The sequence below is a fragment of the Amblyomma americanum genome, chromosome 9, assembly GCF_052857255.1.
Source record: "Amblyomma americanum isolate KBUSLIRL-KWMA chromosome 9, ASM5285725v1, whole genome shotgun sequence".
Lineage (NCBI taxonomy): Eukaryota > Metazoa > Arthropoda > Arachnida > Ixodida > Ixodidae > Amblyomma > Amblyomma americanum.
In genome coordinates this window covers 88644562-88716456 of record NC_135505.1, presented here as the reverse complement: position 1 = coordinate 88716456, position 71895 = coordinate 88644562, and the positions used below count along the sequence as shown (strand labels likewise).

Sequence of the window (71895 nt, the reverse complement as noted above, 5' to 3'; positions counted from 1 at the left end):
CCACTGCAGAAGGAACTGTGTGGAGAAATACTAAATCCGCTAGTTGTAAAAAATCAAAAGTTGCAGAAATTCTACCAAAGGTTGTTTTGAAAAGGACATATACGAAATTTATGCCCCGCCGCGGTGGCTCAGTGGTTAGGGCGCTCGACTACTGATCCGGAGTTACCGGGTTGGAACCCGACCGCGGCGGCTGCGTTTTTATGGAGGAAAAACGCTAAGGCGCCCGTTTGCTGTGCGATGTCAGTGCACGTTAAAGATCCCCAGGTGGTCGAAATTATTCCGGAGCCCTCCACTACGGACCTATTCGTTCCTATCTTCTTTCACTCCCTCCTTTATCCCTTCCCTTACGGCGCGGTTCAGGCGTCCAAAGATATATGAGACAGATACTGCGCCATTTCCATTCCACCAAAAACCAATTATTATTATTATTATTATTAAATTTATAAGAAGCTAACTAGTCATTCAGTCTTAAAGGCACGAGTAGCCATTCGCGGCAAGCCCAGCTGTTTTCTATAATAACTCTAATTTCACTGAATCAGACGTGTACTAGGAAACATTTCTCTTATTTCTCGTTTCCAGGGAGATTCTGGCAGCCCAGCCACGGTACTGACCGAAAATGGAAAATCAGTACAAGTTGGGCTGGTTTCTTGGGGATCATACTGCACCCCTAACGACTACACGGATGCTTTCACCAAGGTTTCTACATATATTTCCTGGATTGAGTCAATCGTCACTGCTTACTAAGCTTACAACTGAGGTGAAATAAAATTGTCATCGCTCTCTCCCAGCATGACTTGTTTCAAGAATTCGGGGCTTAATGTCGTCCACGAAAATGTTAATAGCGAAAGATACCTTTTTTCTACGACAGTGCTTATTTTATTTAATACTTCACGGAAGGTTTTGTCGTCATATGTTACGCTCTCCTCTACTCGTCGCTCTAAATATCAAGAAATCTTGCATGTTTAAGTTGTGAATCCGCAAATTAGACAGCAATTCGTTACCTAGCTGTAAAGGCCTCGGAAGCAAGTGCCACGCAAACCTAAATTTAAGCGCTGTGGAAATTTCTCCAAACGCTGCCGAACCTAAAATCTGGATGGATGCCTCAAAGAGCAGAAATCAGTTCGTCAAACCTGCGCGCACTTGCTGTCTAGGAGAAAGGACGTAGAATGAAGACACTGTAAGCTATTATCCTAAGATCATTACACAAGACCGGCAGAGACCGCAATACTCCTCTATCAACCCGCTGGAGAGCTCAAAATGCTAACATTCTCCTACCAAGACAATGCAGCCTTGGCTGCTAAGAATAGTCAAGGTAGCCCTAGAAGAGATCGAACATGCGCGATAGACCTCGATTTTGTTGTAAAAGAAGTTATTCCTTTCCAACGTGGTGTTCAACGCCGCTTCCTTTTCTCTGTCGTCTTTATCTCCGACATAGCTTTTCCGGAATAGCAGGGAAGAAAACTAGTGCATTCTGCCGGTTAACCTTTCGACACACACCAATCAAACACGCCGCTCTTGCTGTTATTTATTAGTTTCAGGTAAATTTCGAATCCTCCAGATTGCAAATAAGCTGTTTTTATGTCATGCATCGAAGGCAGTAAATTAATTTCCAAAACACATAGATGGGTGGCGTGTAGCCCGCCATTTCATGTAAACATATATTGTCACCAGTAACAACGTAATTCATGTCGCAAGTTTAAGCATAATTAGCACCTTATCAATGTTAACAATTTACACGATCTTTCGGGTGTTTACTTGATTAGACGCGGTATTTCAATTTTGGGTTGGCTTTTGTTTTATGAGGGTTTAACTTCTCAAAACGACTAAGGCTATGAGGGACGCCGCAGTGAAGGGCTCCGGGAATTTCGACCACCTGGAGTTCTTTAACATGCATTAACTTCGCACAGCACACGGGCCTCTAAAATTTCGCCTCCATCGAAATTTGACCCCTGTGGCCGGGATCGAATCCGCGTCTTTCGGGTAAGCAGCCGTGCGCCGTAACCACTGAGCCACCGTGGCGGCCATTTCTATTTCGCTATCTTCATTATTACGACACTTCATCCAAACTTTTTCTGATCATTGGGGAAAATCAACGGCTAGTATTTCTGCGCTGGGAAACTAATTACCTGTTTTTCTTAAGGTTTCAATGCGCTATGTAGGTGGGAAAATCTCTCGTTTCGTTGGAAACAAAAAAATGCCGTGTTAAAGGGTTGAAGAGAACTGGAAGAAAGTGTGAAAGAAAAAAGATTTTTGTTAATATGGAAATAGACAGGACTACAAAAATAAAGTCCATTCTCAATGGAAATGTGTGCGTCAGAAATAAGTCGCAAATATGTGCTTTTGAATGGGGTAGCGGTAAAGGCACCGTAGAGAGTAAAACGCGCGTCTTTAAGTCGGCTTCCGTAGAAGAATAGCGGAACTCCGGATTGGATGAAATGGTTTGACGTCACATGTTCTGCGGCGGAATCGAAAAATGATTAAAATATTACGTAAAGTTCAATCACAGGACCGAAACTTGACTCACTCGTCACTACGACATGTATTGGTATTAAGTTGAAGGACTGGGTTGGGAATAAAATTGGATAATTAGTGGGGAATCTTCTCCTTGGATTGCGAGTCAGAACCACCACCTTTAGGCCATGCAGTGACCATTTTTTTTTATTGGTGGCCGCAGACATACCGGGACACTCGTACGGCTTGGCAAAAGCACTGTTTTTGTGCACGTGGTGCTGTCTCTCTATAAAAGTGATAGCCTACGACTGCGTGCTAAAGAACGTGTGCGGTTAGCGGCTGTTAAAAACGGAGAAGCGTTTAAACGAGCAGCAACTCGCATTCATGGTTGGTGAAAAGAGCAACAAAGGCGGAACAAAGGCAAGACAAGCGCTAACTAGCAACTGAGTTTATTGAAGAACGACAAGTGGTAATACATAGTGAACGAAAACAATAAAATATACAAACAGAAAAACCTACAAAAGGGTAAACAACCTATGCCGCGTGCAAGTCAAGATATTGAATTTCCTTGTCACCTAATGTCATGGAAGGATTGCTGTGGCACTTTTATCCACGATTATAGATGTGATATGCTTCCATGATTTCGCGCGTCACCTTGCTCTTGTGATACAGTACTGCTGTCTTCTTGTAGAGCGGTTCGCATATGCATTGTTTGCAGCAAAACTTTGCCCCAGAAATCGGGCCATCTTTTTCTGCTTTTCTTTCATGTTCTTTTTCTTTTTCGTGCTTGCACTTGCTCCTAGCGCAATGAGCGGCAACATGGCAAAGGGGGTCATTTTATTCTTGGTCATTCAACCTCCATTAACCTCTTATTCAGGCATCTGCTTGTTTACCCAACACAGGCGGCACCGCACTTGAAGGATATCTGATATACAACGTTTTTTATGCAGTCAATGAAAGGCGACACATGTCGTACCTGGCAACCGGTCTTCTGTGTTTGTTGTGCCTGCGAAACTTGTTTGCACATGGCACTTAGTTTGCTAGGGGCAGAAAATACGACATCGACGTCGTAACTGCCATGCAATCTTCTTGAGGCCGTGCGACATGCCATGCTTGTAAGGGACTACAGCCAGTCTTCTTTTCTCTTTCCTTTCAATGGAGTTACCGCTCTTAACACTTTTAAGCAGCTTTTCTGAATCCCTAGAGATGCTATGATCAGGGTAACCTTTAGCGCGTAACCTGCAAATTTGTGCAGTAATGCTGACACCAATCCATTCATGACACGACGTTTTCAGAGCAGATTTCAAGCGCGATAATGCTAAGCCTTCTTTGATTAGCTTGGAGCGACCCGATGAAAAGTTCAACAACGGTTTTGCAGACCTCGGTCGATAACTCCAGCAAACCTGTTCAAGTTCGATAAACAAAGCCACATCTAAAAACTGAAGCTGATGATCACTGAGAATCTCGGTTGTGAAATTGACGCCGCGTCCATATTCGCTGTAGTCCCTTACAAGCATGGCATGTTGCCCGGCCTCAAGAAGGCTGCATGAGAGGTACGACGTTGATGTCGTATTTTCTGCCCCTAGCAAACTAAGTGTCATGTACAAACAAGTTTCGCTGGCACAAGCAACAAAACAGCCGGTACGACATGTGTCGCCCTCTGTGGACTGCAAAGAAAACGTTCTTTATCAGACACTCTTCAAGTGCGGTGCCGCCTATGTTGGGCAAACAGGCAGATGCCTGAATAAAAGGTCTGAATAAGGAGCATGAATGCGCAAGAAAAATGACCCTCGTTTCCATGTTGCCGCTCATTGCGCTAGGTGCAAGTGCAAGCACGAAAGAGAAAAAGAACATGAAATAAAACCAGAAAAAAATGGCCCGGTTTCTAGCACAAAGTTTCGCTGCAAGAAATGCAAATGTGAACCGCTGCGCAAGAAGACCGCAGGGCTGTTCTATTATAAGAACAAGGCGACGCGCTAAATGATGGAAGCATATCACTTCCATAATCTTGGAGAAAAGAGCAACAGCAATCCTTCCATGACATTAAGTGTCAAGGAAATTCAATGTCTTGACTTGCATGTGGCATAGGTTGTTTACCCTTTTGTCATTTTTTCTGTTTGTAGATTTTATTGTTTACGTTCACTATATATTACTACTTGTCGTTCTTCAATAAACTCAGTTGCTAGTCAGCGCTTGTCTTGTCTTTGTCCTGCCTTTGTTGCGCTGTTCACTCAACATGAATGCTTAGCAACTCGCCCAAATCTCAGCTTTACTCAATGTGATTGATAATACTTTAGGCTATAACATGTGCAGAAAATTTAACCTTTTTTATCCTGCCCTCATATTTCCCCTCTTAGCAATATGCGTGTGCAAACTCCGAGTGCTGCCCTTGCATGTCAGGGAGTCATCGTGACCTCTTGACGTCCTCGCTGTGTGTGGATATTTTAGCCTTCCAGCTGCCACACAAGGATGGTGTGCAAGATTTACAAGTCAGAACTGTGGAGGCAGGCACAACTTTTCAAAGACCAACTGCGGGTATTCAACCCTCGGGATCGAGATTTCCGAGATTGGTATGCAGTTTCGGAGCGCGTCAATGACTTCCTCTGGAATTCGATTCGGCCAACGCTGCCGAAAAGGAAGAGGAACTGCACGGAAGAAGGGAGGTTCATCGATCTCAGCCACAAGAAAATACCCGAGAAACACAAGGCACTGCTACGGTCGGGTCCCAAGTTTGCCTTCGAGCCTCGTCTGAGACCGGCAGAGAAGGTGGCACTATCAAAGAGCATCGCTCGCTTGGCGCCAGAAGAAATGCGCCAGCGGTGCATCGTGGAGTGCCTACATGGATGTACCGAAAAAGACGGACAGCATTCAAAGAAACAGCGGCAACATAAAGACGACGGTGCAGTTCCTGGTAAAAAGTGGTCTCTGATTAGTTACGACCGATAAGGAGGGCTGCTTTGTCGTCCTTCAAGAGGGTTTATTTTCCTAGAAGGCGTTCGAAGCGTTGGAGATTAACTTCAAGCAGGTAACCTTCAAGGAAGCCAAGGTAAAGGAAGAGGCCGTTGATCTTTTGTTGCACCATAACCTGATCAGACTGGCTGATTCAGTTAAGAAGTCAAAGGGGCTTCATCTAGATGTGTTCTCTACCGCTAAAACACACAAATAGGGTATCCCTTTCCGCTCTATAGTTTCAGAACGTGACACATGGCAGCATATGTGTCGGCTACCTTCAAAAACACCTGGCCTCCTTGGTTGTGCATGACCCGTTTTTGATACCTAATTATGAAGCCCTGGTCGGTTGTCTCAAGCTAGACAATCATGGAACCTGCTCGTTGTTCAGCATAGACGTGGTGGGCCTATATTATTTGCCACACCGTGAACTAATGAACGCTGAGAAAATGTTAACGATGAATGTGCCTTTATTGACCAATGCGGAGTGTCAATTGAGAGCTTTTTAGAAATTCTGTCCTTTTATTTGTCTGCGACCGGGGCAGAATGGCACGGAGCATCATATGTATATGCAGCCGGTGTTTTCATCGGATCTAGAGTTGCACCGAATCTGGCTGATATCTTCCTTAGCGGTGTTGACGCTGGCATACACAGTTGACACTGGCATAAACAATGCTGTTTAAAAGCGGCCGATACTGAGACTGGGCGCGCTCTCCCAAACTCTTTGTTTGCATCAGGTTTTAATCGCTTTGATAATTGGGCGGAGCTTTGCTATTACAGCTCTCGCCAATATCAGCCAATAGCAGTATAACGGCACAGCTTATACAAATGGGCGGAGCCCAGGGCCCTCCAGAGCCCCACTCTGTGGAGCCCCAAACCTCCTTCAACGTGAAGGGCAAGCGGTTTCGCCTACGCAGCTGAATACATGTGCAACACATCGAGGCGCCATCGGGGCGCCCACGCGTCGGCTCTGCTGTCTCCGCTGACAGTAAAAGGAATCTCCTCAGAGGGAATAAGTCGTCGGCCCCTTGCGACACTGACAAGCCAGTTCAGGGCCCCGCTCCCATTTTCCCACGGCTTTGGGCAGCGTCCGAAGCGCGCGATGAACTGCCATTGTTCTAACCCCTCGTGCACGGCCAGTCAGCAGGGAACGATACGGTGAAACGCCAGCATCGGGCGGGGGCAGTGGCGCCGGCCAGTGCGCGACGTGTCGGGGCCAGAGCCGAAATGATTAGCGCGGGCGTCGCGCCTCAGTGAATTCCCCTCTACTTCCCACGGAGATGACTACTCCAGGAAAAATGGGAGGGGAGGGGGGAACGACCTACCGGCGCCATGGGCTTCTAACTTAAAAACGCCCAAGACAAAGTCGGTGTGATTAGAAGAAAACAGCTGGAAGTCGACAGGAGTGGCTATTAAAAGTGCCTCGACACTTTCACCCCGCTGTGATTCCCTGAACAATCTTCTCAGATTTTAATCTGTTTGTGTTTGACTGTAGCCATTCATTGTTGTAAATATGTAAATACATATTTTTTATATCCTCCTACTACCCGTCTCCATTCCACATTCCTTCCTCAATAGCCATAAATGGTGTTCCTGTACCCGATGCCTGCTAAGACTCTACTAGCACGGCCACTCGTAGCAACTGGTGGCCAGCGGCGGGATGGAAGTCGAGTCTTAAAAGGGCTACTTCGGATATTTGTAGGTGAAGCATCCAGCGTCGTTGCTTCGCCGGACATGGTTGTTGTGCGGGGCGAAATTTCTTCAGTGTTTTTTTTTCCTGCTTTATTTCTAACAAAATTGCTTGTGAGGAAACTAAAGACACCGTAACCGTTGCAGTAACCGTACCGTGCGGGCAGCGAGGAATGTGGGTGTTAAAGAAGATTTAGAGAGTTCAGTAGTGGAGGGTTCTGAATTTCCCGCTATAATCTCACCGACTGCCATGCTAAGTGTTACAAAATTTTCTTTTCTCTCAATTATTACATTGTGGCTTAATTATTCTGTCCCATGCAGTTCCTCTCTATCATCATCATCATTATTATTATTATTATTATTATTATTATTATTATTATTATTATTATTATTATTATTATTATTATTATTATTATTATTATTATTATTATTATTATTATTATTATTATTATTATTATTATTATTAACTTTGAAGTCAAAACTTTCATCCCTTTTCTGTTCATGAGGAAGGATCCTCCGATGTTGCTTTCCCGCGTGCTTTTAATTTTATTTACCTGAATACAGGTGAATAGTCACACGATTCTTGGCCGATCCACCAGTTTGGGTATGTGCCATCTTTTTATAGGCTAACAACAAAACAACAATATCGAACACCTCGAGAGCCGACCGCATCGAAAGCCGACCGCCTCTGCCGGGTTCAACACGGGTTCTCCGTCTCAGTCTCTCTTCTGTCTGCACGCGGAAATGATAGAGGGCAAGTGGAGTCAGTCGAGAGGCGTGTTCACGTTCCCCTTCTTTCTTCCTTCGGTCTCAGCAGCAGCATGAAAATGCAGCATCAACGCCGCGTGCTCGCAACCCCGGAAACAGCCTCAGCGCAAAACGTCGTCACTGCCCATACTGGCACCTAAAAGAAGTGGGCTCAAGTCTCCTTCACACCTGCACCTTTCCTCGTGTTTTTTTATCCTGTGGAGTTTTCCCGTGGTGTGTACGGTGAGACGGAGGGAACAAAACCTGCGAAGAAGGAAGGGTGAAATGCAGCCAATAAATGCATTCGTGAAATAATAATAATCTGCATACAGCATGTACCGAGCTAGGAGTTTATTTCTTGAACAAAATTACGACGTCAGCATGGCTCGCACATTTCGGCTGTCTTATTTCTTGTAGTAAACGTGGCAGTGTGTTATGCTCTTGAACAGCACTAAACGCATAATTTCTCCTGGTACAAAGCCCGCTAAAAAATGCCACGATGAAAAACTCTATAGGAGCCACGACGCAAGTGTTGCGTGTGTTTCTTGTGGTAGCTCAGTGGTTATGATCACCAGCAGTCCGAAACAGCCGCAAAGTTAAGCGGCCAGGATGTTTTTCCTTCGAGAGAACTTTTCTAGGGCCCTCAAGAGACGGCACACCTATTCATTAGACACTGTGTGCGCACCCCAAACGTGGGTTTGTTAACAAAATTAGAGCACACTCTGGCAACTAGATGACGCTAATTCTGCTGGGCTATCGTTCAGTGTGGGTTTCCTTACGTTAAACTAAACGTGCGGGTATGGCATGACAAGCTTCTGAAATATGTGTGCGCTTAGTGTGCGTTTCGCGGACGTAAGCGCGCGCAGGCTTTTCTAACGCCCTTTAGTGACGACAAAGGGAACGCATAGCCCCCCTCCACAGCCGTCAGTCTGATGTAAGACTCGCCTGATTAGGGCAAATGTGTTTTCTCCCCCCCCCCCCCCCCCCAACCCCGTCTATTTTCAAGTGTTCGCAAAAGGAAAGCGCGCTAGCTCTGATTTCCGTTCTGCCGCAGCTCCGCACACGATGACTCATACCCACTTTATCGCTGCTTTCCGCCTAAGTCTGCGTGCGTATACACTGCTCCATCCAAGAGTGACTCATGCGAGTGGCTCATACGCAGTCTGCTTGAAGTGCCACTGTCGGGCCCTGCAAACAACGCTACGCTTCTAACTACAATAATCGGGCACTGGATGGGCTATATTTTCTAGAAGAGTTCAGTGCACACGGAACACAAAAGAGACTACATACACGCACAAGAGTTCCTGTATGTGTGTCGTGTGTTTTGCGGCTAGTGTCAGTTTGCACTAAATCTTTTTACACAATCAGTATAGGCAACAACTATTTCAAAAAGAAATTTTTACGATGTGCCAGTAAAAAACACAATCGCCCTATCTTTCGTGGACACCGTCACCCTGAAGTTTCTCCCTGTTGACACGCTCAAACACTTCTGGTTGGCAGTTTACACAATTCCGCAGGAGTCATACCAGCCTCACCCCAGTGTACAAAATGGCAGGCGTATGCAAGAAACCAGCACAAGTTCACTGTGTTTTACAGTACTCACATTTAATTGTCCAAATATGAGGCTTTGAAAGTGGGCATTGTCACAGGTTTTGCCGTTTTTTTTCACAAGGGTGGCACTTACCACAGGAAGGGAATATTTATCCGCTGAAAACCAAGATATTTCGCAGAGAAGCTGTCCGGATTCTTTAAATATATATTCGAGGCACTGTCTTACACCATGACAGATGACAAAGTTCGCTAGGAACTTTGCACATCGCTCAGCAGAGCAATGATGCATAGACTCGGAACTGTGATAAATATGCGTACGTTATTTGTTTACCATCTGAAACATAACTGTGCTTTCCGGCACAGTATTTTCTTTCTTTATCCCGCCAGAAGCTAGCTGGTTAATTATCCCCTTATTTCTTGATCAGAAATAAAAAGGGAAATTGGACGATAGAATATACCATCCAAGCCACCTGAGCGACCGCTCGTTACCAGGAGCATGTAAAAAGTACTTCTATAGATTAGACCTCGGCAACAGTCCGGACCAATTTTATGTGGAATGCACAATCTATATTGACAACTACCGATTTTTATTTTAAAAGCGCAGCTTGCAGTCTGGGTTCACTGAAAAGCGAACATTAGTACCGTAGCTTCTTTCCTAAAAACATATTAGACATCACAGAACCTTTATAGTTGTTCAGTGCACTATTTATTGCACGGCAGAGTTCTCAAGGTAGTTCTAGAGAAAGGGATTTATCTGCGAATAAATACATCTCTGTGACATTCCGTGTATGCTACGAGGATCCACGTTCGACGGCGCGGCGTAGACGGAGACCCGTGACAGCGGCATCATCAATTACCCAGCCATGCTCTTTGAGTGACGACCAGAAAAACCGGACCCGCCGCCGCCCCGGGGAAACAGGCTTTATCCTCCCCAATTTCCGGGCCACTGGGACAACATTCTTTCCCTCCCCCCCCTTTGTCGTGGGCTATCGCCGGGAAGGCACCCACAGCTTCCCAGAAGGGCCGTGACGGACACCTGTCATGGCGGACAGGCAGTACTCGCCAAGAATGTGGAAAGACAGGCGCTAGTGAATTAGCTCCGAAGAGAGAGCCTGTGTATACTCTCACTTGAGAGAGAGTGGTGGCGTTTTTGTTGTTTATTTAGTTTGTATTGTTAACAGACTCTGGGTTCGAGGCTAAGCCCAACCCAGGGGGTGGTCCCCATCTCGCATGTTATTTTGGATTGGAGAATTGATGCTTTGGGCGGGCCACTGGAAATGACCGCCCTTAGTCCTTTGTTAATCAAGTGCTTAAAAGCACATGTAAACGGATGCAGTCCAGTCTGAGCTGGGGCTCCATGCTTAGCATGTAATGTGATGCTACTTAGGCACTAACCTGCCCGGTCGATGAGTAAAGTAGTGCAAAGTTTGTTCTGTTGTAAAATTATGCTCTGCTGTCATCATCTACAAGCTCGCCTCCTGTTCATCTTCCAAGCCGAACGACACTAGAGGAAGGGTTTGTGAACCATCCTCGAAGAAACGGACGACTATTGAAATTCTACTGCATACACGCTCAGGATGACATCGTTAGCGAAGAGGGCCTTCAGCGCCGAAGCCCGACGGCGTGCAGCTTCTGCCAGCAACCGCTCGAGCCCAACTCCGGAGCCACTCCATCGCCCCATGAAGTCGTCGGCACGTAAGCTCGGACGCCCCAGCCTCTGATGTATAACCTTAATAATGTGTAATTATTGAATATACCTGTTTGTTTAAACTGAGCCATACGGTGTCTCTTTGCCTCTCCGTCCCGTGTGGACCTGCGCATTATGGGGGTCATCACATCTCCCACACTTCTATTTCCATTTTCCGCTGCACCATATATTATAGTCGAGTGATAACTGCAGCGGAGTTCGCTCTGCAATGAGCATTGGGGGTGAACCTAGCTGAGTTTTATGTGAAGAAGCAGATTAAGATTGGGAGCCATGTGACATCAGACCCTCAAACATGTCCAAGCCGGCAAGATGGAGATAAGGATTAATGTATAGATATGAAGGCAAGTATCGGTATCCTAGATCACAACTTTATAAGCAAGTGCGTCCCAAAGGAAGGCATAAAATATTAAAGAGGTATGTCAGCTTTGAGAAGTCCGCTACTATTAATGTCAGAGTTACCTCGCCTTTAGCGCATGAAGCCATGAGTTGCGTCTGCTTCGGTAAACAATACAAATGGTGATATCACCTCCTATGGAAATTTGCAGCATATCGGTTTACTTATCTCTCATTATCCACGAAGCGAAAAAAAATTATCAACGTTATTAACATTCTTAGCATTTTACACGTGCTTGAATGTTTCAATGATCGTACATAGTTGTACAGCTAACACGAGTGTGAAAATTTTATCAAGAAAAATTTGTTTCCTGTCTCTGATACGCACAAAACGAGAATAAGAGGCAAAACGTGGTACAAGGCCCAAGGAAAAACGCTTGCAAGGGACTGCGCAATGACTTTGGTAAAAGCTGCAGTGTGTATTACGTTAAACTTCCCAAGGAAATTACCAATTATTTGCACCAAAAAAGAGCAGGCTATTCTTGTTCGTTCACGTAATTCTAGCATAAAAATTTTCGAATGAAGCACTCCTGCAAAGCCCTCCAAGCTGTTGTGTTTTATTATGAACTCCTCTCAAAGCATTTTTTTACCCTTCGCTGACCAATTCTAATTACTTTCATGCAAACAAGCGAATACAGCATTGCTGTCACTCGTCCTTCGTCTTTGTTTTTTTGAACCTCTTGTTTGCTTTTACTACTTTTCGTATTCCCCACTGCTATTTCTTCAGCGGGGTGCGATGCAAGAGCCGCAAGCGAATATATATATATATATATATATATATATATATATATATATATATATATATATATATATATATATATATATATATATATATATATATATATATATATATATATATATGAACAGCACGCATTGGGAACCGCAGAGCAAAACCTCCCAGTCGCGCACATTTCAGTGCCTGCGAGCGGAGTCGCTCAAGGCGAGAGCCGTCAAGTGTAGACCCTTCCTTTTTTTTTAGAGCGCTTCCCGACAATACATGTTTTCGACACGCTCCTATCTTTCTCTTCCCTTGCTGGCGCCGTCGTTCGCCTCCTCCTTCTCATATTTCCGACACTACTGCACTCCAGCGCATAGTTTCGCGTTCGCATAGGGCTGAGAACTCAGTTTGTTGGCGGCGCGGCCAAGTGAGGGTGTTACAGCGCTCTTTCCTGTGGACGAGTCGTATTTGAAGAGTGCTGCCGGCCGGAGCGCGAGTGTATAGCGGTCGCCATCACCTCACTAAAAGCACAGGTTTTGTCCACCCCGGCTCTAAAGCATGGAAATCAACCAACCGCGACTTCGTGTTGTGTCAGGAGGGGCACAACGCGATATGTTTGTGTCTGTTGCGAGGACTGCTTTTGTAGGCGCAGTTCTCATCGGTTCTGCCATTTATGGATGTATTCTGCTTTCTGCATCTTGCGAAGGTGAGTGCGATTTCTTTGAATTTCGAGCGCGGTTATATCCACAAAACCGCGAAATATGCAACTCTAGTGAAAAAAGCGACAGCCAAGGCTATAGCTTTACGTTCTTTTTGAATACAGTGAGGTATATTCTATTCATAGTCAAGAGTATAGAAAATCAACTCTGAGAGAGAAAGTGCACAGATTAAATCAAGAAGAAAAGCAGAACTAAGCAAGGTTATTGAAGAGGTGTCGACTGGAATTCAAGAAACGTGTTTCATCACGCAACTTCGGAATTGTTGATGTAGAGCCAACCACCCACTGTAATAGATCCAAAGTGTAGCCGCAGCCACCCTACTCAAGAGAAGCAGCCGCCAAAGCCTTGTCGACGAGAACGAGGCAGCAGTCTGGTTTAAGCAGAATCGACATTTAAGCTAGTTGGTATTGCATCTTGTAAGATATATAAATCGCACTCAGGACAACGGACAGGGAAGTCCTTGTGTTGTTTGGTCTTCCTTGTCCGTTGTCCTGAGTGCGCTTTATGTATGTTTACAAGAAGTCTGGTTTAACATGCATGTGACGGCGACTTTACACCTATGACAAAAGGAATTGCACGCTTCCAGACAACCGGCAGCGAAATAATCTTCCGGCCCACAATCCTCCGATGAAACTTCGCAACCTCGGCTGCAAAGCTAAATAACTCTACTGAAAACAACACCAGCGCTCTTGCCCTCTCTTTGATTTTTTTTTTCATTCTAGGCTTGAAAGCACAGACACCGGGCACAGACACCCAGTCGAACTGGAAAATATAATGCAATTTCAAGCAGGAAAAACAACATGACCTGGTCTGTTTCGCCTAGTTGGTGGCAAAATAAGACAGAAAGCATCTAATTGGCTTTTGTGATACTTTTTTCACCATTTAAAAGACGATTTTAAAGTAAAATTTCACAAGCAATACATGAATGGTTGGGACCAATTCTACAACCATCGTTAAAAGAATTATAGGTATGTGAATTCTTTGTGACAAGAAGTATAGGCACTATAAGAATCGCTGCCTTCAAAGCCATCCTCAATTTCTCTTTTCCAGACGTCGTTCTAGAGCCTCCAAACAATATCACCGCTACCAATATCTGGGCCTCATCGTCGCAAAGCCGAATCGAATGGGTGCCATCTGCAACAGCGAAGGTTAGAACCGTCACGTACACCGTCCGTATCTGTGACGCATACGGTCCGTGTGTCGCCAATAGCCGACTAATGAGTTGCAGGCACCGAGAAACAGCGCACTCTTGGCTGGAATTTGAAAGCAACGTGGATACCCAGTACTGCATCGTTGTGAAGGCTACCTCGTGGTGTGGAAGCAACGTCATCGAGAGTAATCCATCGCTCATGGAACTGCGGACGCCATCATTTGGTGAGGCTATGGCCATTCCTTTATTTCTCATAGTGGGAATAACGCTGGTAAGGTGGGGATTCTCTCAAGCGCGTCCGCTGGAAAGCTCTCTATCTTTCCTTTAAACCATGCAAAGCCTTGTACTTCGACTTTCTGAACCGCTGAAGACACGTCTGATATTTTTTACAGTTGTACACATGTGCACGTGAGAGCCTCTTTGAGCTGTTCAGTGGAAGCCCATTACCTTGGTTGGAAAAAAAATATATTTCCTCTGAAATGAATCCAATTGGTTATTTCTGCAACACAAAAACGCATCGTTCGACTTTTTTACATGCATCTACAGACCTTCGCAAAGCTGCAGTGCTTGGAAATATTAGCATAGATATATCAGAATTCTTCAGTCAAAGACGCTAGGGATCAAGAAAGAGCTGTTTGTATCGAAAGTTCTCGCGCCTGTATAATTTAGCGGCAAAAATATTGTGTTAGCTGTGGCTAAATCTGTCTGCTAGAAAATCGATGCCTTGCTATCCGGCTAATTCTTTTTAGCAATATTATTTGCAGCGTTCGCCGCTTGCCGTACTAAAGTATGTAATTTGCAGTGTGAAAGTTGCTAGGTTCTCAAAGAAACAGCTATACCTTGTAGCACTCACTCTGGAAAAGTTCCTGATTGGCTGTCTGTAGAATCATTTACATACCTAATGCACAAAAGGTTAATACTGCATAAGCGAGAGCAGAAAACATCTATACAGGAATCATAAGTGGAACAAGTAGCAGCACTAACAACAGAAATCATGGAATCAGTTTTCACCGAAATAGAGATCACCGTTAGAAACTTAGCTAAAAAAACTGCAACATTCGAAAACATTTCTGTTGTGTCCCCTGTGCTGTGTCCCCTTCTTTCGTTCTGTTCTGTGTCACCAGTGTTCTTTTCTAACGGCCACCCCTCTTCGCGCGCCGTCGCAAGATGCCCCCCACGGCGTGCCCCCGCGCCCCCTTGTTCTGGGAAGCCACTCCCTCGTGTGGACGCCGCGCCGTCCCCTCGGTCCTTCGGGCGGCAGTTCGGCTTCCGCCTCGGTCGACGCTGGTCGCACCCTCTTTAGTAGTAAATAAACAGTGTTAAATTATCGCGTGTCTTTTGCTGCATTGACAACAACTTCCGGACACGACAGTGGCGACGAGAAAGTGGATTTGACCCGCGCTGCACAACGCTATTGACAAGCCATGGCTACACGAGGGTTTCATAACCAGATACCAAAATTCAGCGGCTCATCGTGGTCATCGTGGGTTGGACGCCTCCAGTTCTACTTTGAAGCTAACAACGTCACAGACCCAGCCTTGAAGAGGGCCAACCTGCTGACGCTGTGCGGGGAGCCGACCTACGACACTGTCTGCGTCCTTATTCAGCCAAGCACACCAGCGGCAGTGTCTTACGACGACATCGTAGCAGCACTGCAAAAGCACTACGACCCAAGGCCATCCGAGGTCTACAGCCGGGCTCGCTTCCAACGAAGAGATCAACTGGAAGGAGAAACTGTGAGCGCCTACATAGCAGCGCTCAAGAAGCCGACTGCCGACTGCAATTTTGGGACGCTGACCACAACAGCTACCGGGCAGGAAAGAGACGCAGATTCTTCTGCTAACACCACCATGCTCCTTTTGGACGTGATGTTACGTGACAAATTTGTGTGCGGACTGAGTGACGAGTCACTGCAGCAGCGCATGTTCGCTGAGAAGGATCTCACGTTCAACAAAGCTTACGACATCGCCGTACGAGCGGAGAGCGCCGGTCACCAGCAGAGAGAGATTCGCCGGAACACCGAGCCGGTACACTAAACAAGCAACCAGGTACGCAGACCATCTGTTGTTGCAAAATTGGTAAAGAAAGCACAACGCTGCTGGTGGTGTGACGACCAGCACAACCCCCAGGAATGCCGATTCCAGTCAGCCACATGTAATTTTTGCCACAAGCGAGGGCATATCGAGAGAGCTTGCATTAAGAAACGGAAGCTTGTCAAGATAAAGTCGCCTTCCCAGCCTAATCACAGCGTCGACGCTTCAGAGAATACGCCGCGATCTGATGCCCATGGAAAAACATCAGCAGCACCATCTGTGTTGTACGACCTGAACACCATGAATCTCTGCACGCGACCGAAGATTTTTACCGAAATAAGCGTACATGATCAGCTGACTAAGTTCGAGGTGAACTCCAGCGCAGCCTGTACTCTGATCAGTGAGGACACATTCCGAACTTCGTGGCCATCTGACACACCAACCTTGCAACAAGACGACACGCACCTGCGAACGTGGTCAGGACAAAACCTGCCACTATTGGGCTCTGCCAACATGCGGGTTAATTAGAACGGCAAGACTCATACGCTACCTCTGCTTGTTGTGAAGGCCTCAGGATCAAGCCTCTTAGGTAGAAACTGGTTTGCTTCATTAGGCGTGACCATATGTGGCATACACCAGACGCCGAGCCAGGATGTGGTTGAGCAACTGCAAGAGAAGTACGAAATAGTATTCTCGGAAGAAATTCCAGGAAACGAAGGGCCCCCAGTCACACTGGAGTTGTTGGGCAATGCGCAACCAAAGTTTTTGAAGGCCAGGCCGGTGCCGTTTGCTCTTCGAACTTCAGTTGAAAAGGAGTTAGACAAACTGGAGCAGCAAGGTGTCATCGAGCCGACGCAACATTCACAATGGGCCACACCACTTGTGGTAGTTCGCAAGAAGAACGGAACCATACGCCTCTGCGGAGACTACCGAAGCACCGTCAACCTTGCGACTAAAGCATCCTCTTACCCGCTACCGACAGCTGAGGAAGTGTTCAGTATATTACGCGTCGCAAGAGTCTTCAGCACATTGGACCTCACCCAGGCGTATCAGCAGCTGAAGGTGAGTGAATCAACGGCAGAATTACTGACAATTAATACACTGAAAGGCTTGTACAAAGTCAAGCGACCACCTTTCGGCGTAGCTGCAGCCCCGGCCATATTTCAAAAGTTCATGGAGACAGTGCTTCAAGGGAACACAGGAGTTAGCGTCTACCTTGACGATGTCATCATCAGTGGCACTTCCATTCAAGAGCATGCAGCGCGCCTAGAGATTGTTTTTCAAAGGATAGCAAGCGCAAATTTGCGCATAAGCAAATCTAAATGCTGTTTTGCAGTGCCAGAAGTGCAATTTCTGGGACACCGAATTGATGCAGCAGGCATCCACCCTACCGAAGACAAAGTGCGAGCAATCACCGAAGCGCGAGCACCAACAAACAATCAGGAGCTACAGGCGTTTCTCGGACTAAACGTTCTAACTTTCTACGACCGATTCTTGGAGCAAAGAGCTACCGTGGCCAACGACTTGTACCAACCCTTTCGGAAAGATGTGACATGGACATGGTCGCCACGCCATCAAGAGTCATTCGACGCCCTGAAATACCTGCTTCGAAGATGTACAGTCCTCCGCCACTACGACGAAAGGAAGCCTCTGCTTTTGGCTTGCGACGCATCTCCGTACGGAGTCGGCGCAGTTCTGTCGCAGACTGACGACCAAGGAAGGGAAGCCCCTATCGCCTTCGCCTCACGTACGTTGTCGCAAGCAGAGCGCAACTACGCGCAACTTGACAAGGAAGGGCTCGCCATCGTCTACGCGGCGACGCACTTTCGCCAGTACATTTCCGGCCGAAAGGTGACGTTTATAACGGATCACCGACCGCTATTGGGCATTTTCGGACCAAAAAAGCCTATGCCGTCGACGTTGTCTCCACGAATGACCCGTTGGTGCATCAAACTCTCAGCGTACGAGTACGATCTGGTCTACCGCAGTGGGAATAAACATCAAAATGCCGATGCGCTGAGCCGCCTGCCACTAGACGCAACTGTTGACGAACCACCTCCACCTGGAGACGTTCTCATGTTCGAAGCGCTGCCAGATCCTCCGCTTACAGCAGCCACAGTTGCAGCATCTACGCAGAAGTGCGCAGCTCTCCGGCTGGTTTACACAGCTGTTCAACAAGGCAACGTGCACAAACTCAAAGGGGACAACTTCGACGCTTACCGCAGGCGAGCTACAGAGTTGAGCACCCATCGCGGCTGCATCATTTTTGGGTCTCGAGTTGTGATTCCGAGAGAACTACGCGCACAAGCTATGTTTCTCATCCCCGCTGGACATAGGGGCATCGTTGCAATAAAAAGTGTGCCCGAAGCTACATGTGGTGGCCTGGCATTGACCACGACATCGAAACAGTGGTCCGAGATTGCAAGCCTTGCCAGAGCAGCCGCAGCGCCCCGCCTAAAGCTCCTTTCCCAGAATGTAAAAAACCAGACACACCCTGGCACACCTTGCACATTGATTTTGCAGGACCAATTGAGGGCTGCATCTTCTTCGTGGTCGTAGATGCCTACACCAAGTGGCTTGAGATAAGAGAAATGAAACAGACGACTTCGGCAGCAGTCATTGACAACCTGCGATCACTGTTCGCACCGTTCGGCCTGCCTCGCAAGGTAATGTCGGACAACGGAACACCGTTTGTGTCTGCGGAGATTCTCAAGTTTTATCGTGACAACGGGATCTCATCAGTCACATCAGCCCCCTACCACCCAGCAACAAACGGACATGCCGAGCGCTACGTGGCCGAGCTAAAACGCGTCCTTGAAAGAGATAATACAGGGTCGCTGCAGCGCCGCCTTGCGCGCTTTCTCTTCAAGCAGCACACGACAGTTCAGAGCACAACGGGCCATACCCCAGCGAAAAATGTTTGAGCGCGAAATGCGAACCCAGCTCACAGCCATCCTCCCCGAGCCCAAAGCGGAGACGTTCCGGGAAGAAAAACCAATTCCGCGCTGCGGATCGCTTCATGCGGGGCAGCGCGTCCTGCTCGGCAGTTTCTCAAAAAGCCACGCTGGGAGGAAGCTACGATTGTCAAACGCATAGGCCTGCGCTCTTGGCTCGTCAACATACATGGAACAGTAGCACGCCGACACCTCAACCAGCTGCGTGGATTTACGACGCCTGATGACAGCGGTCCGGCATCCGAGAGAACACCAGCACCGTCTAACCACATAGCCTGGCACCTCTCCAGGGAGGAAAAGACTTAAGACACAGCGACTAACAGCCAGCCTACAAGTGTTTCTCCCCCGAGCGCACAAAGCCAGCGCGCCTCCACGCGTCCGCACAGACCGCCTGCACGCTACCAGGCAACTTTCTAAGGGGGAAGGAAGTGTTGTGTCCTCTGTGCTATGTCCCCTTCTTTCGTTCTGTTCTGTGTCACCAGTGTTCTTTTCTAACGGCCACTTGCCCTTCGCGCGCCGTCGCACGATGCCCCCCACGGCGGGCCCCCGCGCCCTCTTGTTCTGGGAAGCCACTCACTCGCGTGGACGCCGCGCCGTCCCCTCTGTCCTTCGGGCGGCAGTTCGGCTTCCGCCTCGGTCGACGCTGGTCGCACCCTCTTTAGTAGTAAATAAACAGTGTGAAATTACCGCGTGTCTTTTGCTGCATTGACATCTTCCGGACACGACAATTTCCAACTATCTTGACTTGCGGAACATCTGACAAGAGACATTTTGTTCCCGCCGCCGACCACTCGACACTTCAACACACCAAAGCCCGCACTTCCTCTGTTAAAATTTTCGCTAGCTCAAAGCTTTCCAGTTCATTATTGCGAATAAACAGAACTCCATTTGCGTAATTACACACCACTTTACTAGGAAAATTCTATAGTTTGTATCAAGGTAAAGAAAAGATTCTTGCGAAAACGGAACGCAGACTACCTGTCTTGTCCCTGTTATATCTTGCGCTAAAAAGTATTCCGCTTTGAAAATATGAACCAACTGGCCCTCAGACAAACACAGCACAATAAAAGTTAACGCACGGAATAGATTGCCTATCAGTCAATCTGAAAGATTTACGCAGTATGAACAATTTGACACATCATAACACCTTTCGGCTTCTTTCTTTTTAGTAAAGAAGTTTCAATGACATACCAGAGACTGCTTCCTGGGACACACAATTGTTCAACACAATACATAGATTAAGTGTTGTATCAGTTATCAGCAAGGAAAGAGGTGTTGCAGCAAATGAGGCATTTTTTTTAGAAGCACGCTCATTGAAGCCTCCTACGAGTTCATGTGCCTGTCGCTTGGGAACGTGCAACGCTTTTTTATGCAAATGAAATATTTGGCATTCTTTAATATTCAGCATGGTTCATTTGTAGTGGTTTTACTGTCTGCATCAGAGTAATATTTTAGTGTTACGGGAGAGATCTTTCTTTTGAGACTTTATACTACTCCCTACCCATCCCAACCTAGTATTAACAAGAATATGAACTCAAAAAGAGCCATATTATTTACCTAAAATTACGTAGTTGAATGGGACATCACTTTTCATCTAGACAGTTTTCGTCCGCTCTAAATTTCTCACGCAAGCTCTGCAGTGGTGTTGGGCTCTCTTTCTCAGTTTCATATTGAACATGATTGCAGGTCAAATTAAATTTATGATGCAATATTGCGAGTGAAGACTACACAATAATTTGTTTTATTGCTCTCACCTAGCGTCGGACTCCTTTGTCCAACTTCATACACTCCTGGGGATTGTTAAGGGGCTTGGTTGTCTTTGTTTATTTTCACCGCAATCAAGATCATTCGCAGGCGTGTAGAAAACTGTTGGTACGTTCTTAATCGATTCGCAGCCCCTCGAGACTTCGAAGTTTCAGCCACAGCCACTGGTCCTACTTCGGTGCAGATTGTAGCGTTCCTTCCCAGAGTGCTGTTCATGCCCCAAATCAACGACGGTGTCCTGGAGAGGTGCTACATCACACTGGGAGGCGGTGAACCGGAGCGGACCTTCAGCTGCGGCGCTAACAGAGGGACGACGTCAGTAACTCTGCTTACTGGTCTGAGACCCGCAACAGATTACAACTTGAGCGTTACTTTCGCCAATGTGCACAATGACTGGGAGATGGGCACTCGGAGGACCGTCTCTTTCACGACCCTTGGTGGTGAGCTCCGTTTTCTGAGTATCTACTGCTTTGCCTGACCGTTTTTAACGGGCTTAGCTCTAGTTATTGCATGAAGTAAGCAGAAACTGCAGCAGACTGGAAAAACCATCAGCTCTTAATTATGTTTGCAGTAGCCATTATTGGCGCGACAAGTCGACATTTCGTGTTGACGTGAAGGAAATACAAAGGATAATAACTGTGGGCAGTCATGCTCAGTAGTAGCTTTAAGCAGCGAACTACATCTCAGTAACTGCATAGGAAGGGCATCGCTCACGCCCGACTTAGCACAGACGATTATAAACCAGTGTGGAGCAGGCAATAACCAATTAACATTGCTCTCTTGTTATTTTCATCACTATGGCTTTAAGTCGGTGATATTATACCAATTTTTCCGTTTTAATATTTCTTATCTTAATTGCTCTTTCTTAGTGCTTTCTGCATTATTATTTTGTTTTATTTGAGCTTCTCATGCTCGTTTTCTAAAGTTGCCAATCGTTGTGTACTTCACTTTCAAACTGTACTTTTAGCACCTCTTTATTTTATTTGTGTTGTAGTTGTCTTACGCAATTTCAATATTTTTTCTGCTAGTATCTCTAATTCAATAACAGATGAAATGTAGTGTTATTGAATTTTTTGTCTTAAAGTAATAAATACCTCTTCTATCGTCCTTTTCCCTGTTTTTAACCGGTTTATATCTTCTCTCTCTCCTCGCCTGCGTAATACCCGGCGGGAAATTTAGAGTAGTTAAAATAAATAAATGAAACAAGAATATGAGCCATTGTCTCCTTTTTGCGGGTTTTCTTGCTACATCTCTGAACAATCAGCCGCTTTTTTTAGAAATGCTCAGTTAAAAGTCAGTCACCGAATCTTCTCCTTAACCGTACGTTTGCTGGGAACCTTCTGTATTACAAAGCGTACTTTCGCCATTCGTCCAAATTATTATGCTTTCTACGCACAAACATACAGAATACGGCTTTCGTACCACGCATGCGTAAATAAATATGCTAAACTACCAATCGAAATATAAAAGCCACGGCAAAAAATATTAAGTCGGGATTAACAGTTAATGCTTCAAACATAAACTGGCATTGCTGGCATGATCCTATTTGCACAACTACGCTGACTGCAAACGCAACATCGCAAAGTGTGCCCTCTGCCTGATGCTGGCCCTTTATGCCTTTCGAACTTGCTACCTTGCGCTAATATGGGCTCCTAATTAAACCCAAACATTTGTTTAGCTATTCGCTTTGAAGAATATAATGGACTGTGTTAGCCTGCTCGGACCTCTAATTACTGGTAACGCTGAACTTCTTAGGCTTGTGCCGATTTTATTCTTCCATTCCCCTTTTCCCTTTCTCTGAAATTTTATGATGTACATGCAAGTATGGATCTGTTCATCGCGCTTGAGTCATCCTTTCGCGGCTGCAAGTATGTTTTCAAAAATTTTTGTAAGTCACGGCACAGCCGTTTCAGAGGAAAGATTGGCATGGGCGGTGCTTTTTTATGCTTTTCTTGTAACCCACTTTCCATCGCTCCAAACGGTTCTTGTAAACAAGCGTGAACCATGCTCAGCGGGAAACACTAAAGACACTGTGCGCTAGCTTGGAGTGTAAGCTTGTAGGTGTGCGAAGTTGAAAGATTCAATATGTTAGTTTGTGTACACGCATGAAATAGTGCCGGCGTTTCAAGCGTGTAAATAGTTTCTTGTGGCTGCAACAAATCCACTGAAATATTTGCATTCTTTGGTTGCTCCTGCTCTTAGAACTCTCTTCGTTTCTTTTGATTCGCAGTTCCGGTCAATGCTAACAGCACCCAAGAAGAGAATGTCAACAGCAAGAGAAACCAAGACGGTGCAATGCTTTTATTGGTCTTAGGGGGGCTGATCTTCGCTTGTTGCGTCTCTGGAAATAAAGTCCATAACCACCGCAAGCAGAGAAGAAACCGACGTTGATACTGAGGTGCCAAAATGTACAATTAATACTTGCTCTCTCAGAAAAAAAATATACTCCTGAAGCAGTGCACGTCATAGAATCCGGGGCAGACTCATGTTTTTTTTTTTATTGATCACGCGCATTCCTTTCAACGAACTCTCACACTCCAAGGTTTTGTGTTCCGCAATATAGCGAGGCTCCTTCAATGTTTTGAAGCCTCAAGATAAACCATTAATTCCAATCACAGAGACATGTGGGATGTCTCATAAGTCACACTTCAAGATATAAAACTTTCATTTACCTCAAAAATTTTAATGTCGACGGACTTGTTCCTACATGTTTGGTAATCATCATCAAGAATGGAAGAAAAGGGCGTCAGAAATTGATCTTTAATAGCCGCTATTCTTTGCCATCTTATTTTTTGAGAAAATTCCGCGTGAAAAATTGTAAACGTCTTTCAACCATGGGATGATAATCTTTGGTATATGTGTATGTGTTTTTTTTTCACTCTTGTAGCCTACTACTCCACAAACAGTGCTCTATCAGCGAATAGATTACTTACGAAGCCAAAGCGGCTTGTGTTGGTGCGATTTGATGACAAATTTCGTTCAGCCTTCTATGGCATGGGGCTTTATATACGAAGTGGAAAATGATAAACCAAGGTGTCTTCTGTTTCTTGACTACATGTTTGTTTATATTTCATGATCTTGCTTTGTATATCTTTGTATTCACAACATTAACAACTGTTTAACTTATCTGAGGCATCATTTCCACATTATGTGTATAAAGGTAATATTTGTATATGTCATTCACAGCACCAATTAACTCCTCATGCTTTATAACGGCTCTTCAGCTTTCGCGATCCTTTTCATGTTTCCGCTATGAGTAGGTCTGGTGCTACCAAGAGCTGTGGAACCTCCTGTATTTTCACTTATGTAGCACGTTTGGATGTCACATAAACTTTGATTTAATCGCATTTCACTGCGACGGGCACAACAGAATGAATGAATGAATGAATGAATGAATGAATGAATGAATGAATGAATGAATGAATGAATGAATGAACTTTGTTTCCTTAATTGGCATTAGTGAGGCATACTAGGCCGGCGTGGTCCCCAGGGCACGACTGAGAACGAACATCCCTAATGAAAGGCTCCAGTACAAGGATTATTTGTTCTTAAACTCTGACGCTCAACTAGATGTGCAAGCAACGTAAGGAGCTTGCTGCATTGAACTGTGCACCCTTTTACCTGAGCTGTTTTAGCGACATACAATCACACAACAGTTTTACCAATTCCTGAATCAACGAACCTATATATCTCACTCAACGGCCAGGTGACTGCCTAAGGTCACTAATGTGAGCTTTCACTGTGATGACACCACATCATGCATACTACAACCACGATCTCTTATAAGCGGTGAACGTGGCTTTGCGTATACCTGGTGAAGCTATAAAAACAGTCGCATTGACAATGGCCCTCTGGAAGCCCTATGTCTAGAAACTTCGGGTATACCTTAGCGACCGTGTGCATCTCATGCCAGTGCATTATAAGGACTCCATATTTATATTATTTCTCATGCTCGCTCACCAGCGGAACCTCCTACAACCCCTTTTTATTACGTGGCTTAAGCCAATAATGCCGACCAAATGTCGACCTTCGCACAATTTTTAGCCTTTGTCGAAGAGCCTGAAATAAGGAAATGGAACCGGTTTATGAATCTTCATATTAGACATGCCCTGTACGTGATGCTTTCAGAAACACACCCTGGAAGGAGCAGTCTCCTCGCAGATCACACCTTTTCAGGTCACTCAGGACTCCTCACGCTAGTCACGAAATGATGAGGACAGAGCATGACAGTATACCTAATACCCCATCAAGGGTGTTTGTTGTGCACAGATGCGACCGCACACGTTGAGATCTTCCAAATAAATACATTACATTACGGTGTATTATTATGGTGCAGTATTGTGGTGCGGTATATTATTGAGCTCTATTAAAGGGCGCTACTATAAAAATGGCAGTTGGTTTGCATCTATGAGATGCGAACGACGTGTATAGAGAGGACGAAGCTGCAAGCGACTTGGGCTTTCCTATCAGCTACTTCTTTGCACCAGTCCTTTCGGCTCTTTGTGGTTGTAGACATTCTTGCTGTCGAGTTTAAATTCCACACATTGCCCACACTCCGCTGTGCTGCATCCTTTCGCTCCCAGGGAAAATGTTGGATCTTCTGTCAATTCTACATCCACGTGGTGCAGAAAATAAGTTGAGACAGCATAGCGATCATCCATCCTACGATGCCGGCTTTCTCAGCCAGGCTCATCCGAAAAGAAACAAACCCGCAAAAAAACAGCAATTTCTGCTAAAGACAGCGTTACGTGAAAACCGTGAACGACGTTTAGGGCACCTACGACAAAGATGACTGCGCTGTTGGTTAATACCGACCGTTATGAACGTGGCGGCCAAGCTCCCATGCACACCTTCTCCAAAGAATTAGAGCCAGATTGGCGAGTTGATGGTAATTCAGTACAACAAACAGAGCAGAAGCAAAAAGACAAAAAACCAAGGACGCACGACAAGCTCTGACACTGAACGAAATTTATTCGCCATCGAAAACGGTTCTTATCCGCATAAACAGCTGAAAATCGCATAAGAAACCAAAACAAAACATTTACAAACATACAGAATTAACTAATAGTCCACAGTGAAATAGACTTTCGGCGAGGAACTGAAGTCCATTATCTCTGAGAAATATGGTGGTCGGTTTGCGGATGCATGTGTTAAAGATTTTGTTGATTGATACGTTCCAACTATCGTCCGCGTTGTCTTATCCAAGTGATTGTACAACTCACTTGTTGCGCAGAACCTTCGCGAGCAGCCCCGCACGCGAGACAGTGGACTAGAACGCTTGAATCTGGCTCTTTGTTTTCGACATTTCTTCCCTGCTCACAAAGACGTGTATTCAAGCATTGCCTTGTCTACCCTGCGTACTGGGCTCCACATGATAAATGTATCTGACATACGACACTTTCGGATTGCTCAAGAAATGGCCCGTCATGTAGATTAGCGCAGCCCATACGAGCATTATGCCATTTCATCTTGATTTCGACCGCGATGTCATTAATCCATTTTTGTTCCCTGATGCATAGTGTCCTCTTCGTGCCTCTTAACATTACACATATCATTTTCCTTACCATAGCTCGCTGCGTTACCCTTAACTTAATTTGAATCCTTTTTGTTAGCCTTCACGTTTCAGCGCCTTAGGTGAGTACCGGTAAGATTCACCTGTTATGTGTTTTTCTCTTGAGGGGTACTTGTAAACTGCCATTCATAATCTGAGAACCTGCCACATACGCTCAAACCCATTCTTATTCTTCTAGTTAATTCATTCTCGTCATCGTGATCTGCGGTCTGTGCCTAACTGTTTTTCCCTCATTTAAATATCCCTCATGCAAACGGCATAGCAGCAGCACTGAAAGCCTTGTAAAAGTGAAAGCCCTCGATAGAAGTGGACAACTTAACACGGACCATCCCTCCTAAACTCGTCCTGAACAGTTTTCAAGGCATGCAACTGTCTTATTTATTTATTTAGCCTAAAGGCCCAGAACTGGGCATTGCATTCATTCATTCATTTACTTATTTTTGACAAAAACCGGTACAGTTAATGCAATACGTATTTAATTATTCTGTCTGGATAGCCGAGGCAAAAGGCGTATTCAAACGCCTGACGAGTCCTCGGAACCGTTGTTGCACACAATGATGCCTCAGACAGCGGTGCGATGATCAAAAGTAACAGTGCACTGATGGGGAGGAAAAGCAAGAAAGCATAAAAACTTTTTATGCTTTCTTGCGTTAGTGCTTGTACATCGTTTAAAATTGTACTTAGTGCGACACAACCTTTTTTATCATGTCTCGGAAACAAAAGCAAAAAGGTTGTGTTGCACTAAGTAAAATATTAAACGATGTACACGCACTAACGAAAGCAAAACGACCAAAATATAAGAATACACACAAGTGATCTGCACAGAGAATGCATGCAATCACATTACAATTAGAATTATAATAACACTCCAATAACGCTACGAAGAAAAACACTAATCCATAAGAAGGGAATGTATCAAAAAGCATCAAACCGATAACAAATAATAGAAAATGTACAGCACGCAAAGCTGAGTTAACTTTTGGCATAGGAGAACATTCAAGAACTGTGAAAACACTTTGTAACACAAAACAAGCTCACACATTCTTCAGCATTGCACAGGAACAACAGAACATAAGCAAAGCAGAAGGGTGCCGACTAAATGTAACGGCATTCATAACTTACACAGGAGTCAAGCACTGTATGGTGCATCTTCTGTGTTTAACAGTATTAGTAAAGCTGCTTGAAAACACGGTGATTCCATATGGCTGACTATGCTGGATGGCAGTGCGTTCCGTTCATTTATTGCCAGTACCAGCGATGACTTCTGATATTTTAGTGCGCGAGCGAAGATCAGGCGGACTTTGTGTGCGTGATCCTGGCGAGCTTAGCAATGGGACGCAGGGAAGATATTATTTCGGGAAAATGGCTGGTCGCTATGGTATTGCATGTGAAAGAATGACAACCGAGCCAACTTTCTAAGCGTAACACGAAGATTCAGGTTGTGCTTCACTGCTGACACGCTTTGGTGACGTGAGTGGGATGACAGTATGAATCTGGCTGCTTTATTTTGCACGGCCCCCAGGGAATTCGTAATAATCGCGTTAGAAGGATGCCATACAATAGAGGCGCATTCAAGAGATGGCCTGATGAGCGTGTTCTAAGCGCTGTGTCTTGTTTCAGTGTTCGCGAGGGGTAAACGGCGTTTCAAAAGAGCAATTTTTTAAAAGCCTTTGTAAGCTATGTATTCTATGTGAGCATCGCAGGTCAGGTTATTACTGCGAAATAGTCTCAGATATTTGATACATGCCACCGAATCAATTTCTTTATTATTTATTCTGTATTATTCTTTGACATTTCTGCTGCGCAGAAGAACCTTACATGTTTAGTTTTACTTAAATTAATATCCTTATGCTACGATAAACACCATTGCGTTATTTCTGCTAAGTGAGACTGAAGTGCTAAGACATCCGTCCTGGTAGTTATTTGCCTGTAAATTACGCAGTCATCTGCGAAAAGCCATATCGGTGATCTAATATTAGAGGCTATGTCGTTTATATAAACTAAAAAAAGCAAGGGCCCTAATACTGAGCCGTGCGGGACTCCGGATATTACGCAAGTGGGATTCGAAATAAAGTTCTCAGTTTTGACCGACTGGTAACAATCGGTTAGAAGCTGCTCGGTCCATGAAGATATTTTATCGTCTAAGCGTACATTACGGGTCTTCAGTAGCAAGCCCTTGTGAGCAACACGGTCCAAAGCTTCTTAAAAGTTGATGAAAATGGCGTCTGTCGAAATGCAACGTATGCAGGCTTCGATGAGGGTCAGTCACAACTTGAAAAAGTTGCGACTGGCAAGATCGATTTCGTCGGATTACATGTTGGTTCTCAATAAGTAAGTTATTTACGGTCAAACGGTTCGCGATTTGGGAAAACAAGATATGCTGTAGTAGTTTGCAGCAGGTACAAGTAAGCGAGATAGGCTTGTAGTTGTTTGGATCGGTGTTACTACCTTATTTATTTATTTATTTATTTATTTATTTATTTATTTATTTATTTATTTATTTATTTATTTATTTATAGAGATGATGTGTGCTTGTTTCCACTCGTCCGGAAGTAGTCCTGTATGCAGAGATTGTTGAAATATTATTTTGAGCATAAACGATAATTCGTGGCATGGTAGTTTAAGAATTTTGCTGCTGATCCTATCGGGCCTTGGGGCTTTTTTGCTCCAGTTTGTAGATACCGCGGGCAACGCCATGAGTTGTGATAGTAAGAGGTGCTAATTGAAACCGTATGACTGGTGTAGAAAGAGGCGGTAAGTTATCAAAAGGGAGTTCATTGGAAATATGTCACTAAAACACCCACTAGAAGTGTCGGCGCACTGGTCTGCTGGTAACGGTGAGCCGTCTTTTAGAATTTACAGTGCGCCAAAACTTTTTGGGATCAGTTTTAAAGGGATTCGGAATTGTACCGTTATATTATTTTTCTTTCGCTTCTTCGAGTTTGCTTCAAGTAAGCGTAGAGAGTACGCGGTATTTATGCCAGCCGAGTGGTGCATTAGTTCTGGAAGCCCTTCTGGAAGCCCTTCTGTATGCCCTCTTATTTCTGTTTAAATAGCTTATGGAATCGTTAGTGAACCAAGTATCGTTTCTGCGGTTTGATATTTTGAGCTTTTCAACGCATGCGTTCTTAATTTCTTTTAGTTTTGTGACGGAATAAACACCAATTTTTATTTGTAGTGCGATTCGTGAAGGCACGGCGGAAATAAGCTGCAAAGCTTGTAAGAACGCTATTCATTTTAGGAATGTCTGCAAGTGCATATTATATGTTTACTTTCATTAGCATTGTGAGGACGAGGCAAGCTGAAGAAGCAATGAATAATCTTGTGGTCGATGATTTCCTGTAGCACACGAGTAGATGCGTGGTCAAGATGGTTGGTGAGAACTATATCTAAGATATTATCACCACGTGTGAGTTCGTCAACCATTTCGGTTAGTTGGAAAAGTTGCAATAGGTGAAGAAACCCAATGCATTCTGCCGGGTTAATGTGAGGGATGACCGAACAGTTCAAGCAGTTGATGCAGGGGTAGTTGAAATCTCCGTAAAGGACAAGAATTGATTTGGAAAACTTAAGGGTAACTTGTTTTAACCCCTTATTCATGCAATCACTAAGTTTTACGTGGAGTCGGGCGGTCGATAAAGTAACCTATAATAAGTTTCCTATTTCCAAGATGCGTCGATACCCAAATCATTTCCAGTGCTGTGCCAATGGGTACGATGCTCGGGCGACATTCCTTTTTTATTATTATGATTGCTCCTGCCCCACGAGAACCAACCCTATATTTACAAAAATTTGAAACAATGGTGGAAAAGGTAGTTTACAATCAGGAATGTCGTCCGAAAGCCAGGTTTCGGTGCCGACAATTAGATCTGCGGAACATGCGTAGGTGAAGGATTTGAGAATATCAAGTTTGGTTAGAGTCACGATATTGTTTTTCCCTCTCTCTCTTGTGCGATGTTGTTGCATCCAGATGTTGACGTGGAGTGGTAGAGGGCGGGTCTCGTGAGTGACCCGGGGGGGTCGTACTTCGCGACTGGTGAGTTTAAGACAGGCGTGCAGGTCTTCTGAAGTTGGCACTTGGAAAGGCTTTCCTCAAAAAGTTATTTATTACAATATTTACAAAACTTATTTACATATGCCGACAGATTTCGGCCTCTCCACTTTAACTAAAAAAAGACAAAACTCCAACACTCTCGCGACTCCGGACCACCGTCGGCCACCACACGGCCAACCCGCCCGGCCGCCGCTCAAGCAACTCGCTTCTCCAAATCTGCGACCCCGGGACCGCCACCGCCCGCACACGCCCAATCTGTCCGGCTGCCACCAACCAACCTCCCGCGCTCTCCTTAGCGCGCACACATCTTCTTGTCCTCCCTCCAAAACTACACCCTCAGCCAATAGGTGACTTTCCCGCCACATTTCGGAAGCAACATATCACAACACACAAAAGCACACAATATAAAACACACGCCTTGCAACACAAAAGAAAAGCACAAAATATCGAACACGCGGCTCGCTGCAAGCTGCCGTGGCTAACTAGAAACATGCCACAACGAGCGGAAGAAAAACCATTTACGACACATGCGTCCTGTTAGCCGCTCTGGCCTAGGGTGCCCGGATGCTCGCTCGCCTCCGGCGCTGGCCCATCGAGCAAGCGGCCGTGGCTAACTAGAAACATGCCACAAGGAGCGGAGAGAAACCCTTTACGACACATGCGTCTGATCGGACCATTCCCCCTCGCTTAGGCCGAGGCTTCCGACACTCGCGCGCGACGCCGCCCTGAGAGCCTCTCCCTTTTGTCGGCGCGTTCCCCTGCTCCCCTTCGGCGGCCCTCCTCCCGCCTTACCACGACGTACGCCAGCTGCGTCGTGACAGTTAGTATGCTGGGAAAGTTTGCCAAGATAACAGAGATGTTATTTGCATCCCAACGCTTGCTGTGGCCTTGTGGGGAAAGACATTTTGCACCTTGTTCAGGTTTGTCTTTGTTTGGCTCGGTGCAAGTTTGGCTGGTCGTAGCCGAAGCTTGATCGGCTTCAGGTTTGCTTTGTTTCGATTGGCCGATATCGTCTACGCTGCTAGTAGCTGCCTCATACATAAAGACGTGCCTTTTCAGATGCGATTTGTTGAAGCGTTTGGTGAAACGTTATTTTTCGTTGAAGTTAACCTTGAAAAAATCACGCAACTTCTAGCGCGCTAGCTGAATCTTGGTGTAGGAATATTCCTCCGGCCATACTGTCATTGACTGCAAGTCCTTCATTTCGTAACGTAACCATTGCGCAAGGCGTCTGTTTTTGTTTTAAAGTTCAGAAATTTAACAATTAATGACCGATTAACGCCGGAGCGGCGCTGTCCTATGCGATGTGCACGCTCAATGTCGGTGACATTTATTTCGAGATGGGGGGAGAAGAAATCTTTTACAATGTTTTCCAATTCGCCGCCAAATCCACGTCCTCTTCTTCTTTGCGGAGGCCTTTGACGAGAAGAGTGTTCCATATCATCAGATTATTCATATAGTGTACAACGTCTGCAAGCTCTTCACTTGTTTTAGAAATGCCCAACTTCACTGCCTCGACATTGCTACTTCGGAGATGCTTCCATGCTCTGCTCAATGTTATTTACTCATGTTTTTATGCAGATTATGTCTCCTTTAATGGCAGCTAAGGCAGCAGTTGTCTCACTATGGCATTCCCTGAAAAGTGTCATAACATCGTCAATCTTCATTCGTCAATCTTTTATCCAGGCTTTACTTCGACATCCCCCGAACAAAGTAGTAGCAGTGAAAAAAAGAGTTTTTGTGTTGCTTAAAAATAAAAACCTCGACTCTATGCAAGCGATGTGATTTCCAAGACATCAATTTCGCTTCTGCTTTAGCAACAACAAAGCTCATATATCATCGCTAGCCAACTTGCCGCTCTCCTCAGACCTACGTTTGCCAGTTCAGAATTTAGAAAACATCCGAGTCACTCTTATCCAGTCCGGGTTCCGTAAGACAGGGAACAAAGAAAATCATACCTGGGTAAAAAAGTTTGGCACGTTCGCCTATGGCGAGAACGCTAGCTGCGCGATACTTTCCTGCTTAAACGAAGCGAAATAAGAAACGTAAACCGCCATCAACTTTCGAAAGCAATATAATTCCGCGTACGTCAGAGGTTGTCCTTAACAACTTCAGCCAAGCCCTGAAATTCTTTACTCGGAAACTACCTACGTCCAACCAGCAGCCAGTATTCATATTCTATTGCAAAAGGCACTCCAACCCCTGTATCATCTTGTCCACTGGGACCGCGCGGCAGCTTCGCAGGCCGCAAAATTTTCCCGTTTTCCGCACGCGACATATTTATAATAAGGGAGTAATTACTCATTGGTATCCACCCAAGCGTAGCCATACGGCTATAAAAGAAAGCTTTCCTTTTTAGCCGTGTGGCTGCACTGGGGTAGATACCAATGAGTAATTACTCCCTTACTACAAATCTTTACCACTTTGGGGGATTCCCCTAGAATATCTGAACTACGACATATTTATTTATTTATTTATTTCCAAATAATGCAGACCACAGTGCTGCCCATGAAGGAGAGGGTTACAAAAGCTAAGTTTGCAAAGAACGCTCAACAGTATTAACGTTAGCACATTAATATCATTTTAATTAATGTCAGCTCAAAAGTATCAATCTTAGCAGGCAAGCGATTCCACTGTTCGATTGTGCACGGGAAAAAAGATGTTTGGAGCTGTTTAGTCCTGGCATTGTATAGCTTTATCACTTTTGTGTGGTTCAGCATTGATCTTTGTGTTGCACAAAGTAGATACCAATCACGTGAAAATCTTGTTTTGTTATTATCTAGTAAGTGCAAAAATGGTAACCTGGCAATCTGTCTGCGCGTCTGGAGCGGCTCCAACTTATGCTCCCTCACCATATTAGCAACGAATGAACCTGGCTGCATGCAGTTGGATGCGCTCCACCTGATCGATGTTTTTTACGTGGTACGGATCAGGCACGTAGCCAGGATTTTTTTTTTTCGGGGAGGGGTGGGGGGAAGCCGAACGAAACAAAATTTTCTTTTTTTTTATACTAAGAGAGCGCAAGAGTTTCGCTAATGTGCTAATACAAACGTGAATAAAATAAAGATTATCTGGTGCGCATATGAGGTACGCCCCTTGGCATAATGACTCACACAGACGAGTTTTCATGCTCGGCTACAGGCATGTAGTAAAGGGGGGGGGGGGGGGGCCCTGCGGGCCCGAGCCTCCCTCGAAATAAAGGTGCGAAAGCGGTCCGTTACTACGTCTATAAGATTCTTCCTCGCCAATAATCAACCGAGTGGCACATATATATATATATATATATATATATATATATATATATATATATATATATATATATATATATATATATATATATATATATATATATATATATATACACATTCGATCGTGGGTTCGGATCCCACCGGCGGCATGGTTGTTTTTTTCTGCTCCTTTATAATTAATTTTTTTACGCGATAGATTAATCTATGCATTATTATCCCACTGATTAGCACTACACATTGCAAACAAAATTTACATTCCCCCATGCACCTTGGTTTCATTGACTGTTGGCTCCCTTCATAAGTTTATCAAAACGAGCCCCTCATTTCCTTTACCTTGTCTGCTAATAGCTTAACGAGGGTCTCGGTGCTGGTACTCGACGCCATGAGTAGCATAAGAGGGCTCTCGAACAGTTTCCGCCCACGCCGTTGGATGACGTTCCACGTCACACTCGCGGTAATACAGGATGTGCTACGTCCACCGCTATGGACGAGGATGGCGCTGGTGAACACTCTGAAGGTTCGCTTACACGCAGTAAACATAAATACCCACGAGGGCAGCAGATAGGACAGCCGTCGCCGTAGCTCAGTCGGTAGAGCACCGGACGCGATATTCGGAGGTCGTGGGTTCGGATCCCACTGGTGTCATGGTTGTTTTTTCTGCTGCTTTATCAGTAATTTTCTTTAAACGATTGATTAATGTAAGTATTATTATCCCACTGATCAGCACTACACATATAATATATATATATATATATATCAGGTAATCGAACCCGAAAACTCCGAACCCGACCGCGGCAGCTGCGTTTTTATGGAGGAAAAACGCTAAGGCATCCGTGTGCTGTGCGATGTCAGTGCACGTTAAAGATCCCCAGGTGGTCGAAATTATTGCAGAGCCCTCCACTATGGCACCTCTCCCTTCCTTTCTTCTTTCACTCCTTCCTTTATCCCTTCCCTTACGGCGCGGTTCAGGTGTCCAACGATATATGAGACAGATACTATGCCATTTCCTTTTTCCAAAATCAATTATTATTATTATTATTATTATTATTATTATTATTATTATTATTATTATTATTATTATTATTATTATTATTATTATTATTACATATCAGAGTAATATACCAATATCTTTGATATTTTCATTACAGTGTCTTACAATTTTAATTCTCGAAATTTTTTCCCAAGAAAGATGCACTCGAGGAAAGCGAAAAGTCCTCGTTGTGAGAGCCCTGGCCATTTTTGAACAGTGCGACACTTTTTATATTAATGCTCAGGTGACGCAGACGAACGAGCATATGTATCTCTGATATGAAGCAAAATCATTATTTTAAAGTGTTTCCACCAGCCGTGATGGCTCAGTGGTTAGGGCGATCGGCTACTGATCCGGAGTTCCCGGGTTCGAACCCGACCGCGGTGGCTGCGCTTTTATGGAGGAAAAACGCTAAGGCGCCCGTGTGTGCTGTGCGATGTCAGTGCACGTTAAAGATCCCCAGGTGCTAGAAATTATTCCGGAGGCCTCAACTACGGCACTTCGTTCTTCCTTTCTTCTTTCACTTCCTCCTTTACACCTTCCCTAACAGCGCGGTTCAGGTGTCCAACGATACATGAGACAGATACTGCGCCATTTCCTTTCCCCCAAAAACAATTAATATTATTATTGTTAACGTTCTTGAAGACAGCAAAAACGTGAATAGAAACAAAATACAAGACTTCCGTAAGGTTATCTGCGGATATATTGATTTTTATAGTGAAATCATAAGTTATATGAAAAAAAATTGCGCTCGTTTGCCGCTCAAAATGCTCCAGATGACAAACAAGGCTAAACGGAAATCTACATTTTAGGTGTGGGTCAGTAGAATGGAGCAAAGCATGATAATCACTTGGAGTCTGATAGAGGACGTCTCTGTCTTCATGAGCGTATTTATCGCCAACAGGTGGGCGTCGCGTTCTAAAAATCAACCTTGAAGATGTTCAGGGCCAAGAGACAGTTGGAGGCCACTTCGACTGCGTTTGTTTGCACAAAATGCCAAAAAATGCAAGAATCCATTCGGATAGCACACGATGGGCTACGGCGTTGGACAGGTGATTTGATGTCCAATGTCACAGGTGATTGCATAGTAATTGATTTTCGTAAACAGGCCTCAGAGGTTTTTATATCTAATTTAGATTCTATGAATATCCCGTATCGTCCAGCTCTTCCCCGCAGGATATAGTGTGTTTCACCAATGATTTTACGCAGTTTTTAAAAATGGGCTTTTTGAGTTCGAAGTACGCTTTTTCCGGGGTAGCATTGTCAGTGGTGGAGTAAATCAGAAACAAGATAAGACGTGCTGACAGCGCTCTGGTTATTGAATATAGAATAGTTCAAACTCTAACATATAATAATAGAATCCTTAATTTTTGAGAGGTGTGTAACCCACAGTAAGTAGAAGCAAAGTCAGTTTTTAAAATCTAGAAAGCCTGGTTATGGTTACTCTTAGCGCTGTGACCAATCAAATTTTGGCTATTTCGACGAGTTTCGTGCACAGGAGCTGTCGCTTTGCTTGCGAGCTTCTGAAAATTGCACGTTTTTTGGCGAGATGCTGCTGAAATTTGTTAAGCACAGCGCCGAGTGCAACCACGTTTTCGAATTTCTAAAAACTGATATGCATAGTACTTCCGGTGGGCTACACTCTTCTCAATAACATGGACCAAGCCCGACAGACTTAAAAAGTTAACTACTGAGCATTGTTAACCATCCTGGTAGTTAGCAGGTCTTAGTTGCATTCTGATGTACTACACTCGTGGAAATTCTATGCCGAAGAAAGCGCTCTTCTAACCCAAAAGGCAAGTTTTTAAAATTCTGTGCAGTCTTAGGTGAAACACCCTGTATAATACACTTTTCTTAATACCGCCTACCTCTTCCCAGGCGGACGCTGTCGAGCGCTGAAGGTAGTAGTAGAGGGCTCTGTGGAAGACACATGGGGCCCATAGTTGGAACCCTACTCAAAGTCGCACTGAGAACAACTACTTGCAATCACTGTCTGTATGTACTGTCTTTGCCAAACATATACAGTCCAGAGGGGTTTGCTTAAAAGCCGTGTAGCAGAGCTCTTGAGCATATTTGAGAGCCCTAAGCTTGGAACGATTGAGGACACTTAAGTTCCTTCCCTTTTCGGGATTATTAGGGTCCTTGAGTATGCAAGAGGAGCCGCCCTGCAGAGCTCAGAACCAGACCCCTTGAGACGGGATGCTGTCGCGAATAAGTAACGCGTCCCCAACTGCCGAAGCGGAGACTTATCACGTGCAGGTTCGAACAAGACAAGCAGATCAAGCAAAACAAACGTAGCCGTATTTATGATTTAGAGAAATAGAGACAATAATAAACGAAAACACAAATAAAAACACATAGTAAGCACGCGTACAACACAACAAATTAAAGGAAAGGGTTCACCAGGTATTGAGCGTTCCAGGTGAAGCGGGGATGCGTTGCAAACACGACGTACGCGGGTTTATGAACTGCGACGCGGCGCTGGCGTTGCCTTTAAGGAAGCGGCGGGAGAGAGCCAGGTGGTACCAGGAATGAAGAGAACAACGAGAAGACGCCGGTGGACTCCCGTCAACCGCCTCAAGATTCTGGCAGCAGCAGGAGAAGCTTGGCTAGGACAGCTGGACGGCCTCCTGAAACGCCGGAGGCTTAATGTAGGCTATCCAAGGGATCCTCTCGGTAGTACGTGCCTTCAGTCCATCGGCTGCCACCTCCACGCTTGAAGGGAAAGTAGGGTGCTGTTGTGCTACCGCTTCCTTTCTGCTGTTGAGTTCGGCAAATTTGGACATGGGGAGGATTCCCTGAAGACCACCGCGAGGGTGTGTGAGCCCTCTGGGGGAGACGTGGCTGCACGAATCCCGGAAGCAGCGACGATAATATCGTCCCCACGTATTCGTTCCGGTCATCTGACGACGAAGTACAAGATCAGAGTTGCCCTATTCAGTCACGCTGGGGCTGAACAGTTGCCCGAGAGCTGCGCCTTCGACAGAGGTTCCGCGTTCCGGTGATCAGTAGAAGATCTTTCAACCCCTGCTGGGAGACAGCCCGCATTCCTGTGTCACGCAGACGCCTTCAGGCTCCACATGAGCGCGGTCCGGACACACGTGCGCGGCCACCTGGAGGCCGCGTGGACGACAACGTGACCGGGTCCTGTTTCCTTTCCCTCGACCGAGCTGCGGGAGAACATCAGGACCGCCCTGCCGTGGGTGGTACCATCAGTGTCATCGTGTGATTGGACATCATTCTTCGAACTGTATTCCCCAGCTAGGGATCTGGGAAATACGAAAAGTATTTAACGAGCTGATGATTTGGTACCAGAGGTGAGCCCCCCCCCCCCCCCCTTGAGAGATACCCTTTACTGGGAGAGACTCCCGACTTCTAAGAAGCTCTCTTTACTGAGAAGCACTCTCAGTTGCCCTTACTTGTACATTATGTAAATAGTCTTTGTATAAAGTTTTCAAAGTTTTCTTCCTCCGATAGTCCTCGTCTCTTCTCCGGCCCAGACACGCTACCTGAATCCCAACAACTGGATGGCAGCTGTGGGACGTCCACGTGAAGTTACCGGCTCCAACGGACCTCGGCAGCTACGGGACTTGCGGGCGTCAGCTATACCTTAGCAGGGTGAGTGCCCATAGTTTTCCGTTCATTTCGCCAGACCGTAGTAGCAGAGGCAGATGCTAGGTGCAGGTTCCTTCCTGTTGTCTGGGCAATTGATTTAGGAAAACTGTTTTGTCCACTTCAAGCTAGGGCTTTCGTTTTAGTGGGCTTGTTTGACGCATGGTGGAACTCACGATGGAGAAGTTAAAAGTGCAGGAGCTGCTCGAAATTTGCCAGGAGCTGGGGATTTCGCTACGTTCTGCGAAAAGAAAAAAAGAAATTCTCTAGGTTATGCGGCAGGAGGAGGTGACCGCTGAGGAGGTCGACGAGGCTTGAGAAACTATTGTTGGACGCAAAGAAGAGCAGGAAAGACGGGAGTTGTGCGATCAGAAAGAAAAAGAAGAGCTTCGGTTGGCTCAAGAGAGACGGGAGGTCCGTGAGGCAGAAGTAAAAAGCGAGAGAACATGCTCGAAAAATGAAGGATCTCGAAATCGCGTCGAACGGAAGGAATATGGCGCGTCTTAGCCCTGTAGCTTCGGTAGAGGAGCAAGGGAGGCAGAGATTGCAAGATCTCGTCTCACCGTACCGCGTGGTAAGCGATATTGCACTCTTTTTGGTAAATTTTGTGCGCGCATGCGGGAAGGTGCACGTCGACAAGAACACTTGGTCGGAGAAGTTACTTCCTCTCCTTCCATGCGAGGCGGCCGAAGTGGTGGCTCGCCTCTCACAGGAAGAGTGTGATGACTACGAGAAGGTAAAGCTCGCACTGCTTAGAAAGTACCGGTTTTCTGCTGAAGCCTTTAGGTAGCAATTCAGGCAGGCAAATAAAGGCGGAGAGTCGCATACTGACTTCGCGTACCTGCTTAAAGTCAACTTAAACGAGTGGCTTAAGACCGCTGAGGTGCACAGAAGTCATGCCAAGGTACTGGAGTGCATCGCACTAGAGGAGTACTATAGCGCGATTCCAGAAGATCTGAGGATATGGCTGCAAGATAGGCTAACAGATATAGACATAGACAAAGCGGCACAGCTCGCAGACGAGTATTACGTTCGCCGAAACCTCCAAAGCAAGGCAGGGTACGATAACAGGTTAGGAAAGAGGGAAACCTATTTAAAGAGAATCCCCGACCGAATAGCGCCGCCAGCACGCCGGGATCACCGAGCAGATGATGCGGGATCAAAAGGAGGAGGTAGCGAAAAAAAGATGGAGTGAACCAAATCTGCCGATTCGCCGAAACAGCAGGCACCTGGAGGTCGCGCGTTGGAAGTGCGAAAGCGCATTGTCTGCTATAATTGCAACAAGGACGGTCACATCTCATTGAACTGCAAACAGCAAAAGATGGCGTTCGCGTGAATGCAAGAGTCGGAGGAAAACCTTAAATTGCTGGAGCCATGCATGCGGGACGTGGTGATAAATGGCAAGAAATTCAGAGCACTGCGGGATTCAGCGGCTACCATGGACGTTGCTCACCCGTCCTGTGTTTTCTCCACGGACTACACCGGCGAATGCGCCTAAATTAAGCAGGTCGCCGAAGAACACAGTGCATGCTTGCCTATAGCGAAGGTGACTCAAGAGGGGACTTTTGGCAGGCTAAACAAAGAAGCGACAGTTAACGCAAACTTGCCGACACACTTGCCCTACATGTTTTCGAACAAATCCGAGCAGCTGCCGAAAGAGAAAGGTATCTCTTTCACCTCTGGCTTGGTTTGCATGGCGCTAACACGTTCTCGAGCGCGAGAGCTCGCAAAGGAAACTCGACTGCGCTCCGATAAATGAGCAGGCATCGAACCACTCTCCCGACCAGCCGGGGGATCCTTGCAGGAAGACTGATCCGTCTAAACCGCATGAGCATGACCATGAAGGGGTTCCCGAACCAGCGGTAGCTCATGAAATCGAAGGAACTGCCGATTTCTTAGAAAATGGGGCAACAGGAACCAACGCGAAAGGTTCGACATTAACGCCTGCTTCGACTTGTTGGGAGGAGTTGAGTAAGGTTGATAGGAAATCACTCATTGCAGAGCAGAAAAGCGACCCATCGTTAAGAGCTCTAAGCAATAATGTGAGAGAAGGAGTCGCCAGAAAGAACATCAGCTTTCCATGAAAAATAAGGCCTTCAGTACCGGAAATAATGCTACTCAAAGGGACGCGCATATGAGCAACTCCTTGTGCCTGAGAAGTACCGGCGGTAGCTTCTAGAGCGTGCACACCGAAATGCATGGGCGGGCCACCTGGGCATAAAGAAACAAAAGCTAGATTAGCCCTCGGATATTACTGGCCTCTCGGCTGGAAAGATATGGATCAGCTTGTTAGATCTTGCGACACCTACCAGCGAGTCGGCAAATCGACGGATAAATGGAAAGCGCCCATGACACTAGTTCCCATCACTACAGAGCCCTTTCGCCGTCTTGTAATAGATACTGTCGGCCCACTGCCAACGTCCAACTCTGGTTGTCGCTGCATTCTGACCTCACTGTGCTTGGCAACCAAATTTCCCGAGGCCGTTTCCTTGAAGGAGCTAAGTTCCGCATGTGTTGTAGACGCCCTTTTGTCAATTTTCTCTCGCGTGGGGTTCCCTGCAGAGATACAAAGCGATAACGGGAGCGTGTTCACAAGCTGCTTGACAACAACGTTCTTTGAACGGTGTGGGATTAAAATAATCCGCAGTTCCATTCACCACCCTCAGTCAAATCCAGTCGAGCGCATGCACTGAGTGCTAAAGCGGATACTTAGGTCTCAGTGTTTTGAGCATAAGGGAGATTGGGAAGGCTGCATTCCAGCAGCTTTCTTTGCAATGAGATCCGTCCCCCACGAAAGCACAGGATTTAGCCTCGCTGAACTAGTCTACGGGCGTGACTTGAGGACCCCGTTGCGCATGCTGAGGGAGTCATTGGAGGGTTACGGAGAGGATCCCTGTGTAGTGGAATACCTCCTGAATCTACTGGAAAGACTTGCGAAAACCAGAGACCTCGTGGAAGTAAATGTCAGAGCAGCGCAGTCACTGTCTAAATTGTACTACGACAAATCTGCACGCAAGCGCACCTTTCAACCTGGCGACCAGGTAATGTTGCTGCGTCCGTCAAAATGAACAAGCTTGAAGTGTATTGGGAAGGGCCAGCTAAGGTGGTGTCCAAGCTTTCGGACACCAACTATGAGGTAAAATTTAAGAACACAATCGGATAATCCACAGTAATTTGATGACGCCTTATGTGCAGCTTCAGGCCATGGTTAACATGGCACTGAACATGCCAGAGGAAGAGATCTCAGACATACCTTATGTCCCTCATGAGGACGAGCAAGCAGCGAAAGAGCTGCTAAATTCAATCGACAGAGAGCCACGTTTGACGCAATGTCAACGAGGAGACATGAACAACGTCGTCCGCGACTTTCAGGCGGTGTTTTCAAACAAGCCAGGAAAAACAACCCTCATCGAACACGACATTCAGCTGTCCAGCGAACAGCCGATCAGGAGTAAACAGTACCGCTTCTCTCCAAGACAAACGGAAATCATTGAGACGGAGATCCGCCGTATGTGCGAACTTGGCGTCATAGTGCCCTGCGAAAGTGACTATACGTCACCAATCATTATTGTAGAGGTTCCAGGCAAGGATCCGAGACCTTGCGTGGACTACCGGAGACTGAATTCAATCACAGTGGACCAGACCTACCCCATTCCGAACATCGAGGAGAGGGTCGAAACAGTCGCTAAATCCGAATATGTATACACACTGGATTTAGTTCGTGGTTACTGACAGGTGCCACTCACTGAGCGCGCCAGCAGGTACGCAGCATTCGTGTCCCCCGCGGGCACGTTTCGCTTTGTAATGTTGAGCTTCGGCTTGAAAAATGCTCCGCACTGTTTTTCAAAGTTAATGAACCAAGTGCTGCAGAGACTTGCAGATTTCGCTCTCCCCTACCTTGGCGACGTGGCCGTTTTCTCAGAAATCTGGGAGGAGCATACTTAACGCCTGCGTATTGTGTTGAGCCGACTGCTTGAGGCTGGTTTAACGGTAAGGGCGGGAAAATGCCATTTGGGGTGCGCCGAAGTGAACTATCTTGGGCACGTGGTTGGACGAGGCCAAAGCAGACCTGCAGAACTTAAAGTGGCTGCCGTGGTGGAGTACCGTCGCCCAACCACAAAATCGGAACTCAGGGCTTTTTTTTCCCTAGCAGCTATTATCAGCATTATGTAAAGGACAACTCTGATTTAGCCAGCCCCCTGACCGACGCGCTGAGAACAAGTGAGCCTACCAATCTTTCTTGGGACCAAAAAAAGAGAAGGCATTTCATAGTCTGAAAACAGCCCTAAGCGAGCGCCCAATACTGGCAGCGCCAGATTTCTCGAAATCCTTTATCATACAATGTGATGCCAGCGACCGCGGGTTAGGCGCTATTGTTTGCCAGGAAAGCGATGGCAGGCACACACGGCCAGTCCTTTACTTGATCCGCAAGCTCAGCACGCGGGAAGAGGCGTATAGCACGTCTCAAAAAGAATTCACATGTCTCGTTCGGGCTATTGACAAACTGGCATGCTACGTCTCCGGGTCGCGTTTCGCAGTAGAAACGGACCATTGCCCTTTGACGTGGCTGCACAATATGTCGCCCAAAAATGGTCGTCTACTGAGGTGGAGCCTGGCACTCCAGCACCGCAGCTTCGAGGTTCGCTACAAGAAAGGCAAGCTCCACACAAATGCCGACGGGCTAAGCCGAGCCTTTTAGCTGGTAAAGATTTTACCAAAAGGGGATTTCCCCCAAAATTTTAGTTTTCGAGATTTATTTTATATTCTCTTTCTAATGGAGAGCGTATATCTCCCACTTTCTTTGCAGTAATGTTGTTCATAATCAGGTAACATACTTAGTGGTACGTTTTCCTTATTTCGGCCAAGGGTAAGTAAGAGCGACTGGTGTAACGTACCTTGACTCTGATGTATTGGGGCGGACAAAATTGAACGCCACGTCGGCCCAATCCAGTCACCTATTCCCGTACCGCGTGCCCTCTAAGCACCAACCTGATTTCATTTAGCGAATTTTTTTTCCTTCCAAGTGCGCCTCGAGCGGGAGCACACGCCTTGGACAGGTTCCGTGTCTAAACTCCTCGTCGGGAAACACCATGTGTTCATTCAGGCAAAACATTTGATCTCTTCAAGTTTTAGTTGAAGTTTTTTGCTAAGTGCAGTTTTGGCTATGAGTTTTGGTCTGGCGGCATGAGTGGGTTCTGAGGGCACTTGCTTTTGTCCGGTGTTGTTTGGCGTCTGTGATTCCTTTTGGCTAACATTACAGAGAATTTCCCAAAACGGCCATCTCAAGAGGGGAAGCGATGCCGAGCTTCAGCACTGAAGGTCATCCGAAGACTCCCAGAGAGCATCTGGTTCATGGCACGCCCAGTCAGCCGAGCTACGTGCGAGCAGTTAATCTTCCGGGCACAATATCAGGCGGCGGGGGTGCTGTTGTGCTCGCGCTTTCTTTCTGCTGTTGAGTTCGGCGAATTTGGACATGGGGAGGATTCCCTGAAGACCACCGCGAGGGTGTGTGAGCCCTCTGGGGGAGATGTGGCTGCAGGAATGGCGGAAGCAGCGACGATAATAGCGTCCCCACGTGTTCGAACAGGCCATCAGACGACGAAGTACAAGATGAGTGTTGCCCTCTTCAGTCACGCTGGGGTTAAACAATTGCCCGAGAGCTGCGCCTTCGACAGAGCTTCCGCGTTCCGGTCATCAGTACAAGGTCTTTCAACCCCTGCTGGGAGACAGCCCGCATTCCTATGTCACGCAGGCGCCTTCCGGGTCCACATGGGCGCGGTCCGGACACACGTGCGCGCCCACCTGGAGGCCGCGAGGACGACAACGTGACCGGGTCCTGTTCCCTTTCCCTCGACCGAGCTGCGAGTGAACATCAGGACCGCCGCCCTGCCGTGGGTGGTACCATCAGTGCCATGGTGTGATTGGACATCATTCTTCGAACTGTATTCCCCAGCTAGGGATCTGGGGAATACGAAGAGTATTTAACGAGCTGATGGTTTGGTACCAGAGGTGAGCCCCCTCTTGAGAGATAACCTTTGTTGGGAGAGACTCCCGACTGCTACGAAGCTCTCTTTACTGAGAAGCACTCTCAGTTGCCCTTACTTGTATATTATGTAAATAGTCTTTGTATAAATTTTTCCAAGTTTTCTTCCTCCGATCGTCCTCGTTTCTTCTCCGGCCCAGTCACGCTACCTGAATCCGAACAGTGCTCGCGTCGGTGCCCCAAGGGAGGTGCCCGGCAGCACAGACCCGACGTCTGACGGCTACCTTTACGCGTGAGGGACATGACCCCCGCTGTGCTGTCTCCTTCACGCCTCAGTTTTCTGACAGGTAAGCTCTCCGATCGTCGTGCTTACCTCGCTCTTCGTCATCGTCGCCCCGCACACACCATGCGTACGTGCACACGCGCAGCACTCCGCTGTCGACGCACCGCCCTCAAAAATCCCCTGAGGACTTGTAGTGCTCCTCACAGCTATATACTTTTGACAGAGACTGTACCTATTTATTCCCCGGCTTTTTCGGAGCATATGGACGTGTGCCGGCGGCAGAAAAGACACCATTATCTGCGAGAAAGCTGCCCTTAAAATCTTTCCACCATCAATTCAAACTCGTGACACTAGTCAAGAAGATGACGGAGTGACACCATGTTTAAATGTACCGCGATGCGATTTAACCGCCCAGATAGGCGCCCAAAAATCGATGCCAATCCACTTGTCACACTTGCGAAATAGGTCGGCGTCACTTCGCGCGCTTTAGTGCGCACTCTCAGACACACTTAAAGCGTGTGAGGGGTAGCGCTCTCGTTCCAAAAAAAGGAGATGCCCTCGACTGAGCGTGGCAAGCTCGGCCAGAAACCAGCTACCAAGTGACAAGGGGTTGGTCTTTTGGTGCATATCTTTCGCCGGTCGCAAGCCAGAGATTGGGTCGGAGCCAAAGGTTTGCAAACAAAACAAAGTGTATATAGTAAAGAGACGATAAGAAGGTTTCCCAATCACTCTTATGAACACATACAAAGTGGTTTGCAGTATAATGCAACTCTTGCTAAGTAAAGCTCGAGACAGACTACAATGCAGCCAAAATCACTTGCGTCTTAAGTGCTCTAATTCAAGATAGGGACAAACAACAAAACACGAAACAGCAATATAGTCCAACGACGAGATGATCACGACGGATCTGTCCCGCAGGCTGGCGCACGATGCCTGGCTGGTCCGTGGCTGGGCGAGTGGCGTTGGCCCGGGAGGCGAGCAGGCGCGCTTCTCTGAAGCATGAACGGCGGCTCGGACTGAGAGAGAGAGAGAGCTGTCAACGCCCTTCACTTAAAAGCATGCTCCGCGTCCATTCGCTCTTCATGCCAAGGTCGGCGCGCACATATAGACAGCACCAACTGTACAATTTCCTTCTCTTCTCGTGCCGGGTGCGTCTCCCCATTGGTCAGGCGCGGAGACCGGCTTCCAGAACCTTGTAGTTCCATCTTGCGATGCCCCGCCGCCGACTCGCGAGCGAAGGGAAGAGGGCACCACTCAGAAGGCTGAAGGTTACGCCCTCTCTACCAGCAATGGGTAGAATGTACTCCAACCTTTTCGAACATTCTACGGCGCGCGTGGCCCTGTCTACTTTGACGCTGCGCCGACTAGCGAAGTGAAGAGGTCAGCAGAACACACAATGTTATACGCTCTACGGGGTTTCTTTCACCACTGTTCTAACGGGGCGCGGTGGTGAGATTGTTTCCACTCTGCGCCGGTTTATCAAATATGCGACGAATTTGATAACAGTCGGTGATAGCGAAGCCCTTATTTTGTTTTTGGCTTTCGTGATTTTTTTGGCTTACAAAGCTCGTTTCTATTGCAGTAGGCACTGTGTGACTAGAACGTGGCACACTACTGATACAACCAAAATTCTGGTTTCCTTCAGTGTTACTCAATACATTAAGCCTTCCAGGAATATTTTTGTCGCCGGTGAGTATTTTTACTGTGTACATTACTATATATACCTCGTATAAAATGTGTGATTACAAAAAGCAAGAGTGACCAGGAAGTAACAGAGAAATCCAGTGCCATTGTTCGCTGTGCAAGGGCACCGAAATATAGGAATCCCAAGGCTTGTGCAAAACCAAATTAGCTTTGCGTTCGTTGAATGCGATGAAGCATGTGCACATACTTCTTCCACTGCATACCGGAGCTGTATAGGCATTATCTACTAGGAAGTGATGGCAAGTCTTCGTAGATCCCTGGCTACAAACAAAAGCACGGACCACAAAGTGATCTGTTCTGTCACCTGTTTTTTTCTTGAAAATGATTGACGATAAGAACAGTTAGAAAAGAAGACAAATTCTCGTCCATTAACGCACTGCACTGGGAACAGACCTCACTCGCGAAGACGAGAATAGCACGCGTGACAAGCCGACTGCGCCAGGGAAAAATCGCCGATGACTCCGACTTTGTCTAGCTGAATTTCTCAACTTTCGTCTCCTCTCCGCTAAGATCCTTGAAAATCTTAAAACCACGCCAGTCCCTTTCACCTACTCTGTTGGGGTGAATTAAAGTTTTGGGAAAAAAATAAAAGCCTTAACTATTGTAGGCGAGCTCTCGTACTGAAAAAGATTCAGTGTCCAGGTTCTCACACAGTAGGAAATACCCCGCCACTTTCTGAATCGGAAGCACGAGAAAGGAAGATGGACCTCTCCAGTATGAACAAAAGTGCAGAAACGGATAAGTAACGCGTTGATATGTCTCGGATCCTAATTTTTAGCCCTGCTAAGTCATGAAGCTATCAAGAGGTGCGACAGCGAAGCAGCTTTATTGAGTTGCAGCGCTGAGCATCGCGAATACAAAGTTCTCTGTCAGCTTTCCTAGGCCAGCCTAGCATGGTCGGCAGAAAGTGGTTTTGGTAGCAGGGGGTTTGGAATGGCTACAGACCACGGGAAAAGAGAGTTAGGACATACTGACATAAGAGAAGACCCATTTCATATTATATAACTGTTTCTAAGCAGATGCCCCTTTTTACTGGCTCGTCTCATTGTTTGCTGTCTCATTGTTTTCTGTCATGCTTTCAGCTCTTGCGAAATTGCCTTAATAAATGTTATAAAAAACTACTTTTATCTGAAGTAGCCATAAGAGGCAGAGGAAATTAATCTGAACATCGCTTTCCTCCCACAAAACAGGCATGAAAGTGTCTCTAGTTATCATTTCATCAGGCGCAATTACTTGTTTATTCAACATGCAAATGTACCGCAGATGGTTTGCCTTAACTGCTTCCCGTCAGATGATAAATATACTTATGTGAATACCGACGACGGGTTGTTCAAGTCTCCACAAAAACACTGCAGAATTGAGTGCGTATTCGCAAAAGCTACCATCCAACCCATAGCAACAACTCGGAGAGCCGACTTGCGTTCCCGCCCCCTTATCGCGGGGCATTCTGCTCCCATATCCTTTCGTTCTTTCTCAATCAAGCTCGTGTCAGAGATAGCGTTAAGCAATGCTCCCTGCCTAAAGCCCTCCAGTAAAAATATGCAAACACCTCCCTTCTAAGCGCGCGCTCAGAACTCGGCCTGGCTTCTCGCCAGGAAAAGCCACGACAAACACGTCTCTTCACGTCTGCCTTTGGTTGCCTCCCATCGTCGTGGTTAGCAAAGCTGCAGAGGAAACTATTAACTCGACCCTGCTGCTCCAGTGCTCTAGTGCAACCAGTCTGGGCCGGTACTTGCGCCATAAACCCTCGAAAGCAGCTGTGCGGACGTCTCATCGCCACGTTGCAGGATCACTCGGGCGGCGTATGCATCGCGATACCATGCCTTCCGTCGACTGTCCAATCTTTCGGATATCCTGCGCGTCAGAAGCTAGTGTCGTGCTTGCTGTCGCCAGCAGCCCTCCCTGTTCGTGATGCGCTCTGGCGTCGTTTGTTCAGCTTCAAAGTGCTTGAAACCTCTTTCGGATTCCCGGCTGTGCTCCAATATGCGTGTGCATGATCAGCCTATGCGTGCGCGTTTCAGAAGATTTCTTGCGCCCAACATCAAGAAGCCATTTCAAAGCCCAGATGGAGGAAGAGACTGCGAAGATGGTGGACTCTTTCAATGCACCGTCCAAGATTCCCTCACCTCATTGTGATGCAAGCGACAAGCTCTTCAGAAGATGTAGACCGCACGAATAAAGCTCCCAGGACTCGTGAAGGCTCCTTGGTGATTGTTATTACTTCAGCAATTGTGCACCCGTAGGATGGCACAGCGCTCATATGAGCCATCGCAACAGAAGAAAATGTGAAAGCTCTTCGCAGAAGCTCATTTCGATAGCGATTGCACTTCTAGATACTACAGCTCGACACCGATCAGCAATACTCGATTTGTGTTTTTCATTTAAGGTGAGTCACTGGTGTGTGCTTTTGTTGTTTGTTCAAAAGCCTTACTGCGGCTTTTTTAAATAGCTAGGTATTAATTCCGAGCCACCTTTTTCAAGGTTCATAACATATCGAAAGTAAGACTATTCTTCGTGTGAGGAGGCAGTTAATCTGCTGGGAGCTTTCAGAAACATATTGTGTACAGGATTAGAGTTTGAAAATTTTTCGAAACCCCAGTAAAAGCTGTATACAAAACCCACTTCCGCCCACAGTGTTACTTGGTCCAGCGTAGACAAGTTAACAGGATAATTGTTGCGGCGGACTGCAAGTATATTAACAGAGAAAATAAATACTTCGTCTCTCGTATTGGCGTATCTATTATAAACGCATTTGTGTATTTTTACTAAAAAAAAGAAATCAGCATATAAGAGGGCGGCGTAAACAGCGTATTACGGACATGACAGTACTCGAGCATGAAGAATAAAGAAAACAAATAATTGGTTTAAACCTCTTTACAGATAGCTTTGCAGCGCCTTTTCACCATTGTTTCTCAATTGCGAAATATATTTATTTTTGCTGCACGCAGTAGAACTCACGTAGTGATAAAACGCATTGCTTCGAAAAAAAAAAAGTAGAAATGGTTTTTCATGCAGTGTGTTGCCGCTGATGCCGTATTATGGATGACATCAACTCAGCATACTTCCTCATTGTGTGATGTTCTGTTACGCTAGAAATAGTTTTACCGGTCATTCTTGGCAATATCCGATGCACGTCGTTCACATATGCCGCACAATGTGAAGCAGAAAAAAATCGTACAATTAGTAAGTACAAAAAACCGCACTGAGGAGGGGAGTCGAACCAGGGCCATGGTACTGCAAGCCTGAAGGCGCAACCCATCCCCCACGTCGGAAGCGCTGCGACGCACTTTTGAGCGCATAGGCATTTGAATGCGTTGTAGCGTCCTTATAACATGCAAATTCAGCTGATTATTTTTGCGCACTCTAAACGTAATGCTTTGTAGTATAATAATTTGCTAAACGAGTTAATTTCTTCTAGAAATCATGTTTTCCTTACAGCACTCATAGGGCTTCGCGCCTCAATTCCACAAAGCCTGAGGCTAACATTTTACTCAACAGTCTAGTGGCGCCCTCACATCGCTTTAAACAACAATACTATGCAACTAACAGGCCTGTTTGCCCGAGTTCGAGAGAATTCGCGCGCCATTATCAATTTTGGCGCGCATTCAAGCGGTTTGTGACGACTTCCCCGGAAAATTGTTTTCAGTACATCGGAACAAACGCTGATCGCAATCGTCCCTAGACCACTTGCTGATTGCTCCTGCGCGTCGGTCATCTCGGAGCCAGAGTTTCGAGTGTGTTGCTTCCCGCGAGCCAGGGTCAGCCTCACTTGTGGGCTGACTAGTGAATCCCAATGCGAAGTATGTGTGGATCCCTATGTGTGCATCAAGATAGCCGGTCATGGTGGTCGCGCAAGAGGATATGGACTCCAATCGTGGTGCTTGCTGCGATTACAATACTAGGCCTAATCGTGCGCATTATGACAGCAAACGTGAGTCCCACCTCATTAATATTAGTCGACGACTGAAAAACTGATCCAACCTCTTTCTCACCATTCAATGTCCGTGATATTTACGGATTACGCGCGGAGTATTGCCCGGGTAGAAATATCTGACAAAATATCTTTTCGCGTCATTTTAATAAGCGATTCCTTTGTTATCGCTTTAGGCCTAAGTCTAGGTTGAAGTGGGTTTCACCACCCCTATCATTCGCCGTTTCATAACTGGAACACGCTATAAGTGAACGATACATCATGTGCTTGAGGGAAGCTGATCACTAATTTTTAAATACACGACTGTTACCTTCGCCGCTGATTCTCACATAATTTTGGCTACGTCGTGCCAAAATACATGAGCTTTCGCAAAAGCATGTAGGAAAAGCAACCCCTCTACTGCACGTAAGTAGTCGAAGCAGCCAAATTCAGCGTAATACAGCGGGACCAGTCTTGACCAACTTAGCAAGATTATGTCGGAATAGGCAGAAAAAGTAGTAAGGGGAAAGGGGGCGAGAGGGAATGCCAAGAATGGATTTGCTTCGTCATTTTCCGTTCATTTTACAGGCACTAACAAATATTTGTTGTGTACTGCTTACGATAGGAAGAATAACTGACTCTGTCTTTCTTACAGGCGCCTCCAGATGTGAAGGATTTGACCGTTACCAATGTGACGGAGAAATCCGTGACAGTCGGCTGGAAGAAACCCGAGGGAAAGTTGGACCGATGCGTCGTCGAGGCGAATATCGGCGACCAAGTGGTTCGCTGTGCTGTTCTTCCAGAAAATGCGACCTTTGCAACATGCAATGATTTGCATCCCTGCTCGAGCCTCAGCATCATTGTGTGGACGCAAACGCGAAGAATTCTTTGGTGGAGCTCGAAGGGAGTGAGGACAAACGTAACCTTCGTGCAAGGCCAAGGTAAATGTGAGAATAGTGCTAACCTCTAGCTTTTGACACGAGGGCATCTTTAAGCTGCGGGTATATCACTACAGGTATGAAGTATAGCGAGGGCAATGCCACTAAACTTAAAGTATCATAAAAGCTAGCTCATATATTAAGCATTAACGATCTTCTCTGCAGCTGTCCAGCGTGACACATTCAGGGTGATTTATTTATTTATTTATTTATTTATTTATTTATTTTATTTTATTTATTTTTGGAGTACACCTCAACGGACCCAGGTGTGGGGTATTACATGAGGGAGTGAATTGGGAGTGTGTTGTAGGCGTGTGTTGTATTAAAACATTTCATGTGCTCGAAGCGATGGGAAAGGAGGAAGTAGGAAGCAGAGCACCGGGAATGAAACGTGCCAAAAAGGTTGTGGTGTTGATCGGCCACCGCGGTGAGTCAGATAGAGCAGATCTCACAGACCAAAATTATGGCGGCGCCCCTCATGTATGATACGTCTGGTAAAACGGGTCCACACTCTTTCGCCTAAATGCATCACACGGTGCAGTCTCTCATTGTTGATGTGTTAAAAGCGTTAACATAACATGTGTTAACATATGTTACATGGACGCCGTGCATATGCCATCTTTTTAGTTTATCGTTCTGTTTTCAGAAGAATCACTGAATAAGCACACAATCTAGTAGTTGGAGGCCTTGTTGAAGTTCTCCTTCATTTGTCCACGTATCACCATGTCCACCTAGTCCGTAAAGAGAAGACGTGAGAGCCCTAGTCAGGGCGTAGGGGAGGTGGATTCGCTTTACTCGCCTCATTTCTGTGCTAAATTTAAATATTTATTTGTGCAACCACTCTATACACATGTTTCACTCCTATTTACATTCAGCCACCGTTCAAGCCACTTCTATTGGCGTCAGTGTTTCTAGCGATAGTTGCGTCCGTGACTTTTTGGGTGCTAATCGCCACCGCCAGTGTAATGTATACTGACCGAAAACTTTTGTTCTCATTCGCGGTTCGAAAAAAAATCTGTCTGCCAAAGCCTTACGGATAAGTGCTTTTGGCATTGTGGTCTAGAAAATATGCCATTTCTCATGCACGGCTCCACTGCGTAAGTGCTTTTTTGGGCTTCTTCGTCGCGCGCAGTTTGAAGCATATTTAATGTAGCAAACAGAAACAAAGATTAGCGTGTCTCTTGTCGCTTTTCGTTCCATATGAGTCAGACAATGAAGTTAAGAAATGTACACTTCTCACAGAGAGCTGTGCTCTTCACCCTGGAAAGAGCAAAAATTGTTAGACTGTGTGTGTGTGTGTGTGTGTGTGTGTGTGTGTGTGTGTGTGTGTGTGTGTGTGTGTTGTGTGTGTGTGTGTGTGTGTGTGTGTGTGTGTGTGTGTGTGTGTGTGTGTGTGTGTGTGTGTGTGTGTGTGTGTGTGTGTGTGTGTGTGTGTGTGTGTGTGTGTGTGTGTGTGTGTGTGTGTGTGTGTGTGTGTGTGTGTGTGTGTGTGTGTGTGTGTGTGTGTGTGTGTGTGTGTGTGTGTGTGTGTGTGTGTGTGTGTGTGTGTGTGTGTGTGTGTGTGTGTGTGTGTGTGTGTGTGTGTGTGTGTGTGTGTGTGTGTGTGTGTGTGTGTGTGTGTGTGTGTGTGTGTGTGTGTGTGTGTGTGTGTGTGTGTGTGTGTGTGTGTGTGTGTGTGTGTGTGTGTGTGTGTGTGTGTGTGTGTGTGTGTGTGTGTGTGTGTGTGTGTGTGTGTGTGTGTGTGTGTGTGTGTGTGTGTGTGTGTGTGTGTGTGTGTGTGTGTGTGTGTGTGTGTGTGTGTGTGTGTGTGTGTGTGTGTGTGTGTGTGTGTGTGTGTGTGTGTGTGTGTGTGTGTGTGTGTGTGTGTGCGCGCGCGCGCCAGCATAGCTAGATCATTTATGCCCGGCCTACAATGTACGACAAACACCTGTCTATTTCTTTAGAACAGCTTGCACTAAAAAGAGATCACCATATATAATATTAATTATTTATTTCTCCAATGACTCAGCGCCGGACACACCCAGGAACCTGTCTCTTTCTGGGAAATATGTTTCAAGCAGCCTTCTCCAATGGGAGCCTCCAGAAAAAGTTCACGGAGTGCTGGCCTCGTACTGGGTCAACATATGCGACTCCCCCGACACATGTCCTCCGATTGAGGGTTCCGGTACATGCACCGAACTTAACACATCTGAGACGGAAGTGCACTTTAACAGCACTGCCTACACTGAGTACTGCACCGTACTGAAAGCAAGTGCTCGGTGTCGTGACACCATGTTCTCCAGCCTTCCACAGGCTATGAAGTTCAAGACTCCGGTGTTCGGTGAGACTGATTTTTAATCATGAGCAGTGCTTCATGCGGATGCATCGATGTGTTTGTATAGAGGAATTTGCATGATTCAAATTGCGACTGATAAAAGTTATCTCATATAGCGGCTCATACAGCGGCTGAATGGGTTCCAAGTGTGAGCTCCCGTCTTGAATGCGGAGGTGCGGGGTTGGATCCCCAGTGCCGCCCAGTACCCACCGGTGATGCAATCGGCACGCTCTTCTCTCTTGCCTGCATGGTGCTCTGTTTATATGAGGTGTTAGTCGCGTGACTTAACCTTTTTTTTTTGTTGTGACTGTGTACAGCGGAATTTCGGCAAAAGGGTGAAATGCTTGGAAAATGCGTGTCTGACACCGCCTTGTGTATATATTAACACCTTGTGCCACGGTGTTTTGGCCAAAGTGTCACTTGCACCGCAAAAGTTGATTACCATCACCATCAGCTTGTGACTAAATTGTACAGGCTATAACTGGTTCAGCTCCCCGCGCCCCATGTCTAACTGGCGCGTTCGTTTGTGACCACGATGCATCGCTTTCGTGTTCACAAGACCTACGATTCAGCGTCGGTTAATAAACATCCTTCTCAAATTCATTTTGGGAAAAGCGGCAATGCAACTACACCAATTACACGTAAAATGACCAGTGTGGTTATTTTTTCTGTTATCGAGTGTTACGGGCCTTGATGGTTTCTGTGGTTTGCATGTTGATCAAATATCGTGATGCAAAGAGCTCTTTTCTGCGTGGTTATACATGCTTTTCCCTACTCACAAATTTTGTACCGTTACTGCGAACGTACTCATTTAATGAACGCTTCGTCGAGATTCGCAGCTATTTCTTCCTTCTTAAATGTGAAGTGTAAGAAATGATAACAGCCATTTTTTCTTTTCTTTTTTCTGATACCATACATATACTACCCATTTCTTACTGTGAAGGACATCTGTTTTTTTCATGCTCAGAAAGTCTCGATAATCAGGGACAAGTATTTTTGCTATCATATTACTCTTTTCTCCTTCCATGCACTCAGAGCCTGGAAAGTTTCTCATCCAAGGAAGAGCTCTGAACTCGACATCTGTGGAAATAGTGGTCCATACACCGGTAATCAAAAATGGACCGCTCGACAAATGCGTCGGAACCCTTCTGGGTCCCAGCAAGCATACAACGTTCGCATGTGATAACAACGGCAGCAGCACTGCCAAAGTCCACCTCGGAAGTCTTCATCCTGGAGCCAATTACACTTGCACTGTTCAGTTCGTGAACATACGAACTGATGGTGAAGAGATGGCAAGTAGCCAATCGATATGGTTTGTAACCCCCACCGGTAAGTTTCAAAACGGCAATTGCCATGCTACTTTCCTAAAGAGGATCCATTTTATTCAGGCCTGCTACTGTTTTCCACTTGTTGCCTCGCTGAACTGTTTCACCCTGATGAGCTTAAAATGAGCGTAATTTCAATTTGAGCCGAAATTCCAGATGTAAATGTGGTACAAGGAAGTTAATTTCTTACATGTGGGGCTTAATGTCTTGAATCGGCGCTTCTTCTATTATGTAAGACGTAGCAGAGTCCTCCGGTAAAATTTAGATCGCCCGGGGCTCTTTACCGTGCGCTCCCATCGCACTACAAACGGGCGTTTTTATATTACGCATTCAATGGAATAGGACTTCCGCTTCATTTTAATGGATTATTTTAAAGACACCATCAGGTTACCCATTAGGAGGGGCAAAGCGTGTTTGCAATTTCGCGATGTTCCAGCTTTGTTCACTTCTGCGATGAAAAGAAAGGAGTGCTTAGGACTTCTCTTTCTTCAACATGGTATCTATTAACTTCACAGCGGCCTCATGGATAGACAGTACTGGGACATTAATAAATGACATTTTAACAAAAATTTAAACTTGGATCCACTAAAAAAGTCCAATTGTCAACAACTGTTCATGCAATAAGGCAGTTTTCTTCTGTATTATGGTTCGTTTGCTTATGCGGTCACGCTAGGAAAACTATCCTGTTGTTATGGTAGGAACATATTTAGCGCTTGTTTTTTTCGCCCTGCTGATGTTCAGATTCCATAGCACAAGGTGGGTTCATCATCCCTCTACTGTTTCCAAATTTCCAGATTTTTACATGAGCGCCTTACTTCTGCCCCGGCAATCAGCGTGTTTTCCTCAGTTTCAAAATTTCGACATAATGGAAAAAGAGGAGCACTCGCCAAAAAAGAAAAAAGAGAAAAAACTTCTAGAATCACTGCACATCTAAACGACACCACATGTTTTCGACCGAACGCGGGGTAATCTTCCTGAGATTCACGTATGCTCATTACGCCACCTGCACCGTACATAAGTCACCACCTTCGCCCATCCGCTGCTATTGTGAACAAGGGACTCGTACGGGCCCCGAAATGTCTTTGTTTTTCCTTTTTTTTTCTTTTTTGGCGAGTGCTCCTCTTTTTTCTGTTATTATGTTCCCTCCTCGCCAGACGGGATTCCGTCCAACACTCGACTAAAATTTGGACTTCTGCTGAGTGGCAGCGGCATTTGTGGTGATTCGTCCACCAGGCAGCATTATCAAAGTTGGGAAGTCTTCTCTCACTCCTGTCAGTTCATTGTACGTTTCCATTTCTCGTATCAAGACATCTATCCTCAGCACTGCTGAAATCAAACATATTTCACTCCAAGTTGCAGTTCTGTACACGATTCAGCTCTTTAACATCGCAGCTGCCTCGGCTGCAAGCCTCATACTTCCGCGCTCCTCTCAGTTTCCTGCCGTTGTGGCCAGACTTCCTTTGCTGCCGCTGTCCAAAGGCACTGGTCTGCACTGTTGGCATTCCTCTCAAAGTGTCAGTGAACTTAACCTCTGGGTACCTGATGTCAGTCGCATGCCATCTTCCTTCTTACCCAAATCCCATCGTTCCTTTCATAACCGGCCACGGTCATTCCCCTTTTTATTTTCATCGTTACCAAACAGTATAAGGGTCCCTGTGAATTTTCTTGTGATTATATGTACCAATACCTTGCTAACTCTGCTATCACGCCACATATCGCTAGTTAAATCCATCGCATCCTGGCCACGTATTCTAGCGCTAACGATTTTCCACTCGTACTCAGTGATTCACATTCACGCCCTCTAGTGAAACAAACAGCTCCAATCGCGAGTAGCGCAATGCCTGACTCTCGCCGCAGTGTCACACGTCAGGAAGTCTTATAAATTTCTTTTTTCGCTATCTCGATCTTATCCCTTCATCACAATATCGTCCTATGCTTGAGGGCCCAAAAGAACCAGGTGGGAGGGCTTGACGCCCGCTTTTCCCTGTGGCCCAATGTCTAACTATCCCTTTCTGCTCTCTCCTTCCTTCTTTGCTTTTTTCCTCCTTCGTTTTTCGCGCGTATTGAGCTGATCTTGGCTTCTTCAAAGCCTAGCTTGGCATCTCATTTGTTTTCTGGGTTGATGCCGCATTGTTTTACTCCGTTTCTTTCTCTTTTCCTTTCTTGTGTGCGTGGAACCTGCCGTCTTGCTTTCATTTTTCTCATCAGCAATTATCTTCTGAACGTCTGAGGGCCCAAGCTTCGAAGTTCCAGTCTTATCATACCCTTTCCTTGAATTTTTCTTCTTAATTGGGATTTTAATTTAAATTCCACTGAGGATTTAATTTTTTTTCATTCCTCTGCCTCTCTTCATTTATTTTAATTAATTTAGGTCTGTGATAGCTCTGTCTGGACAGGCAATCAATCATCTTCTTTAGATATTTTTTTTTACTTTTGCCTCTCTAAAAGTTACTCCAAATTATAATGAGGATTATAAAGGTTGCTGAAATGTGAAAACTTAACGTACCATGGTGGGTGGATGGTGCGTTGTAGGGTTGAGGTAAAAGTAGTGCGCAAGCACGGAAGATACGCCTATAGAATACTACGTGCACCTACAGCATTATTAGAATTTTGCCTTGAAATCACTCTCTTTATTGTGCCAAAAATTCCTTGGGTACAAATTAATAATATTAATATTTTTCTTTGTTCATTTCCCTCCCTAGACCGAGAAGAATCGTCACCTGACAGCGGTGGCACTATTCACGGCGATGCACGAGTCATCTTTCTGGGCCTGGCACTCTTCATTATGTGGCAACTGGGGAGACCGTGATAATGAAAACTTCGCAGAAGACATCCTACGTTACCGCAGAGTACATGGGAAAAGCACGGAGTCTGTTCTGTCAGGCACGTGGAAAAGTAGACTATGTATACCACGTGCTTCAGGGAAGCCCGCTGTAGCAGATTCTACGCTTGTGTAACCAACCATGTGCATCTGACAACAAGGAACCTCCATATACATTGTCAAATTTTTTTTTCTTAACATGAACTTTCCGGATGCATGCTGACTGAGTGCTCTCGGGTTTATCGGCCCTTGCGCATTGTACAAGTTTTATCACTGTGTTGTAGATTTTATCAGGCCTTGTGTGAATGACAGTGATTGTTATGTGCAAGGGTTCGTCGCTTGTATAGCGCCTGCTTTCAGGTTTTGAATAAAGAGTTGGAAGTCTGGTCCTGTGTTGTCGTTTTCGTTCCTTTTTCACCTGTCCACTCCCATTCGGCCAGTCCTACCCTTTTTTTGGAATGAACCAACCATGGGCCGCAAGGACGTTCTACCAAAATAAACCTGTCTATCTTTTGCGCCATGACAACCCTAGTGTGATGTTGTTGTCACTGCTGCGGCTCGCACGACTGTAGGCGATGCACCCGCCACTAAGTTTTAAAAATGAGTGACGTGGAAGTACTCTGAAAAAGTGCCTGTTTAGGGTCACAGTTGCGGCATTTAAAGACGCAGGCTCTTTTACCAAGCCATGCACCCAGGTAAGCCGAGAACCACGCAGGGCAATGGCTTGTACCCATTTGAGGAAGCGGGTGGGGAATTAGCTGCAGTGGCATTCGAAACCACCACCTCCCAAAGCCGAGGCAAATGCTCTACGATGATGCCATTGCTGTATCAATTTTTAAAAATAAATTATATATTTGTAGCCGCTTGTTAGTCATAGCCGTACGACTTATTAAAATTCCAAAAACCCAATTCCCCTCGCGCTGTGGCACCGCATATTTTGGCTGTATCTTGCCAAAATACATGCTCTTTCGAAAAGCATGGCGGCAATGCGAACCGTCCAGTGCACGCAACAGTCGAAATAGCCCAAATCTGTCGAGGAAACGCACCGAGAGTAATGGAATGCTTGAAATTGAAAAACAGATATAACGACCGCTACAAATCTCCAATTGCAATCTAGTTTCTCGCTACCATAGTTAAAACGGTAAGGTCACAAATTAGTTGAGGGTGTAATTAGTCAACATGTTCGCCTGTTTTACGGTGTAACGTAAACACTGGTACTATTATGTCGAAAAAACATTCTTTTTAGGAGAAAAAAAAACCTATTTTCAAAAATTTGTGGCGCGACTGTCTTGGTATATACATTTTGTGCTTTTATGATAAAGTTTATAGTGTAATCGGTAGAACTGCTACCACTACGCACTGATGACGGCGCAGTGAAAAAGAACCACATACTGATATTTCTGTTAACATTTCTGACTGTCGCAACTTTCCACGGCTTTTCACAAAGCCTGTGATGTGACCTGCAGCTATGAACAGGCCCAATGTTAAGGATGTTGCTTCAGGTCGGACGATTATTCTCTCTCCATCCTGATTTTAATTATTACCGCGTATTTATTTTTCTTCCGCTTTACCTTGGGCAGAGGAAGCGCCGGCATATCGACTGACTCCGTTCCTGTATATTTAGACCAGCTTACTGGGGTACATAATAAAGCACCTTGTAGATAGTTATATATCATCCAAAATGAAAGCACTGGCGTGCAACTATAAGAGGCCGGGTTAAGCTCTAAAAGCTAACTCTGAGGCAGAGTTTTTCGTCTTTTTTTAAAAAGAAACATCTGGTAGGATTGCGTTTAATGATGAATCATTCCATGCCAAATGAACCAAAGTTGATAATCTACCCCTCCGAACTTTTTCATAAAATATGTGTTTCTTTTTTCCAGCGTCTAAAGCAATTACCCTAAAGAACTTTGCGGAACAAAAGGTGGTGGTCATGTAACAGCTCTTTCAATTTCTCACACGGGAGCCAATGTTGGTCTGAGTAAAAAATTTGCACAAAAATCTAATATCTTACTTTTGCGCCTGAAAATAGTTTATAGATAATGCATCTGCATTGTGGTTTTTGACATGAACTTTCAGCAGAAAATTTTTGCACTGCTTTAATTCTATCTTTTACACTAAAATCATCATTTTTACTATTTTTAAATACTGTTTGGCGACGCAAAAAAGAAACAAAAGGTAAAATTGCCAGTTCAAATTTTTACCAAATTTTTACCTCTGATAGAAGCTTCAATTATTTGCAAGGTTGCTGGCAAATTTCGTGGCTATAGCTTTTATTATGTCTCTACATAGAAATTTTGAACACAATTTTCAAAATGTCACCCCAAAATAAATAGGTTTTCTATTTTACAGCTCGCACTTTATAAATGCTGTTTTTTTCACACGTTGCACTAACATAGAAAATGGCGCTATTATAAAGAGACTACAGCATACAAGGGCGCAGTCTCTAAAAGGGGCTATGTGAGGCCGCTATAGCGTGCTCGACGCCTTTCCTGCACGCGCGCCCAGAAAAGAACAGATAAAGAATTCTCCCTGGCGCATGCCAGTGCAGGGGCCAGGACCTCCTCCCCCGCGACCTTGCCGAAGCGGGGCGCGCGCGGACAGATGTTCCACAGTTATAGTGCTTTCGAGAAAGGTTGAGGGAGACTTCGCTCCACGTGTGCTGCGACGCCTTCTCTCCCTCTCCCAGCGGCCCCACCCTATCTAGAAATTTCTGCCCAGGGTATTTAAGAGCGTTTTGCGTCATGTTAAGCAGTTTTTTATCAGGCTTTGGGCAGCCATGTAGACATGCCCTGGCTTTCGGCAAGCCGTGAAGAGTGAGCTGCTCGAGCGTTAGTGTTGTGCCAGCTTTGGTAGCTGAGCGCACAGCCCCTCTTTCTTGTGTGTAGAGTTGTTTCAGTACAGTTTCTTTTTCAGCGTTATAAAAGTCCAGTTCCTCTGTTCGGCAGTGTGCCATCGTTCTTCCATCGCCTGGCTGCCTGCTAAGAGTTCAACGCCAAAAAACAAACACCTCGAAGGAGGCGAGGAGTGCAAAAGGAAGAACCTCTCATATTTTCTGGCGGCATAATAACGACCATAATAAGGAAGATAGCACTACAACAGTCTGTGTAGTTCTAACACATAAACTAAACGGGCAGAAACTGCCATCACAGCGTGTTCAAAGTAAATTCAAAACATACAAGATTTACTGTATCTTGTTTTCCAGAGCACACTGCCCGTGTTACGTCTTTGAACTATGTAATAATATTTTTAACAAGAGGTTGTGTTGTGTGCCTAAAGCGCACGTGCAACTACAATTACCCGAACTTATAGTAGTGGTTTGATATGTGCGCCCTAAGGACAACTATTCCCAGTGTCATAGGAGCCAATCGGACATCTTCAGTGCAATTTCAAACAGAACTAGCGCATGTGTTACTTATACCGTTTGCAATAAAGAAAGACTTAAACGACAGTCTCCATTATTTTGTCTGATTTTTTCTTTGCTTCCGCGAAGCATATCTTAGAGCGCAGTACTGCCTTGGTCAGACATAAACAGCCCACCGTATCCTTACAAATCTCGAGGAGGTGAGAGAAGCACTCCTCCTCACATCTTACAAAACTTAGGACTTCCACAGGTGCACAGGTGGAGAAACCTAGGGCTGTAAGTTTCTGACAATGGCTGTAGATTGATAGACTCGAGCTTTCAATGCTAACTACGAAGAACCCTTGCGCGTAATTATGTAGTATACTTATTCCTGGAAATATTGGATGTGTGAGCTTCCATTGCTCAATCTACTTATTTACTATCCGTGCAGATCCTTAGCAATTAAGTTAGCTCAAATCCGTGGACCTTTCTGAACCTGCACGCTCAACTCGATATTCGTACTTTAGTGGCCCTCATACTCATACTTTGTTCAAAGAGAGCATTTGGAAACTACAGTTTCATTTAATATATTTTTTTTTCTTTTAAAGGCCCGAAGACATTACATAAGGGATCACATATGTCAGCAGCACTTCTTAGAATTATGCAGAAATAATACCATTTTTTTCGCACATACCTTGAGCCCTACATTCGATTATAAAACGCACTACTGAATGGGAGACCTAAGGACTTCGCACCACCTGACTAACAGAGAAGACCAGTCGAAATAGGTGCCTGTGATATTAGAGTTCAGGTTTAGTAGATTGAGTTCAGGCAAAATGGGCAACTTATTATAGGGCTGTTTTGCTCGCAGCGTGATCACAACAACGGCACAAAGTTTGCAAAAGCAGCAACCATCGTTTTTAACCAGTCGTTGCGCTTGAGTTGTATGACGCGCACTTTCTTTACGAAACTCGAGCCTTGAAATCTCCTGCGCATTGCAATCGCATACCGGACCGAAACCAAGGTACCAACAGTCGCAACGTCAGTGCAGTCACAATACACTTGTTAGGCCTTTCTGCCAAGGTACTTGGCATGGTTCACATCTTGGAGACATTAGGACTAAGTATGTAACTGCTGCATATAAGTCTAGTTGTTTTTTTTAGTAAAAAGAGACCGTCTGAAATTTCAGGGCCTAGCCCTGGGTTGGGCCCCCCTGACGGTGCTCGCTCCCGTTCAGATGCATGCAGCTGCATGCTAAACAATAAAGGTAAATTTGTGCGTAAATGGGTCCCGCCAAAGAAACTTCCAAATGCGATTTATTTGCGCGGCTCACTACGGCTGGTGGTCGCGTCTTCAAACAGGTAGCGTGATGGAAAGTTTCCAGTCAGGGACTTTACTTTCCCAAACCTTCGCTGCGTGCATCGTACCGGAATCCGAAAGTTCCCTGCCGTTTGCAAGTGGGTTTCCACCTTACCGCGCTAGCCAGCAAAGCAGGGGCCGCACTGGAGTTATCTAAATTTCCTTTAAGCTGGTCGTCTTGCAATTCGGTATGCATGTGTCCGTTGCTTTGGGGTGCGCTTAACGTCATGAGAGCGACGGAAAGTAATGTGGCCGCAGATATGAACCTCGCTTCACGCTTCGCCAAAAATTTTTATTTTTTCAATTTCCCTCGAGTGAAAATCGGGTCCTGGCAACACTCAGTGGCGCGTTAGAGTCGGGTAATAAGGCTGAAACTTTGTTCCACCACGCTTTGTTTTTTCCGCCTCATGCTCCTGCCATCTGGCGGTTGTACCGTGAAAGTAAATATCAAATATTGCGTACTACTGGTGACAGATGGCGCTAATAGCAGCCAAAGATTTGCAGATCGTCAAGGCGAGCTGCAACTACTGCCAGGTATCTCTGCGAAAAGGGACGCCGGAACACGGGGGAAAGGTGGGCGGCCGCCACCCCAACATTTTCAGAGGGGGTAGTGCACCCCCCCCCCCCCCCCCCCCCCCCACCCAGTCTCCAATTGCTTGCACTTGTGTCAGATTTCTGACAATTGAAACACTTCAGTTCTAGGACGCTTTTAATGCAAAGCGCAGTCGAGCTGAGCTACTTAGTATTTTTCATTTCAAATATTTGTCATTCACAACACCGAGGCCGACGGGTGATTTTCTGGAGAACGGGGCCTTTAACGCTGTCGCTTTAAAAGCTTACAACAACAAAAAACCGGAATAGGGGTACCAAATTTTAAAAAAGTACGAATAATTATAAAAGAGCACTTTAATTAAAAAGGAAAGGTGGCGCTCGCCGCACCTTGCGAGAAGAGTGCGCCGACGTGTATCCAGTGGCAAACGAAACTGTCCGTCAAATCGACTATATTTTTTGCTGCACTCCAAGTTTCACCAATTTTTTGACACTATCATTCCAGTGTTCATCAATAATTTGCACTGCACCCTCCGACGATGTGAAGCGACTAATACGGGCCAGAATACATGCGAGTGCAGAAAAAGAACGTGATTTGTAGCCTCTTCCCCAGCTCCGTTTTCTTGCATAGTATATATTCCGACATATTCGCTTATGCACTATATGCGAAGCCACATACGGGGTGTTTCGCGTAACTTGAACCAAGCATTTCACATAAAGCGGCGCACCGGACCTGGATGAAACAAACGGCATACTGTTCCCCGTCGTGTGGCGCTCCTCAGAGTACATTTTAAATTCTGGTTAATTGGTTATTTGGCTTATTAACTACGCAAAAATTTTAATATCCGCTTTAGGTTCACATGCGTTTCATTAAGTTATGTGGGGGTGGGGTTGCGAAACAACCGGTCCAATTTATTGTAGCGACGTATCGTCTACGTGGTCCTCTTTTCCCGCATTTAGGGAAATCGCGCGAAATATGAAAAAAACACGTTATTTCGCCCTTGCGCTACCGTATCGCATTGCTTCAAAACGCGTTCTCAATGAAACAAGAGCGCACTCGCTGTCTGGAGGAGATAGACCAACGCCGCTCTCAGCATACTCTTGAAAGTGCGTCAACATTTGTTTCCGAAACATGGACAGTCTGACATGGTGTCCGATAAGTGACAGGCAGGCCACCGACATGCCAATTCAGACGGAGGTTTAATTGATCCATCACACCGAAAAAACGAAAAAGGAAGCGAAAGCAGATAATTCATGTATTACAGGGTTGAATCTCTTATTTTATTGGTATAATTTTGCAGCTTGAAGAGAGTGACCGCCACTCACTCGGGCGCGATAAACGCGCCATTTCTTTCGTCAAAAACACGGTTGGGAGCCTGAAATATTGACACGATGTGGCGACTGCAGTCTGGAGAGCAGAAAGGCTGCGAAAGTGGTGTCTAAACAAAACTCTTTACTTGGGCTGACGTGCGCCCACAATGGACTGAATCACTCGGTGGCGGCGTAGCAACAAGCGTGCTCGGCGGTCGTCGAACAGAATCCCCGCCGCTCCCGGCCGTGCCCAATTAAAAGCTGATAACGAACATTCCAGATAAAGTGAGTGAAGTTACTGCAACATTCTTGAACGAGGTAGAATCTGCTCCGCCTGTGTGCAATCAATCGAGATAAATTTCGTCGCGTCTTGCATCGCAAACAAAGCGATAAAGTGGCGTGACGGCAGCTTTGAAGAATGAACAAACACTGCAAGATTCGCAGCATTACGGTCACGCATGAGCGCATCGACTTTTTTTTTTGCCATACTTCGTGGACTCCCTTTAATACAGGAAGAAAGGACCACGTAGAAGGTATGTCATCACAAAACACTGGATCGTTTGCTTCTTAACGCCATCTGCAACTTTAGAAACGGACATGCCCTTAAACCTAATATTAAAATATTTTCATAATTACCCTCAGCCAGTGAACTAATTAAGCTCAGTTTAAAGAATACTGAGACGAGTGCCTCACGGCGGGAAACAATACGTCGTTTTTTTTTCATCGAGTTCCGGTGCTCCGCTTTTTGAAAGCTTTGTTCGAATTAGATGAAACACCCTGTATAGTGTAATGAGGTGGTGGGGATGGCACGTTCGTTCTGTGAATTCCACGAATGATCACAGAAATCAGAATAATATGCTTTAGAGCACCGGAAGAGAAAGCTTACAATCACAAAGATCCAAAATAAGCTGAAGTTTTGAAAGTGCAAAACAACTAAAAGACACACTTTAATTTATAAGACAAGGGCGAGCTCTCCACAACCATTGTTTGATGCAGATAACACTATATATTACTGGAGGCACTTACGGTACTTAGGTCTCGTTGATATCCAAAGCATTGGAGGAATGTATCAGTAATATTCACAATTTCGAGGGCGGTCCACCAAATTTTCGGCGTGGGCCGAGGTTGCTTCCAACTTTTAGGGTGTATCCAAAAAATTTTCTGAGGATTCAGCCTGGACAACTCGAAATTTTGGAAGTGGTCCACCAAATTTTGAGGATGACCCAAGGTTGGAACATTATAGTTAAATATCAAATTTTTTGAGGGGTTGAGAGAGGTCAACTCGAAATGTTTGGGTTCATCCCAAATTTTTTGTGGTGGTCCAAGATCGACTCAATTTTTTCGGAATGAACCCCATTATTTACAGGATTGTCCCGGGCTAACCTAAAATTTTGAAAGTGGACACCGAAATTGTGCGCGTAGTCTTAGTACGACTGCGATCATTTTGGGGTGGATCCTGAATATTTTCGTGGTCGGTCCGGTCCGACACCGGACTTTGATTGCGGACCCGAAAGTTCTGCCACCGATTGATACGTTTTGCCCCCCCCCCCCCCCCCCCCCGCCCTCTCCAAATCTAGGGTAGCTATAAGGGGTGATCGCGGCTCCTGACTGCTCCTCGAGGTGATGACGTTGCAGTTGTGGTAGACCATTCTCAAGATTTTGTCAATTCGTCACCACTTTTGGCGACACTGGGGTTTCTGAGCCGATGAGCAATACAATCGTTAAAATTCATCACATTCATCGCCTGTACTACCTGCACTTTGGCGAAAAGTGCGTACGTGTGTCGAGCAGTAAGCACAACTATCGCTCTGACGGGTTTCACCTTTATCGCACTGTGCAGTGATTAAAATGCACCAGAATACATGCGAGTGTCAAAACAGACTGTCATTTCTCCCATGTTTCGCCACTCCGCTTGGTCGCATGGAGATGTACACCCGTTTGGCTGATGTTCCGTTCATACTGCTACTAAATTGTTGCCGGCGCTGTAAAGAGACTTGTGAAAGATTTTACTAAGTCACCATAAACGAAGCTGCGTAACACTTTTGTAGAATTCCTCGCCAGTTCGTTTTTCCACGTTGTTCGGCGTGGATTCGCCCTGACGGGGGTATAGTGAATCATAATGCATTGTTTTCGTGTGACTAAACATAGATGGCGCTTCTCGCACAAACCCAAGTGGACACGAATAGTTCGGTTGCACCACGCGGAGGGTTCGCTACTTCGTGCGTCCATCCGTAAAGCAAAGCAATCGCTCTATTGGCCTACAGCGCGTTGGCTATACTTTTATTGCGCTCTGAACATATTCTCAGCAAACGCGTGGAGATTTCCTTTGACAGGCGGGGACCTAGAAGTCGTCAGCCTTCGGCTTTTGGGAACAGAAGGATTTCATTTCACTTTTGCTGAGGACACCGCAGTTTAATGTGTGAATGTGAGTATCGCGTCACAGGTCTTCGGTACAGGACGTTAAACATTATGCCTAAGATTCAATTGGTATCATTGCTTTGGGCCCGTGTTTTCTTCCATTATCCATGCTGCAACGGTGTCCTCCTTGTCCTTTTCGAACTTTTGAGTTTGCACTTTGTTATAACGCATAACCTTCAGAAGCCGCTGCAGGCTGCGTCGGACATTTATTTTTTTTATTTTCGGAATGCAGCCAGTGTGCAGTTGGGGGGGGGGGGGGGGTGGCTTAGTATTTGTTTGCTGAAAAGTGTTATTACAAACAATTCTAAGAGGCGGAACGCGATTTTGCAGAAGCATTTCTAATTTACGCTTCTTTTTTGTAGTTGAAAAACCTCTGTTCAAAATTGAATTTAGCAATTCAAGAAAATAAAAAGCAACCTGCCGAGGATGCTCGTTTCACATTCTGTTTATTGATTCCCTTCAAGAGCAAAGTGCAGTCTCACCGTGTGGATACTCAAAGAGAATACGAGAGCTCCGGGCGGCGTGGGCGATAAGTGCGGCAGACGTTTGTGTATGCGACACACAGGGGCGGTTTGCTTATCTTGTAAGACGCGAGCTCCAGGATCTTGTCTTTATTTTGTTTTGTTTTTTCTCAGCAAGCAGGGCAGCACCGGCCGCGTTTACGAAACCTGCGCATCTTCTTTTCATGCTTCCGAGTTACTGTTTCCTTCTCTTCAAGCGGAGTGTATTTTGAACTGACAACGTGATGTCTGTTTCAGTTCTAAAATATCTGCGAAGCCGGACGCCACCGAGGCGAATGCACTTTTGTATGCGACGCAAGCATAGAGTTGAAGTCATCTGCTGTATGGACAAGGAACAGCCAGAGGTCTCTGCCGGCAGTCGTTTTTTGAGAGTTCCTCTCAAAAAGGGTTACGAATTTGTGGCACACAATTGTTGGTGCAAAGTATGTTACCTCAGAAGTTAATAAGAAACAAAGGGAGCGGCAACTAAGTCAGAAGATCCTCGGATGGAACCGAGCGTTTCCATCACCACGATGCCGCATTAGAGGCCAAGCGGGGTGGAGATCAAAATTCAGAAGCGGAATTCCTTCTAGAGTTGCGGTTTGGGCGTGTTGGTCTTTTTGCATGGCCACAGGGCGCAGAGCGCTAAGACGAGGATAATCACAGGAGTTAATAGCCTGTGGTTGTTGTTTGTCCTCATACTATGGCACATGCCCACATAGGGGAATTGGCCAAGAATTGGGGGGCACAGAGAGTTTTTGAGGTAAATAATGCCTGGGCGAAATTAAAATGAATGGTAAGGACGGAAGAAGTAAACAAAAAGAAACAACGAAATAAAACGGGAAATGCATAAGGCACGCAGGAGATCGAGAATGATGTTTATAGCCGAGTAGTTAAATGATAGTGATAATTATAAAAATAAAAATAATACTGAAAAAAAATTTAAAAAAAAGTTAACAAGGTAGCCGGTTTGATTTCATTGAAAAAATTTTGCACGACCGTAAAACCAGACTTCTGGCTGTACCCAAGTATGGTGACTCCAAACGACAATAAGACTGGGCTGTTCAAACAAAGGCCAAGCTGTTGTAGACGTTTCTCTAAAAACCGTCTTCGCATCATGGTGTACTGGTGACAAAACAACCTGTCCTGTTAGCTTCTGTGTTCGTCTTTCTTTTTTTACCCTTTTCCATCTAGCCATGAAATTCTTTTGATCGCCGCATCTCAAATTTTAATCAAGCCATGAACGTAGTCCGTTGCAACATCTTCAATGACAGAGCCAAGCTGGCATTTAGAAACTGAGTTCCTTCACAGAAAATTTGTGATAAAATGGTCTCTTTGGGAGACACTGCACGTGAGCCATCCGATGATGCACAATATATAAAATTAACGATGCCAATAAAAATACGCACAGTTAGTGAGAAGGTGAAGCATTTCTTCACGACCTCTCTAGAGAGCCAGGATAGCAGCTTGGGAATGTTGGTTATCTATTTGGAAGTTAACAGCGCTGAAAGAAGGCACACAGGCAGGAGACAAGACTTGACTCTCAATAATTTCTGTTAGGAAAAAACACAGGCTTCTTATGCTACCTGCCCCAACACACACACAAAAAAAAACAAGCGCCACACTCACATCATGCCAACCAGATCAAGCGACACAAGAAGCTTTGTACAATTAGAAAGGTGAAACAAATTTTAAGAGATCACGTTTTGTTTTCGTTAACAACATGGATGGCGTGCGCACAAACAGATCACCGAGCCTAGATATCTCCGATTTCTCGATGATCTCGCGGACTAACTGCTCCCAGCGCTTTGCATCAGGTGAATTCAGGCACACGGGTTTTTAAGAGGCAATCTCTGCAATGCAACTCCAGATTTCTGCAAGCTTGCTCAAGGTAAGTTCTCTGTTCCAGCAATGTTTCGTTAGTGCGCCTGCCCGTTTGACCTACATATTCTTTTCCACATGTCAGTGGAACGGAATATACCACGGCTTTCGCACATTCCACGAATGGATTTCTATGCATTATCATGTATTCCACTTTTTTCTTTGGCTTCGTTTATGGTTTATGGGGGTTTAACGTTCCAGAGCGACTCAGGCTTAAAGGGATGACGTAGTGAAGGGCTCGGGAATTTTCGAGCAGCTGAGGTCCTTTAACGTGAACTGACATCGACAGTACACTGGCCTCAAGAATTTCGCCTTCATAGAAATACGACCTCAATAGCCGGGATTATACCCGCGTCTTTCTGGTCAGCAACCGAGCGCCAAAACCACTGAGCCAACGCGGCCGCTTTTCCTTTTTTCGGTTCATCATTTAAACGTCGGCGGAGGATCATCAATTCGTTCGCGGCGCTAAGCACCACGTCCACGCCTGCTTTTTGACCAGTTTTTTAGGCGATGTGGAACTTGATGCAGATACGGTACTACCACAATATTTATTTTTATTTACATTTTCCACGCTCGCTTTCTTGCTCAGGATTAACCGGCATCATGTTCTTTGATATCCGCTCGCAATGGCTACAGAAACCCGCATGTGCGAGGTGTGACCTGCACTGGAAAGTCGGTCTGTCTTGAAACGAAAGTTCGCTTCCATCTCGCGTGATCCAGACTTCCTGAGAGCATTTGTAAGGCACAGGTTCACAATGGCAGTTTTGTGCAGTTTTAAGTGCGCCGATTAAAACGACAACTGCGCCTTCGCCGCTCTAGGTTAAAATGCCCAGCATACATACCCCCTTTTAGGAACTCTAGTCTAAGATCTAAGAATCCAAAAAAGATCTTCGACCAGGAAGCTGGTGAGTGAAAGTAAGTGGCTCTAGTGCATTACTGAACCACGACATCGCCTCAAGAACCACGTCTCGGGAATTCAGCCATTGCCGTTCGCAAAGAACAACGTAGTCGGCAACATAACGCAACAGGTTTTCCGCCGTTGTACAGGCGAGGCTGATGTCCAACATCCACCACCTTAGCAATGAAGTACATCTCACACTGGAAAAGTAGTCCGTCGCACAGAAAAACCCACAGTGCCGTTCTTATCAACTGAACACCTGCTAGCCGAGGCACCACCCGGCTACACGTGCAGAGTACGGAATCACCACTCATAATCGAATGTAACAGACTGGTTAACAATGCGTGAGTGGCGCTTTTCAAAGGCTAAACGAACAAAGCATTCACAGCAACGACACCCTAGGTGTCACCCGCCTGGAGTATATTTCAGCCAATCACTCCCTTCAATTGAAGCGGCCGCAAACTAATAGGCAACAATTGTGCGCAATTGCCTGGAGTAAAGAAATAAACAAAGAAAGTGCTGGACATATTCTCGCACCCAGGGTCCTTTTCACTTAAGACAAAAATAAAAGAAAAATAAAACTAACACCCTCTCCCCGCAGGAGCGCCAGAGTTCTCTCCCGACATCTCTGTCATCAGCGCGCCTTCACCCTGAACGGATTCCCTGCCGGCCACAAGCAATCGAAGGGAACGTCCGCTTGCCGGCAGTTGGTTGTCGACTTTCGCTTCTCGCGCTTCGGCAAAACTGCCGCCGTGGCTCACGTATGCGTTTCCAAATTCCCACGTGCCTCTGTTGTGACTCGGCCCGGGGCGTTGCGGCCCAGTCACAGCACGTGCGCTGCCTTGATTCGCCTCTATTTTCTTGGCTTTGGCAATGCAGAAGCGGCACGAGTTTATACAAAAACCACGAGTGTATACAAAAACTTAAAGAAAAGTCGCTGAAATCTGCGGTCTTCCAGCTAACTTAGACGAGGATATTCAAAGGTATATGCGAGAAAAAATGTCGGTAATGGCGGTGCAGACGTAAGCCAAATTGGTAATAATTGGTTGTTGGGGAAAATAAATGGCGTTTTATCTGTCACATCTCGGCGGACTCCTGAACTGCGCCGTAAGGGAAGGGATAAAGGAGGGAATGAGAGAAGAAAGGAAGAAAGTGGTGTTGAAGTGGAGGGCTCCGGAATAATTTCGACCTGTGGATCTTTAACATAAGGCACAGTGCGCAACGTTTGGCATGAAACTGGAGATCATGGGTGCAGCGTTAATGTTATGCACCTTGCATGGTCCTTGTGCCTCTGTTTAGAGATTCAAGTGTATCAATCTGGAGCATAGAGTCACAGAGAGGTGTTCACATTCCAGTTGCAGTTCAACTCACGGCTTGACAGAATTTTTTACCTGTTTTCGTGGCGTCCACGGGAGAGAAATGACGTTCTTTCTTTTACATGAGTGCGCCACTCTTTTACGCAAGACACATGAATGCATTAATTTCAGTTTCACAAATTGCTTAGAACATAAGAAGGACGATAGGCTAGAATGACTGTTTTGGTTAGCTTCAAAGTAACTATACAGCTGCTTAAAGTTAATTTTTCAGCAACATGGTGACTCATAGATCAATATTGTGTAGTTCACCATGAAAACAAGCCTTTGACAAAATCAGCAAGAAATAGGCGTAATTATCTCGAGCACTACAAAACAAGATCCATGAGTTTCTAAAGCAGAATAAAGAAATTTCAAACAAAGGAAGAGATTCGAAATCTGCGCTTCTTACTTTCTGTTCCCTCCCAGCAGTTGGAGCCGTACAGCAGCGCTTATCACTTCATTTTCTGCCACCTACACTTCCTTCTATCTACACAAATACAAGTGATGTCCTCTCTTGACCACGCTCTGGCTACTACCTTTAAATTTTGTTTTGAGATTTCAAACCGCTCGTTAACATTCTCTAGCAGCTGTTAGGCGCGAGCAAAAAGCACGCCTGGAAAAATATCTCGGCCCGCTTGGTATGTTTCAGAACTATGTCATCATC

The 71895-nt window shown here is 45.8% G+C and overlaps 2 protein-coding genes across 3 annotated transcripts; both read left to right on the top strand.

Moving 5' to 3' along the window:
* Positions 1-13948: 13948 nt before the first annotated feature.
* LOC144105709 (uncharacterized) lies at positions 13949-23298 on the top strand. The gene is made up of 3 exons (XM_077638813.1): positions 13949-14299; positions 20958-21266; positions 23057-23298. The coding sequence occupies exons 1-3, from the start codon at positions 14143-14145 to the stop codon at positions 23215-23217; spliced, it is 627 nt and encodes a 208-aa protein (XP_077494939.1). The 5' UTR covers positions 13949-14142; the 3' UTR covers positions 23218-23298.
* Positions 23299-48175: 24877 nt separating this feature from the next.
* On the top strand, positions 48176-58008 carry LOC144105706 (fibronectin-like). 2 transcript variants are annotated; one of them, XM_077638809.1, is made up of 5 exons: positions 48176-48698; positions 50878-51163; positions 53169-53480; positions 54510-54803; positions 57502-58008. In XM_077638809.1, the coding sequence occupies exons 1-5, from the start codon at positions 48573-48575 to the stop codon at positions 57606-57608; spliced, it is 1125 nt and encodes a 374-aa protein (XP_077494935.1). In that variant the 5' UTR covers positions 48176-48572; the 3' UTR covers positions 57609-58008. The 2 variants fall into 2 exon arrangements, with proteins under 2 accessions (XP_077494935.1, XP_077494934.1); XM_077638808.1 differs by lacking the exon at positions 48176-48698 and adding an exon at positions 49976-50243.
* The last annotated feature ends 13887 nt before the right edge of the window (positions 58009-71895 follow it).

Coding starts and splice junctions, on each gene's coding strand:
- LOC144105706 (XM_077638808.1), top strand. CDS start 50,106: ATGCGAAGTATGTGTGGATCCCTATGTGTGCATCAAGATAGCCGGTCA. Junction 50,244..50,877: donor TGCGCATTATGACAGCAAAC/GTGAGTCCCACC, acceptor TCTTTCTTACAG/GCGCCTCCAGATGTGAAGGA. Junction 53,481..54,509: donor GTTCAAGACTCCGGTGTTCG/GTGAGACTGATT, acceptor CCATGCACTCAG/AGCCTGGAAAGTTTCTCATC.
- LOC144105709 (XM_077638813.1), top strand. CDS start 14,143: ATGAGTTGCAGGCACCGAGAAACAGCGCACTCTTGGCTGGAATTTGAA. Junction 14,300..20,957: donor ACTGCGGACGCCATCATTTG/GTGAGGCTATGG, acceptor ATCGATTCGCAG/CCCCTCGAGACTTCGAAGTT. Junction 21,267..23,056: donor CTCTTTCACGACCCTTGGTG/GTGAGCTCCGTT, acceptor TTTGATTCGCAG/TTCCGGTCAATGCTAACAGC.